This window comes from Ranitomeya variabilis, chromosome 1, assembly GCF_051348905.1.
Source record: "Ranitomeya variabilis isolate aRanVar5 chromosome 1, aRanVar5.hap1, whole genome shotgun sequence".
Taxonomy (NCBI): domain Eukaryota; kingdom Metazoa; phylum Chordata; class Amphibia; order Anura; family Dendrobatidae; genus Ranitomeya; species Ranitomeya variabilis.
This window is the reverse complement of record NC_135232.1, coordinates 1081513828-1081585916: the sequence shown is the minus strand read 5'-3', so window position 1 is coordinate 1081585916 and position 72089 is coordinate 1081513828. Positions and strand designations below refer to the sequence as shown.

Sequence of the window (72089 nt, the reverse complement as noted above, 5' to 3'; positions counted from 1 at the left end):
TCGCAAACATATCGGAACTCGGTATCGGAATTCCGATACCAGATTTAGAAGATCGCCGACCTCATGGCCGACCCCACACAGGGGTCGGGTCAGGTTTCATGAAACCCGACTTTGCCAAAAGTCGGCGACTTCTGAAAATGGCCGACCCGTTTCGCTCAACCCTATTTCTGACAACATGTCTCTGAATTTCCAAGCAATACATTTTGTATTTTCTTTCTGAAAAGGAGAAGTGGTCAAAATTTAAAAAAACAAAACAGTGCTTTCAGACCTCAAATAATGCTAAGAAAACAAGTTCATAATAATTTAGAAACAACAATACTAATATTTTAACTCAGGTTGAGTTCAGAAATCAATATTTTGTTAAATAACCATGATTTTTAATTGCAGCTTTCATGTGTCTTGGCATGCTTTCCATCAGTCTTTCACACTGATTCTGGCGCAAAAATTTAAGCAGTTCTTCTTTGTTTGATGGCTTGTGACTATCCATCATCCTCTTGATTACATTCCAGAGGTTTTCAATGGGGTTCAGGTCTGGAGATTGGGCTGCCCATGACAGGGTTTTGATGTGGTGGTCTCTTAATTTTTGCTAGAGCTGTACATTCAGTAGGCCAATATTTCAGATTTTAAAATCATTTTTCAAGCTGGTGTTCTAATTTACTGAGATAATGACTTTGGGGTTTTCATTGGCTGTAAGCCATAATCATCAACATTAACAGAAATAAACACTTGAAATAGATCACTCTGTTTGTAATGACTCTATATAATATGAGTTTCACTATTTGTGTTGAAGAACTGAAAATGAATTAACTTTTTGATGATATTCTAATTTAGTGAGAAGCACTTATATATATATATATATATATATATATATATATATACACACACACACACACACACACACACACACACACACACACACACACACACACACACAATCTTATATTACAACTCAATTTATTGCATTGTTGCACAATTGTATTTATTACTTTTTGACATTACTGGGAGGTCTGAGTAGACATTTTTCAGTGTAGTTAAAATTGAATTATTCTTTAACAATCCCGATATTGCACTAAAATGCCCTTATTTGTGATTACTGAAGCAGGAATGTAATTTCAGCCTTGCAAATTATATATAAATTAATGCCTCTGGTACCTTACAGGCGCATTTCCATCTTAGTAAATGATGGCATATCGCTAACGTACGTTATCCATTAACCCCTTCCCACCGTCATCAATTTCCATTTTGTGCTTTTGTTTTTTCCTCTCTTTCCAATAGTCTTAACTTTTTTGTCTATCAACATAGCTATATGATGGCTGTTTTTTCTTGCAGGATAAGAAGTGGTTTTAAATAATATGATTAATTTTAACATGAAATTAATCATAAAATAGAAAATTCTGCGGTGAAATCGCATAAAAAACAAACTAATTGTGAAATTGTTCTCTTGAGTTTTTTTTATTGCAGCATGATTCTTCACGTGAGTATGATTATGGAGATTGCAAATGTGTATGCCTTTTAATTTTTTTTGCGGTGAAATAAATTCAGAATTTTGGAAAAGAAAAAAAAAGCTATTTGATTTGTGTCGCCATTTTCTGACACCCATATCTTTATCTTCCCATCGATGCAGCTCTGTAAGGGATTGTATTTTGGGAGACGAGTTGATGCTTTCATTGGTAATATTTTGAGGTACATATGATGATTAAACCACTAAGAATGAAGGGGACCCGTACGCCCTCCATGTTACCCACCACTTTACCACTAAAGAAATGTCTACATGGGACAAGTGCTCAAAATGAGGAGAAAAAATAAACAGCTTAAAAACAAAAAAAAGGAAAAAAAAAACAGAGTTTTAAGGCTAAAAAAATATTTATTTTTGACAGCACATAATAGTAAGCCATTTCATATATCATAGAAAAGACAGACAGACTGGTACAAAGGTAACAAAGCAATATTTTTACCTCTAGCAGCAATTAATCAAACAGACGTGCAAGGGTGAATATCCAGGGTACATATGACACAGTCGTCATTAACCCAAATGCAGACATCCACTTCACATATAGCATAGATTGACAATGAAGTATTCCTATCCATAGTGATAGTGGCTACTGCAAGCGTTACCACACAAAACTGAAGTCCCCAACGCGCGTTTCGCATATTATTGTATAATGCCTCCTCAAGGGGGTCCGTTAATGTTAATTAAATGTCACAGAGGACAAGTGCTGTCTGTTAAGTTATATTTCCCGTTCTCTCTCCTATTTGGTAGTTTATTTTTATCACATTTGTACATGTTCAGTACATGCTCGACCCACGCAGCATTCAGACGGGACTCTGCAGAGCCCCCATTCTGAATATCATTAGGGGCTCTCAACTCAACCCCAGCAGTCAGTTATCTGCATCCTATAGACAGAGGATAACTTTCAATCTTGGAAATCGCTTTTAAAAGGTCTAAAAATGGGCATGTCTTCATCTTAAAATTTTACTCACAGGGGTTTTCTAGCAATAGAAATAAAAATAAAGAACATATCATTAGGAATATATTCCTAAATACCTTTAATAAGCAAATCACATTTGTTTTGTCTAGGGTGGGTAATCACTAGAGATGACAGAAGGCTTATTACTCTGACAAAGTTAATAGGACCAATGTCTGTGAGCACGAGCAGTAGGAAGCTCCATCACCACCCTTCAAGTGTGGGAAGATCTGCTGATGTAATACTGGAGATACCAGACTGCTGAGATAAGGAGAAGCTGCTCTCCACAATGTCGGTCTGATCCACTACTGGAGTTACCCGGAGTACTGAGGTAAAGATGAGGCTGCTCTGACTGCTATCCAGCATGTCTTTGATGTAATACTGAAGATACTAAAGGGGCTGAGGTAAGAAGAGACTGCTCACACTGCTGTCCATCTGATCTAATACTGTAGATACCAGGGAAGATGAGGTAATAAGGGGCCCCTCACACTGGCATCCACCTTGTGTCTGATTTAATACAGGAGATACCTTACTAAGGTAAGAAAAGACTACTCACACTACTGTCCTCCCTGACTATCTGATCTATTACAGTAGATGCCAGGGTGTTGAGATGAGAGGTTGTTCACACCGCAGTCCACCCTATCTAATCTAATACTGGAAGTAGCAGTGTGGTGGGGTAAGAAGAGACTGTTCACACTGCTGTTCACAGTGTGTCCGATTTAATATAGGAGACACCAGGATGTGGAGGTAAAAAGGCTGCTCACACTGCTTTCTACCCTGTCTATTTGATCCAAGACTGGAGATACCAAGGGTGCTGAAGTAAGAAGGGACTGCACATTGCAATCCACCCTATCTTTCTAATCTCATGCTGGAGATACCAAGGGGTTGAGGTAAGATGAGGCCGCTCATTCTTCCATCCAGCCTGTTTTTCAAAATGCTAAGTGACTGCTGTGACCTGAAGCAACTCGACAGTATGTGGTACAGAATATCTCCTGGTCACAGCAGCAGAGCTTCCTACTGTACATACTCACAGACATGTGTCCTACTACAAATCTGGGGAAGGTTTCTGTCAGTGTTACACAATTTTGGCCATGTAAATTCTTAAGTGAGTACTTTACTAGAAAAACAAGTATGATTTGATAATTAAGAGGTATTTAGGAGTTTCTTAATTATGCAACTTTCTTTTTTTTTCCCAATTCCCAGAGAAACTTCTTTAAAGTAAAGCTGTCACCAGTTTTGGCCTATATGAAGTAAGGCCACCACCTTTCGGGGTTGATATACAGCATTCTCTAATGCTGTATATTTGCCACCAACCCCACCCGTCCTGTAAGAGAAGAAAAATAACTTTTTATACTGACCTGTGGTGCCGTCCGGTCTGATGGGTGTCAAAGGTCTTGTTCTGGTCCCATTTTCTTATGATCGCCGTCCTCCTGCTTGCTTTCTGTGTAGGACACATCCCTGCATCATCTACACAATCTTCTCAGCATCATGCTCCTGCACAGGCATACTTCTCTGACCTGTTGAGGGCAGAGCAAAGTACTGCAGTGCGCAGGCGCTGGGAAAGGTCAAAGAGCCCCAGCGCCTGCGCACTGCAGTACCTTGTATATATCTTTCCTGCATCATCTACATTAGGCAAGGTAGAGAACAGCAATCGTAAGAAGATGGGAGGCGCCAGACCAAGAAGAACGACACCCCTCTGACCGGACCGCCCAGCAGGTGAGTATAATAAGTTATTTTTCTTCTCTTACAGATCGGGTTGGGGGCTGATATACAGCATTCTAGAATGCTGTATATAAGCCCTGAAAGGTGGTGGCCTTACTTCATATAGGCCAAAACTGGTGACAGGTTCCCTTTAAAGAAGTCCTCCTCCTCACATCAAAGTTTATATCTTAATATATTGCAGTCATCATATTATATAGCACTGTGTACAATTCCTCATTTCGCCTTTCTACCCAGTTAATTCCCCACTTTTCTATTATGTTTATGACCTCATTTGATTAATAACTGACTAGCTGAATCCTTCTAAGTGCTGTGTAGAAACAGGAGAACAATTTTCTTTGCACAAGTCATGTATCACTGCAAAAGTCTATGGCAGGGAGGAGGAGAAAGCAGCTGGGTCAGGAGATAAAGAAGGGAATGAGTTATACAGGGACAAGAGACTTCCTGTTTCTACATAGAGCAGAGAAAAGAGAAGAAGTATCTGGGAAGAAAGGCAAAATGAGCACGGTTAGCCATTATTCTTTCAGCTTTCCCAATAATGGATACAGCTAATAAAGGGCAACGCAGAATCATTATTCACCTGACAGAAGCCGACAAGTGAGAGATATGAACCAGTGACTTGTTTTTACATTGAAGCAAAGTGATTTTAAGGTAATTTCCCTGGTAAAGAAGCGAATAATCTTGTTATAAACCTACAAGTTTAAAATGTGTCATTTTACATCCAAACGATCATGAAAAGCAACTATCGCGCCCGCTTCATCACCACGACAGTCTTCAAGTACCTGTCTGAATAAACTATTTAAGTCACGGAGTCAGCCAATCTTAAGACTTTCCAAAGCGGTGCCCAATGCACTGTGCCATTTTTTCCTTAGTTCTACCATGTGTAATGATCCGTTTCATTGGATGGTATCTGGAGGGAGAAGACCCTTAAACGTGTTAACTTTAATCTGGTTAAAGAGCATTCTGAAGATCATCATGGTCCCGTCCCCATCTGTTTAGAAAGTGTTATGTTCGGCGGCGGCGGCCATTAGTCATAAAAGTTGGCCATGCAATTAATCTTTCAATTAATCTTCAATTAGCTCTATCATTCCTTTTGTGATGAAAAATAGAAAAATTGCTGATGTACGGCGGAGTGGAGGAGTATGTAGGTCTCTGGACTCCAGCTGTCCTGAAAATGATGATTATACACTACAAATGACTTTTCAATAATGCGCTTTCAGTTTGTATGAGCTAAATTGCAATGCCAGCATTAACATTTGCAACATAATCTCTTTCCCCCACCTACCGGGCTCTGGAGATTCGATGCATCTGGTTGCCCTGTTCCGTTCTCAGCAGCTACAAATTATAAAGTGCTCATTTCGACAAAAGCAAAACACAATTACACAGCAGATCATACTGCCCTTTCCTTTCTACCTCCGACTGGGGTCTTTTAATTTTAAATCCAACTTTAATGTACCTTGACAGGATGTGAAGTGTTACAGATTGTGCCGCCGCAAAACACAGACGTACCTGGATATTTTATACAACGTGGACACCAGACAGGTCATCTCCGTCACAGCTGCAATGTATCCAGAGGCCATTTCCCCCCGTTTTTTTTTTTTTTTGCTGATGTTAATTTGTCAATCACTTTGAATTCCTTTGATATTCAAGGTCCATAAGATTAGCAAATTTTCAATTAACATACAAGATACAATTATGTAAAATATTATAGTTTCTTCTACTGGCATGTATAGTGTGTGCACACAGATAGCGAGGAGAGCCCCTCTTGTCGGAGTGTGATGAGGGACCTGTCTGAATGAGGTTGGTTGGTTTTATTCCATGTAACAATCAAGACAGACCCTGTTCTTTTCCTGCGTCTTCCTTTCTCGGAACAAACCTGAAAGTGGATCGATCCCTTTCCAATACTGGAACATCAAGACTGCTAGGACAATGAAAGTATAGAAGTTGGGTGAATTCCAAATTCCAACCCATTTAACCAATTTTTATCTTTTTGAACAAACCCTTGAAATGATTCGTCCATCTTTGATCTCAATATCACAGTTTATAACTAAAGCTCCATATATCAGGTTGCGCATCGTTATATACATTGCATTACTTATCCTGGTGCACAGGAGTACTTTTTTAATCTAAGAAACAAATGTGTACTGATCCTAAAGTTACAGTCCGGCAGTAAAATTCAGAAGGGCATCCAATGGATTAATTAGACCAAGGCAGGTCAGGAACAGAGGTCACTCCAATAACTGGCAAGGAACCAGTAGGGGACTTAAATCGGGCCCTATGCGACCCTACACTGATTGTAACGTATGACTGTTAAACAATGAATTCTGTCCAAAAACCATTGGCTTGTGAAGAATATTTAGATTTGATACAATCTAGTTGAGATTTTTCTCTGGTGGCTTTCACCTTAGGTGTCCATCCATCCACAAGACCACTTTTTCATGTAATTTTGAGTAGTTTCCAAGGATGCAGAACACAAAATCGATGTGCTCGAGGGAGAAAATCGCCGTGCTGCTAAGGTTCATGAATCCCTCATTCTAGACTTGCTTCTAGACAGTTTGTTTCACCAGCAAAACCGCACGGCTGACGACAAGGCAGCAGTGGCTCTGACCCATTGCAAGTCTTGGCAAAAATAAACTTGGCACTCAAATTGATGAAAGGAGGAAATTTAATTAACCCCTTTACCCCCAAGGGTGATTTGCACGTTAATGACCGGGCCAATTTTTACAATTCTGACCACTGCCCCTTTATGAGGTTATAACTCTGGAACTCTTCAACAGATCCCGGTGATTCTGACATTGTTTTCTCGAGACATATTGTACTTCATGATAGTGATAAAATTTCTTTGATATTACCTACGTTTATTTGTGAAAAAAATGGAAATTTGGCGACAATTTTGAAAATTTCGCAATTTTCCAACTTTGAATATTTATGCAATAAAATCACAGAGATATGTCACACAAAATACTTAATAAGTAACATTTCCCACATGTCTACTTTACATCAGCACAATTTTGGAACCAACATTTTTTTTTGTTAGGGAGTTATAAGGGTTAAAAGTTGACCAGCAATTTCTCATTTTTACAACACCATTTTTTTTTTTTAGGGACCACATCTCATTTGAAGTCATTTTGAGGGGTCTATATGATAGAAAATAACCAAGTGTGACACCATTCTAAAAACTGCACCCCTCAAGGTGCTCAAAACCACATTCAAGAAGTTTATTAACCCTTCAGGTGTTTCACAGGAATTTTTGGAATGTTTAAATAAAAATGAACATTTTTTTCACAAAAAATTTACTTCAGCTCCAATTTGTTTTATTTTACCAAGGGTAACAGGAGAAAATGGACCCCAAAAGTTGTTGTACAATTTGTCCTGAGTACGCCGATACCCCATATGTGGGAGTAAACCACTGTTTGGACGCATGGCAGAGCTCGGAAGTGAAGGAGCGCCATTTGACTTTTCAATGCAAAATTGACTGGAATTGAGATGGGATGCCATGTTGCGTTTGGAGAGCCCCTGATGTGCCTAAACATTGAAACCCCCCACAAGTGACACCATTTTGGAAAGTAGACCCCCTAAGGAACTTATCTAGATGTGTGGTGAGCACTTTGACCCATTAAGTGATTCACAGAAGTTTATAATGCAGAGCCATAAAAATAAAAAATCATATTTTTTCACAAAAATGATCTTTTTGCCCCCAATTTTTTATTTTCCCAAGGGTAAGAGAAGAAATTGGACCCCAAAAGTTGTTCTACAATTTGTCCTGAGTACGCTGATACCCCATATGTGGGGATTAAACCACTGTTTGGGCGCATGGGAGATCTCAGAAGGGAAGGAGCGCCGTTTGAGGTTTCAATGCAAAATTGACAGGAATTGAGATGGGACGCCATGTCACGTTTGAAGAGCCACTGATGTGCCTAAACATTGAAACCCCCCACAAGTGACACCATTTTGGAAAGTAGACCCCCTAAGGAACTCATCTAGATGTGTTGTGAGAGCTTTGAACACCCAAGTGTTTCACTATAGTTCATAACGCAGAGCCGTGAAAATAAAAAATATTTTTTTTTCCACAAAAATTATTTTTTAGCCCCCAGTTTTGTATTATTCCAAGGGTAACAGTTGAATTAGACCCCAAAAGTTGTTGTCCAATTTGTCCTGAGTACGCTGATACCCCATATTGTAACAACTCTGCTGGCATCACGGCATGGCCTCGCGTCTCTCACACTCTTACCCACTGCTCCAGGTCATGATGTGGTTTCTGTTTCATGCCAGCTCCATGTCATGATGTGGTTTCTGTTTCATGCCAGCTCCATGTTCTGTGTCTCTGCTCTCTGCATGCTTCATGGCTGATGGCTGTGTGTATAGGGGGGCGGCGCCTGAACTCTCTGGTTCTTATAGGAATCAGGTGCATCTGTCTAATCTGTTCCTGACCAATTGCCAGGAGGCCTCCAGTATTTAGTGCAGCTCCACCCAGTGGTCTGGGCCTGTGCAATGTGTTAGCTCAGTTAGTGTTTAGCTGCTGAGTTTGCCAGGCCTTGCTCTGAGTTACTCCCTCTCTGGAGGCTTTTCTCTGTGCTATTGCCTTGGTCTTGTTGTCCGCCCTCCAGGAGGCAGAATATCCTGGTCCCTGTGTCCTTGTCTTGTTCCATTTCCTTGTCTGAACTTAGTCTTATCTTGGTCTCCTTGTCTGTGGCTTCCTTCCCTGCTGTGTCTTTCCTCGTGTTCTCAGTTTGCTTACACTCCGCACTCTTGCGGCTCTACCTGCTCTGTACCTTTGTGGCTTTACCTCCGCTCCGCACTCCTGCGGTTCTGCTCCTTTCTACTCTGCTTAGCTTCTGTAGCTGCCGTAATCCCTTGCAGCAGCTCCTCTCCACATTCCTTGCGGTTCTGCTCTGCTTAGCTTTAGTTGCTACACTTTCTCTTGCTGCTCAACCATTCCTATCCGCAGCCTTGCGGTTCTCTTCCTGTGTGAACAGGTCCCAACCTGTTCCTTCATACCTCATTCCTTTCTGCTTGTTTCCTTTCCTGCACCTCTTGTGTGAACAGGTCCCTACCTGTTCCTCCACACTACATATCCCTACCTGCTCCTTCATAAACGACATCAACCAGTCCAGTGTTCCTGCCGTGCCTTCCAATCCAGTGTTCCTGCCGTGCCTTCCAATCCAATGTTCCTGCCATGCCTTCCAGTCCTGTGTTCCTGCCGTCCTAGCCAGTCCTGTTTCCTGCCGTTCCTGCCAGCCCTGTGTTCTCTGCTGTCTCTGCCAGCCCTGTGTTCTCTGCGTGTCTCTGCCAGCCCTGTGTCTCAGCCGTGCCAGCCTACTCGTCTGAGTTTCAGCCGTGCTCTTCTGCCAGTCCTGCCTGATGCCCGCACCAATCCTGGTGTTCCTGTCTCCCAAGTGGGATCAGCAGCCACAGCCAGACACCACCCTGGAGTAGCACCTGGCAGCTGCCTGCTACAAAAGCCTGACCTCACCATCAGAGGCTCCAGTGAAAACCCAGGCAGCTGTCATAGTCACGCCCCTTCCAGGGTAGTCTGGTTTGTGGCACAGTGGGGCCACAAACCCCCCGGGCTCACGCCCACCAGTCAGTGCGTGAGCGTGACACATATGTGGGGGGAACCACCATTTGAGCGCATGGCAGAGCTCGGAAGGGAAGGAGCGTCGTTTGGAATGCAGACTTAGATGGATTGGTCTGCAGGCGTCACATTGCGTTTGCAGAGCCCCTAATGTACCTAAACAGTAGAAACCCCCCACAAGTGACCCCATATTGGAAACTAGACCCCCCAAGGAACTTATCTAGATGTGTTGTGAGAACTTTGAACCCCCAAGTATTTCACTACAGTTTATAAGGCAGAGCCGTGAAAATAAAAAATCCTTTTTTTTCCACAAAAATTATTTTTTAGCCCCCAGTTTTATATTTTTCCAAGGGTAACAGTTAATTAAATTAGACCCGAAAAGTTGTTGTCCAATGTGTCCTGAGTACGCTGATACCCCATATGTTGGTGTAAACCCCTGTTTGTGCACACGGGAGAGCTCGGAAGGGAAGGAGCACTGTTTTACTTTGTCAAGGCAGAATTGGCTGGAATTGAGATCGGACACCATGTCGCGTTTGGAGAGCCCCTGATGTGCCTGAACAGTGGAAACTCCCCAATTATAACTGAAACCCTAATCCAAACACACCCCTAACCCTAATCCCAAAGGTAACCCTAACCACACCCCTAACTCTAATCCCAACCCTAATCCCAACCGTAAATATAATCCAAACGCTAACCCTAATGGGAAAATGGAAATAAATACATTTTTTTAATTTTTCGCTAACTAAGGGGCTGATAAAGGGGGGATTTGACTTACTTTTATAGCGGGTTGTTAAGCGGATTTTTATGATTGGCAGCCATCACACACTGAAAGACGCTTTTTATTGCAAAAAATATTTTTTGTGTTACCACATTTTGAGAGCTATAATTTTTCCATATTTTGGTCCACAGAGTCATGTGAGGTCTTGTTTTTTGCGGGACGAGTTGACGTTTTTATTTGTTTTCGGGCACGTGACATTTTTTGATCGCTTTTTATTCCGATTTTTGTGAGGCAGAATGACCAAAAACCAGCTATTCTTGAATTTCTTTTGGGGGGGGCGTTTATACCGTTCCGCGTTTGGTAAAATGGATAAAGCAATTTTATTCTTCGGGTCAGTACAATTACAGCGATACATCATTTATCATGGTGCTTTTATATGATAAACTATTTTATAGAAAAATAATTATTTTTGCATTGCTTTATTCTGAGGACTATAACTTTTTTATTTTTTTTGCTTATGATGCTGTATGGCAGCTCGTTTTTTGCGGGACAAGATGACGTTTTCAGCGGTACCATGGTTATTTATATCCGTCTTTTTGATCGCGTGTTATTCCACTTTTTATTTGGCGGTATGATAATAAAGCGTTGTTTTTTGCCTTTTTTTTACGGTGTTCACTGAAGGGGTTAACTAGTGGGACAGTTTTATAGGTCAGGTCGCTACGGATGCGGCGATACTAAATGTGTACTTTTATTGTTTTGTTTTTTTATTTAGATAATGAAATGTATTTATAGGAACAATATATATATATTTTTTTTTTTTACACTATAACATTGCCCCAGGGGGGGCATGATGTTATAGTGTAAGATCGCCGATCTGACACTTTGCTGTGCACTGTGACAGATTGGCGATCTGACGTGCACAGCTCCTGGAGGCTTCCCGGCGCCTGCTCTGAGCAGGCACAGTGAAGTCACCTCCCTGCCGGACCCGGATGCCGCAGCCATCTTGGATCCGGGCCTGCTGCAGGGAGGAGGAGGTAAGAGACCCTCCGAGCAACGCGATTACATCGCGGTGCTCCGGGGGACTCAGGGAAGCACGCAGGGAGCCCCCTCCCTGCGCGATGCTTCCCTATACCGCCGGCACACTGCGATCATGTTTGATCACAGTGTGCCGGGGGTTAATGTGCCGGGGGCGGCCCGTGACCGCTCCTGGCACATAGTGCCGGATGTCAGCTGCGATAGTCAGCTGACACTTGGCCGCGCTCCCCCCGTGAACGCAGCCGATCGTGCTGAACGTACTATGCCGTCGGTGGTCATATGGGCCCACCCCACCTCGACGGGATAGTACGTCATATGTCAGAAAGGGGTTAAATTTCCTCATCTTTCATCAATTTGAGTGCCAAGTTTATTTTTGCTTAGATTACAAGTTGGATACCCTACTTGAGCACCATCCACAAGTCATTTTTGTTGAGTGCCTTGTTGTTTTCTACTTTTCGGCCATTGCAAGTCTTGGTCGTGAACATCTGTAGATGAGTAACACCTGTAAAAGAGATTTTAACTATCAAGATGTACATGCAGCCTGAGCTGTGGGCAGCATGGTATAGAGAAGGAAAAGCTGAGCAGAAAAATATATAGATTTGTTGGAAAAGATTCATTATAACATGTGTTTTATTCATGGAAATACTGGGTGTCAAGTGGGCGGTCCTACTCTGATTGACAGCTGTCTCTACATGTACAGTCTTACAGCAAAAACTATCAATCACTGAATAGGACCACCAACCGGACTCATATGCATAGGAACACCAAGGATTACAGATAATAAAATGCAACATTTACTGAAACTTCCCACAAAAATGTACATCAATCCGATCTAGGGGTGGGCAATTAATTTTCCTGAGGAGCCAAGTGAGAGACTGACTGTTGTGGAAGGTCGAACCAATAGGCTGAAATTATTTCTGCTTAATATTAATATATTTATATTAATTGTATCACTTAATATTGAGCTGAATTAAGTATGCTGACATCCCCAATATACCATAAGAGCCCCACATAGCCTACTATATACATACCAATATCACTTACACATGAAAAAGAACACATACTCACCTCACTTCTGTTCCCCCGCCTGTCTCCTCCTGTGCACCGAGTCTCAGCAGCAGCGTAATGAAATGAGGACATCACATCTGCTGTCTCACACACTGATTAGTGGAAGATGGAGCTGGCGCCCCTGTCCTCCACAAATGTAGTCACTGCGGTTGCAGATACTTGTGACAGAAGGTGATGGTGGATGAACGGGTGGGGTAGGGCATTGTGCAGCCAGTGGGTCACTATTTTAGCCCTTCGGCGGTCTCGGTCGGAGATTAGGGTTGGATGTGGGACCCTGGCTCCATTCATTGTCCATTGGAATGAAGGCAATAGATGACAGCTTCGCTTTGTTTCACGGTTAGTCCCATGGACAATGAATAGACTTGGTAGTCGAGCATGCTCACTTCTGCTCTAATCAAGATGGGCTTTGCAAAGCCCAGTTCTTGGGATCATCAGGGAGGCCCCATTGCCCGGACTCCCAGTAACTTATCCATAACCTTTTAAGAGTTTAATGCAATCTTACTTTTAACTAGATCTCTCCATTACTGAGCATATGGACATCTTATAGAACGTTTCTGCAGCATGTGAACGAGTTTCTGAAATTTCTGCAACCAATCTGCCATGTCTGAATATACCCTAATGTGCGCATATGCCTATCTTCTGCCGATTGTTCACCAGATTTAGTATTTCTGCCGCACCATACATGTGGTTCACTGGCCTCTCCCGACTGCAGCACGAAACTCATTCACCATCTGACACCAGCTAAAAAAACATAACACGTAAAACCCAATATTGTTTCGTGAGCGTTGCTGCCATAAAGCTGCACCTACTTTCTGATTTGTTTGATTTATTATTTTTTCTCTCTTTTTAAAATAGCTTTGTCTTCTTCTGCTTTTTCTTTGTTGTACCTGTGTAGAATGTTAGTACTAAAGAATTAAATTTTTTATTTTTTTTTTACATAAAATGATTTATTTATAAAATAAACCAAAACATGTAATCCCTCATTGGGCAATGAGAATACGTGGGTAAAAGGCACTTCATTATGACTTTCTATATAAAGCCGGCTCTACCAGGATTTATTTCCTACTGAAAATAAAGAATAATTTAGATAGATTAACGCACGCATGACTCATCAGGAGAAAGGGTCTAATTTTCTTCCAAATTGTACAGGTTTTGAAATAAAGCCGGAATTAGCATTCTTAACAGGCAACGACACATAATTCATGGCGAGCGCGGATGCGGCTAACTGCATTGCAGTTTCAGTCTAGATCTTCAGCTTTTATATAGTGTCAGGCCTCAGCTTCCACCCGCAGAGACCCTGTCAAATCCTTGGTTAGTTCTGTAACATCTTTCTCCGTTATAGGGGAAGCACCTGAAGCCACGTCCTCCACATTTGTCTCCCTCTTGCATTGCCGGAGGCATTTGTCCAATCTTTTGATGAACAGGTCAATATCTTGCTTTTTAATGCCGATGGCTGATGCAGCATTCAGGTAGGCGCATGGATAGTCATCGCTGTGAGACATAAAGCCCTGAAACGTATATCCACTGATGGTTTGTGAGGTTCCTAATGGCACCACCCTGGAAAAGATGGAAGGGAAGAAAAGGAAAGAAAAAAAAATGCAGAGATGGGAGTTAAAAAGGGCGGTAAACATATCTGAAACAAAAAAGGTATTTGGTATCAGTGCCCCATATGGAGCGCAGAGTCTAAAAATAAAAAAGTCAAAAGTGTGTGCACGAGACTTTTTTTTTTTAAGAGTTGGGCAAAATGATTCTCAGGACCCTGGTCAGCGGCCATGTCGGCCATTTGTGGCTGCCAGATGAGAGCCCTCTGTACCACCTCCTACCTGTCGGCAGCCCCGGCTTCATTACTGATTAGTAGGCTCTGTGCAATGTCATGCATGCATCACGCCAGACTAATGAGCCTACAAATCAGAAGACAAAGACTGACTGGCACTTCCAAGCTAATGTGAACAGGAGCATACTAGGACCATGGCCCCGGCTGAAAGAAAGAATACAGATCTTCTCCATTGACCATCGCTGAACCCTCAGAGATGTCTGGAAGAATCCAGGTTGGGGCAATCAGGTCACCTGGCCACTATACCTCACTGCTCTCGATCTGCTTCCTACGCTTGCCTTTACTTGCTCTCTGTGGGTGCCCGCCCAAAGCAGAGTGCCACTGATGGGGGTAGTCGGCCCTTGAAGCAGCTCTAAACCAGGCAAGTCAGGCGAAGTGTGAGACTCTGTAATTTGCATCATCTTTGGTATTTTGCTGGGACTGTTCTATGCGTTGATTGTTTTATGGTGCAAGAAATTATTGCCACACTGTTTTACGCTCACCTTGTGTTATTGGAGTAATATTATGCACATGGTAAAAGAAGAGCGGGCGTTCGGTGGGATTATCCCTGGTCCATGTGGTCTCGAACCAGTGGATTAGAGCTCCCACTGACCCCCGTGTCTCCACAAGCACCCTTGCCAGTTTTTCTGCACAATGGAATGTTTTAGTTGTGGAATTCGACTTAGGCCTCATTCACGTCTGTGTTTACGCACGCATGTGAAAAAAACGGTGCTGTGTCAGTGTTTTAGACCAATGTATGGTCCGTGTGTCTGTTTCTACCATCAGTGTATCATCTGTGTGTCTGTTATTACCATCAGAGCATGGGCTGTGTGTCCGTTTTCACCATCAGTGCCCTTAGTGTTTTGCATGGATGGATAAATAAATGACCAAGCTTCTCCTATCATTTGTAATGTTAAACACAGACTGCACACTGATACCATCCGTGTGCTGTACGTGGTGCTCACAGACCCATAGACTTGTATGGGACCTTGTCATCCATGTGGTCAGGGAAAAAAAAAAAAAAGGGCATCTCCATGAGTTTTGAACGGACACAGTTCCTGAAAAAACATGGACATGAGCATAGCGCCATAAATTATAATGGGTATAGGTTTTATCAGTGAAAACAAAAATGGATACCACAAGTATGGGTAAGGGTAAAACGGATGTCCCAATGAGGCCTTAGCGAGTTTTGTAACTAGAAAAGGGCTGGCAATGGAGACTCCGGGGACAGAGTTTAAATGGGGATCTAAAAGTACCCAATTCCACAATATACTTTTACTTGCATTAGAACATTACTTATTTTACAACCTCATTCAGGCCTTAAATAGCCACAGAATAATCAACCCCAAATTGTTCCTTGTTATCAGTTTACAGATTGCAATGATCCGAACCATGAGACCTGATCAGTCGGCTGGTACCGACACTCTACAGAGAGTAACATGGTCACAGAGGGACGCAGCACAGCCTTACTGATGTGCGGAGCTCCTACGAATATCAGATGCATCTGGTGGTCTGATCCTATAGGAGTGGAGGTAAAATAATAAACAGCCCTCCTGTCCTGTATCTGCTTACTGGCTCGGAGGTCGGCTGTGGCTCGGCTGCTTCCCAGCAGTACGGAGACATTACCATCTCAGCGGAATACGATCCACAAGGCTGCCGGGCGCCGGACATGTGGATACAGCAGTTATTCCAACAGATGTTAAAGAAAACTCAATAATTCGGAGTAATACAGCATTTTTGTCTTAAAGAGGACTTTGGTCTGGGGCAGGTGTACTTTGGTAAACACTTGCATTCTGCAGCAGCTTTTCCCAGAATGGTTTCTGGTGCCGTTCCCCTCTTATGCCTCCTAGAGAATACAGGAGTAATTTGACATCTGGGTGTTGCCAGTTGGGGGCGTGTCCCTGCACAAATGACACTGTCCAATAACTGCTGGCAATGCCAGACTGTAGGGACACGCCCCTCTGATAAAAAAAAAAAATGGAAACACCCAGATGCCACTTTTCATTATAAATATTCTCAGGAGGAAGAACAGAGGAACGTCAGAGAGCAGAGATCAAAGAGAATAAGCTCCAGCATTGTTATTTCATGGGAAATACAAGTAATTACTAATAAAGACATGTCAGGAACGTGGAGCATTCACCGAACCTAGTGGTATTGGTGAAGCATGGCAGACCGTAGGAAAGCATTCCCGTAGGAGACAAAAGGTACTATCTACAAGAAATCATCCTTGTGGAAGGCTTGTGAAAATATTCCAGGGAGCACCAATTTATTCCGAGTGTCAGACAGAAAAATCATCGCATCCAATTCTTATGGAGACATTGTAATTCTTACATCCCTTAATGTCAAGAATGGATGACTGGCAGTTGAAGGCCATTGTCTGCCTCCAATAGCTGCCAGTGGATCAACATTCTGACCAAAGGTATTAACCTGATAAATGCCAGTCATTCTCAGACATTGGCAATTACAGCGCACGGCCAGGGGTGGAGGCACCGATGGGCTGGTAGAAGAGCTGGGGTCCTGCTGAAGACCCAAGTGCCTGCCATGACGGTGCCCCAGTGAACGCCAATGTATCTGTGCAATATATAGAGATCCAGTGGTATTGATCACCATAATATAAGTGATTGCATGACCGCAGGTTGTAGTCCTTTTTAAGGGGAATACAAAGTAAAATAAAAAATATATACCTGTATTTGTCTCGAATCGTGCCCCTTTTTACTCCCCATTTGCAATAAGGACCTTAAATAGAGTCTGACAGCAGATACAAGCTGCCCGTACATCAGGAAGCATGTACCAGGCACCGGCTGATTTCAGACAGGGATAGTTTCACTCGAAAACGCTGCCATGTTAAAGAGAAAAACAAAGTTTAATAACAGTCATGGACTGAGACGCACAGGAGACTAGTCGGACTGGCCGGTCCCTTAGCTTCTCAGGGAACAGATGGCGTTGAGACAGTCTTGGCTAATAAAGGCGTGGAAAGTAAGAGATTTTCAGGCCTTGTGTGTAGCATTCAGGCAGCACTGATGTGGCCGCTGGACCAGGATCCCACGAATAGATCCGCTCATCTCTAATAGTGAGAGAATCCTGCTCCCCGAAACCCAACAAAAGCGTAACTACAAAATCTCTGATGGCGCCCCTATCTCATACCATTTACAGCTGTGGGTAGGAGCCTTACCTCAGCATTCAGTCAGCATTCATTTCCTAGTAAGCTTGTTTGCCCCCTAATTTAAAGCTACCACTCACCGAGCGCCAGACACTTGTCTTGTGAAGAGCATAGAGCCAAGCTGTGTGATGGCCGAGCCGCCCTCCTCGCCCAGATTCTTCAGAGACATTGCTACATGGTTATAAGGGAGAAAGAATACGTAAAACGTTACATACAAGGCCACATCTGACACATAGCAAGGCATACCACTATCTACAGGGCCGCTCCCTCCATCTATAGAGACATCCTACTGTCTACAGGGCCGCTCCCTCCATCTATAGAGACATCCTACTGTCTACAGGGCCGATCCCTCCATCTATAGAGACATCCTACTGTCTACAGGGCCGATTCCTCCATCTATAGAGACATCCTACTGTCTACAGGGCCGATCCCTCCATCTATAGCAGTGCTCCCCAACTCCGGTCCTCAAGAACAACCAACAGGTCATGTTTTCAGGATATCCTTAGTATTACACAGGTGATGTAATTCTTGCCTTTCCAGGTAATGCAATTATCACCTGGGCAATACTAAGGGAATCCTGAAAACATGTCCTGTTGGTGGCTCTTGAGGACCGGAGTTGGGGAACACTGATCTATAGAGACATCCTACTATCTACAGGGCCGATCCCTCCATCTATAGAGACATCCTACTGTCTACAGGGCCGCTCCCTCCATCTATAGAGACATCCTACTATCTACAGGGCCGATCCCTCCATCTATAGAGACATCCTACTGTCTACAGGGCCGCTCCCTCCATCTATAGAGACATCCTACAATCTACAGGGCCGATCCCTCCATCTATAGAGACATCCTACTGTCTACAGGGCCGCTCCCTCCATCTATAGAGACATCCTACAATCTACAGGGCCGCTCCCTCCATCTATAGAGACATCCTACAATCTACAGGGCCGATCCCTCCATCTATAGAGACATCCTACTGTCTACAGGGCCGATCCCTCTATCTATAGAGACATCCTACTGTCTACAGGGCCGCTCCCTCCATCTATAGAGACATCCTACAATCTACAGGGCCGATCCCTCCATCTATAGAGACATCCTACTGTCTACAGGGCCGATCCCTCCATCTATAGAGACATCCTACTGTCTACAGGGCCGCTCCCTCCATCTATAGAGACATCCTACAATCTACAGGGCCGATCCCTCCATCTATAGAGACATCCTACTGTCTACAGGGCCGCTCCCTCCATCTATAGAGACATCCTACAATCTACAGGGCCGATCCCTCCATCTATAGAGACATCCTACTGTCTACAGGGCCGCTCCCTCCATCTATAGAGACATCCTACTGTCTACAGGGCCGCTCCCTCCATCTATAGAGACATCCTACAATCTACAGGGCCGATCCCTCCATCTATAGAGACATCCTACTGTCTACAGGGCCGCTCCCTCCATCTATAGAGACATCCTACAATCTACAGGGCCGATCCCTCCATCTATAGAGACATCCTACTGTCTACAGGGCCGCTCCCTCCATCTATAGAGACATCCTACAATCTACAGGGCCGATCCCTCCATCTATAGAGACATCCTACTGTCTACAGGGCCGATCCCTCTATCTATAGAGACATCCTACTGTCTACAGGGCCGCTCCCTCCATCTATAGAGACATCCTACAATCTACAGGGCCGATCCCTCCATCTATAGAGACATCCTACTGTCTACAGGGCCGATCCCTCCATCTATAGAGACATCCTACTGTCTACAGGGCCGCTCCCTCCATCTATAGAGACATCCTACAATCTACAGGGCCGATCCCTCCATCTATAGAGACATCCTACTGTCTACAGGGCCGATCCCTCCATCTATAGAGACATCCTACTGTCTACAGGGCCGCTCCCTCCATCTATAGAGACATCCTACTATCTACAGGGCCGCTCCCTCCATCTATAGAGACATCTTACTATCTAAAGGGCCAATCCCTCCATCTAAAGTGACATCTTACTATCTACAGGGCCTCTCCCTCCATCTATAGAGACATGCTACCATCTACAGGGCCGACCCCTCCATCTATAGAGATATACTACTATCTACAGGGCCGACCCCTCCATCTATAGAAATATACTACTATCTAAAAGGACGATCCCTCCATCTATAGAGACATGCTATTTACAGGGCCGTTCCATTCATCTATAGAGACATCCTAGTGTCTACAAGGACGATCTCTCCATCTATATAGACATATTAATATGTACAAGGACAATCGCTCCATCTATAGAGACATCCTAATATCTACAGGGCTGATCCTTCCATCTATAGAGACATACAGTGTGTATGGAAAGTATTCAGACCCCTTTAAATTTCTCGCTCTGTTTCATTGCAGCCATTTGGTAAATTAAAAAAAAAGTTAATTTTTTTCTCATTAATGTACACTCTGCACCCCATTTTGACTGAAAAAAACAACCCAGAAATGTAGTAATTTTTGAAAATTTATTAAAAAAGAAAAACTGAAATATCACATGGTCATAAGTCTTCAGCCCCTTTGCTCGGTATTGAGTAGAAGCACCTTTTGAGCAAGTACAGACATGAGTCTTCTTGGGAATGATGCAACAAGTTTTTCACACCTGGATTTGGGGATCCTCGGCTATTCTTCCTTGCAGATCCTCTCCAGTTCCATCAGGTTGGATGGTGAACGTTGGTGGACAGCAATTTTCAGGTCTCTCCAGAGATGCTCAATTGGGATTAGGTCAGGGCCCTGGCTGGGCCAGTCAAGAATGGTCACATAGTTGTTCTGAAGCCACTCATTTGTTATTTTAGCTGTGTGTTTAGGGTCATTGTCTTGTTGGAAGGTGAACCTTCGGCCAAGTCTGAGGTCCAGAGCACTCTGGAAGAGGTTTTCATCCAGAATATCTCCGTACTTGGCCGCATTCATGTTTCCTTCAATGACAACCAGTCGTCCTGTCTCTGCAGCTGAAAAACACCCCCATAGAATGATGCTGCCACCACCATATTTCACTGTTGGGATTGTATTGGGCAGGTGATGAGCAGTGCCTGGTTTTCTCCACACATACCGCTTAGAATTATCACCAAAAAGGTCTATCTTCATCTCATCAGACCAGATAATCTTATTTGTCATAGTCTGGGAGTCCTTCATGTGTTTTTTAGCAAACGCTACGCAGGCTTTCATATGTCTTGTCTTGCACTGAGGAGAGGCTTCTGTCGGGCCACTCTGCCATAAAGGCCCGACTGGTGGAGGGCGGCAGTGATAGTTGTCTTTGTGGAATTTTCTCCCATCTCCTTACTGCATCTCTGGAGCTCAGCCACAGTGATCTTGGGGTTCTTCTTTACCTCTCTCACCAAGGCTCTTCTCCCACGATTGCTCAGTTTGGCTGGACGGCCAGGTCTAGGAAGACTTCTGGTGCTCCCAGACTTCTTCAATTTAAGGATTATGGAGGCCACCGTGCTCTTAGGAACCTTGAGTACTGCAGAAATTCTGTTGTAACTTAGCCAGATCTGTGCCTTGCCACAATTCTGTCTCTGAGCTCCTTGGCCAGTTCCTTTGACCTCATGATTCTCATTTGGTCTGACATGCACTGTGAGGTCTTATATAGACAGGTGTATGCCTTTCCAAATCAAGTCCTATCAGTTTAATTAAACACAGCTGGCCTCCAATGAAGAAGTAGAACCATCTCAATGAGGAACACAAGGAAATGGACAGCAAGTGACTTAAATATGAGTGTCTGGGCAAAGGGTGTGAATACTTATGACCATGTGATATTTCAGTTTTTCTTTTTTAATATGCAAAAAATTCTACATTTCTGTTTTTTTCAGTCAAGATGGGGTGCAGAGTGTACATTAATGAGAAAATAAAAGAACTTTTTTGAATTTACCAAATGGCTGCAATGAAACAGAGTGAAAAATTTAAAGGGGTCTGAGTACTTTCCGTACCCACCGTACTACTATCTACAAGGACGATCCCTCCATCTATAGAGACATATGATTATGTACAGGGACAATCCCTCCATCTATAAAGGGGTTTCATGTAAATACAATGTGACCAGAAGTTATGGGACCTTCTAGTTTACTTATCACCTGATCATTTTTCAAGATTTCTGCTTGTTGTTCATTCAAGGACAGTGTTGTTTCGGCATGGAGATTGTGGTGCCGCACTGTGATATCACAACCAATGATTTGTACTCATCGCACTTTAGGACTTGTGACCTATCAGAAGGAGCACAAAGTTTTCCAAATGTCCTTGAACTTCTGTCACTGGTCACCAGCAACTCCCTTGCTGTAGACATCAATATAAGTAGCATGTGATTTGCAGAAATCCTTTTGGTCGCATGATATGTCTGAGAATTGCCATCACACAACATATATTGACGTGCAGCCTTACAAGCTGATGACCAGAGCAGAGATGCTGCCCTTTGGTCACAGAGGATGGCTTAAAGGCCCCGTCTCACATAGCGAGATCGCTAGCGAGATCGCTGCTGAGTCACAAGTTTTGTGACGCAACAGCGACCTCCATAGCGATCTCGCTATGTGTGACACGTACCAGCGATCAGGCCCCTGCTGCGAGATCGCTGGTCGTGTCGGAATGGCCTGGACCTTTTTTTGGTCGTTGAGGCCCCGCTGACATTGCTGAATCGGTGTGTGTGACACCGATCCAGCGATGTCTTCACTGGTAACCAGGGTAAACATCGGGTTACTAAGCGCAGGGCCGCGCTTAGTAACCCGATGTTTACCCTGGTTACCAGCGTAAATGTAAAAAAAAACAAACAATACATACTCGCCTTCTGATGTCCGTCAGGTCCCTTGCCGTCTGCTTCCTGCTCTCACTGACTGCCGGCCGTACAGTGAGAAGTGAGAGCACAGCAGTGACGTCACCGCTGCGCTCTGCTCTCAGTGTACGGCGGCTCAGTCAGTCAGAGCAGGAAGCAGACGGCAAGGGACCTGGACACCGAAAGGCGAGTATGTACTGTTTGTTTTTTTTGGTAACCAGGGTAAACATCGGGTTACTAAGCGCGGCCCTGCGCTTAGTAACCCGATGTTTACCCTGGTTACCCGGGTGCTGCAGGGGGACTTCGGCATCGTTGAAGACAGTTTCAACGATGCCGAACTCGTTCCCCTGATCGTTGGTCGCTGGGGAGAGCGGTCTGTGTGACAGCTCCCCAGCGACCACACAGCGACTTACCAACGATCACGGCCAGGTCATATCGCTGGTCGTGATCGTTGGTAAATCGCTAAGTGAGACGGGGCCTTAAGGCCCCGTCTCACATAGCGAGATCGCTAGCGAGATCGCTGCTGAGTCACAAGTTTTGTGACGCAACAGCGACCTCCATAGCGATCTCGCTATGTGTGACACGTACCAGCGATCAGGCCCCTGCTGCGAGATCGCTGGTCGTGTCGGAATGGCCTGGACCTTTTTTTGGTCGTTGAGGCCCCGCTGACATTGCTGAATCGGTGTGTGTGACACCGATCCAGCGATGTCTTCACTGGTAACCAGGGTAAACATCGGGTTACTAAGCGCAGGGCCGCGCTTAGTAACCCGATGTTTACCCTGGTTACCAGCGTAAATGTAAAAAAAACCAAACAATACATACTCGCCTTCTGATGTCCGTCAGGTCCCTTGCCGTCTGCTTCCTGCTCTCACTGACTCCCGGCCGTACAGTGAGAAGTGAGAGCACAGCAGTGACGTCACCGCTGCGCTCTGCTCTCAGTGTACGGCGGCTCAGTCAGAGCAGGAAGCAGACGGCAAGGGACCTGGACACCGAAAGGCGAGTATGTAGTGTTTGTTTTTTTGGTAACCAGGGTAAACATCGGGTTACTAAGCGCGGCCCTGCGCTTAGTAACCCGATGTTTACCCTGGTTACCCGGGTGCTGCAGGGGGACTTCGGCATCGTTGAAGACAGTTTCAACGATGCCGAAGTCGTTCCCCTGATCGTTGGTCGCTGGGGAGAGCGGTCTGTGTGACAGCTCCCCAGCGACCACACAGCGACTTACCAACGATCACGGCCAGGTCATATCGCTGGTCGTGATCGTTGGTAAATCGCTGCAGTGGAGTCTCCATCCAGCACACACTGCGCACAATGGAGAATTTTCACACCTCATAATAAGTCTATGGGTTGGTCTGGGGCTGATGGGAGTTGGAGACGGTTTAGTTGGGTTTTCTAGGACAAGAAGCACAGCTGGTCAGTCCTAAAGGTCGTCACAGAGGCTCGGCTCCAGTGGTCACATGTCTGTCTAGACGGATCAGGGAGTACAAAGACTGGGAAAGCCAAATGGGATTATTGAAGGGGAGAGGATCGGTAAAGGGAGTGCCGTTAGGATCAGTTCATGAAAAACGGACTCCTATCAGAAACTTTCATGGGCAAAACACGCGCCCATTATAGTAAATGGGCCTGATGTCCTCCTCCTCAACCTACCTCCTCCTGCCTTAGAAATACTGAGGTAAAATACTGACAAAATACTGAATGTGTGAACGAGGCCTTAACATATGATTAAAAAAAACCCTGATGAAACACTGATGTTAGGAACGGACACATGGATGTGTGTGTGTGTGTGTGTGTGTGTATATAATATCACTGACAAGAGGTGACTGTAGGATTTTATTCTGGGCCTGTGCAGAAGAGAACCAGAAGCCACAGGAAGAAGTCAGTGTCCGGATGTTGCACATTTTCGTGCACCGGACATACAGGTCTGCATGGCAGAGATGTAGTATAATGTGTATCCCAACGTCTACAATTTTTGGTCGCCTTATTTTTTTTGTGTGTGTGTGAATATGTCCCAGTATGTGGTAAGGAGACAAACAGAATAAATGGAATCGGAGTGCATGAATTTCAGTCCAAAAAGAAAAATTGAGGTGCAATCAAGACATCTTAAAATAACAATGTGTGCTGTTAACGGCAGATTCCCCGGAGGCCCTGACAGCCACTTCCTTCAGCCGAATACTACATAGCATTAATAGGCTTCATGTCACACAGCACAAAGTATCAGAAGCCATTTATGTCCGGCGTGCACACAGCGGCATAAAGAAATGGATCCATCGATTGTGCTAAACCATTACGTCCGGTCTAAGTGCTTACTGCACATCCCTTTGTGCTGATAATACAGATTCACTGTAGGCAGAGTCAGTGAGTGCAGAACAAAATGATCCAGGACCACATTTCTAGCATTTTATCCAAATATAAAGACTTGTATATCAAGAATTAGATTTAAAGAGCACCAGACACTAAGACAGACGTTCCATGCAGATACTCCTAGCACTAACTGCGCCCTCTGCAGTGTAAGCGCAGCACTTCAAGGTGCCTATTCACGATGTATTGAGTCTCCCGGAGAGGGAACAGTTCTTTGCAATGTCCCTCTGCTCTGGATCACCTTATTCTATGTAAAGGACTGACCTTATTGGCACGTATAAGCTCCAAAAGGGACAACCCCCATCTATGGCAGCTATAAACTCCAAAAAGGGACAACCCTCATCAATGGCACCTATGAGCTCCAAAAGGGACAACCCCTATCAATGGCACCTATAGACTTCAAAAGAGACAACCCCCATCAACGGCACCTATAAGCTCCAGAAAGGGAATAAGTCCCATCAATGGCAAGTATGAGCTCCAAAAGGGACCACCCCTATCAATGACATCTATAAGCTCCAGAAAGGGGCAACCCCTATCAATGGGACCTGTAAGCTCTAGAAAGGGAACAAGTCCAATCAATGGCACTTATAAACTCCAAAAAGGGACAACCCCTATCAATGGCACCTATAAGTTTGAAAAAGGGACAACCCATATCAATGGCACCTATAAGCTCCAAAAAGGGACAACCCCTATCAATAGCACCTATAAGCTCCAAAAAGGGACAACCCCATCACTGGGACCTGTATGCTCCAATAAAGGACAACCCCTATCAATGGCAAACAGCGACCACATGTTACTGTAATTAGAGTGCAAGTGTCATTTGAAGTGAACTCCTGAAGATGTGTCTGCCTCTCTCCTCTTCCTCCAAAGAATCTTAGAAGCACCAACTGCCCTCTCAGCAATGGTAAGGTCTGTAATCACTGATGACGAATTTTACTCAGGAACGGAGAGTGCAACATCAGTCGAGGAGAAGAAAAGAAGCAGCTTCCTCCAATATGACATATCAAAGTTTCTTTTCTTCTCTTGTACTATCAACTTATAAAAAAAACAAAAAAAAAAAAACCCAGTAGATTAAAAACGATGCTTACTCTTTAAAGGGAATCTGTCACCAGGCTTGGCCGATACGAGTTATGGCCACCATCTTTCATGGCTGATATACAGTATTCTATAATGATGTATACCTGCCCCTAACCTGACCTGTAAGAGAAGAAAAATAACTTATTATACTGACCTGCGGGGCGGTCCGATGGGTGTTGCTGGTCTTGCTCCGGCGCGCCTCCCTTCTTCTTGCGATGCCGTCCTCCTGCTTGCTTTGTGTGGATGACGCATCTCCTCAGCACCGCGCTCCTGCACAGGCATACATATCTGTCCTGTTGAGGGCTGAGCAAAGTACTGCAGTGCACAGGCGCTGGGATAGGTCAATTAAAGTCGGCGCATGCGCACTGCAGTACTTTGCTCTGCCCTCAACAGGACAGATAAGTATGCCTGTGCAGGAGTGCTGTGCTGAAGAGACTGTGTGGATGACGAAGAGACGCATCATCCATACGAAGCAAGCAGGAGGACGGAGATCGTAAGAAGATGGGAGGCGCTGGACCAAGACCAGCAATGCCCATCGGACCGGACTGCCCCGCAGGTGAGTATAATAAAAGTTATTTTTCTTCTCTTACAGGTCGGGTTGGGGGCAGATATACAGCATTATAGAATGCCGTATATCAGCCCTGAAAGGTGATGTCCGTAACTCTTATCGGCCAAACCTGGTGACAGGTTGACTTTAAAAGGTAACCGGTCAGCAGGAATGTGCACAGTAAAGTACAGAGTCAGGTCAGTGCCGTTATTCCGATTACAATGATACCCGGGTGATGAAATCTGTCTTGTGGTGGTTGTTTAATATTTATTTGCAGTTTTGAGTTAATGATATGTATACACAGCCCTGTATGGCTTCTGACAGGTCACTGATCCCTCCGTAACCTGCCCCTTATTTTACAAAATGCACATAATATTGTGGGTTACAAAAAATAAATTTACATCCAGAAATTTACATGGCGCCGGCACTTGCGCAGTAGGAGATGGATACTACTGCGCAGACGCTATTTTGCCGGATCTAAATTTCTTTTTTGTAACCCCACAATAGTATATGCATTATGTAAAAAAGGGGGCAGGTCAGTGAGGGATCAGTGACCTGTCAGAAGCCATACAGATGAATATGGAAGCAGAGCACCACATGAAGACCCCCCACACAGGCCGCCCTGGAGCACGAGCACATCATTAACTCACAACAACCACCAGACGGATTTCATCAACCAAGGCATCATTGTAATCAGTATGATGGCGCCAACCTGACACTGTAGGTTACTCTGCACAATCCTGCTGTCAGGTTTGCTGTAAAGCTTGAATTGGCAGTTCGCTGTGAGGAACATTGTCGCCTGATAAGGCTAAACGAGGGGAATCGTAATATCTGCATTTGGCGTTTCCTTGCACCCCCATAGCCTGATGCCATCCTCTCTACCAATGCATTAGCGGATTTACATTGTGGCACAGGCTCTCTAATTATTAACACACATTTGCACAAGCATCCTCAGTGATTTGAGGAGCACATACATAATATTACATATACTGAACTGGAGAGAAAACATGGCCCGCACACCCAAAAATCACACATTCATCTAATGCCGCCAGGCAAAAATGTACAAAACTGAACACAAGGCTCTTTGTTTAACATTCTGATCAGACTGTATGAAGCCACTGCCACGTCACGGTGAACCTCTGAATGACGGCCTTTGTTGCTGTGGTTTTGGGCCTGTGGGGCAGTGTGGTCTGGAGTAATGGAGACTCAGCCTTGCAGCATTGGTGCGGTGAGGCACCACATCGCCTGCCCTACGGGTGCACTGTCGCCACAGCCGTGATTAGCGCACGGCACCGCACCTTTAAGGCTACAAAGAGTTAGAGATTCTCCGTGACTTGGCAGTGGCTTCTTACAGTCTGAGAAGTTTGCGGTTACTCTGTGTGACTACAGACTTATGAGCTCCCCCAGTACACGCACTGTGCGCCGTGGGGAGCTTCTGAGCCGGGAACTGGAGGGTATGCATGTTATACACACTCCCGGGCACAGCCCGTCCAGTGGGCGCATCCTCACGCCATACACTTGTATTACGTGAGTTCAGCCACAACTACTGGATGTCCGCGTCACTACTCGGGGCGCTGCCTCGCCCCATACAAGTGAACGGGCTGTGTATGTATAACTCATACATACCCTCCGGTCTCGGTACAATGCGTGCTCTGGGCAGATTTATAAATCTGGAGTCACATAAAGTGACTGCAGACTTATCGATTTCGACCAGATAACCCCTTGAAAATCAAGAAGCTAATGATAAGTTTTGTTCATTTTTGCTTAGCGGCTATAGATAAATGTGTGTTATTTTTTGGATGTGTGGTCCATGTCTTTTTTTCTACAATTACCGTATATGTATACATACATATTGATACATTCACAATCACAAATAGGAGGTACAAAGTCTACACACATCTGATAAAGAGTACCGGTAATTTCAAAACTTTTTCCAGTGCTCTGCAGCTCTCAGCAGAGGCCACTACACACTGAATGGAGCAGTCATCAACATTAGATGTTCGGATAATGCCCTTAACAGGTGGGTTTACTACTTAACTGCCATATATTGTAATAAAGTACAAAAGGCACCGGGCACTGACATTTCCTGGCTCTTGTAAAACAGACTGCGACTTTTTGAGTCCGGCATACTGCGAGGCGCCAGAGAAAGGAACCAAAATGTCATTTTTGCTAATGCTTACATTGCATGCTAACCCTTTAATGACAGAGCCAAATTTTTAACATCTGACCAGTGTCACGTTATGTGGTAATAACTCTGGAATGCTTCAAATTCCAGTGATTTTGAGATTGTTTTTTTTTTCGTGGCACTTTATACTTTATGATAATGGTAAATTTAGGTTGATATATTTTATAAATAAACTCAAAACCTATCAGAAATTTGACAAAAGTGTAAAAAAAATCTGCAATTTTCAAATTTTTTATGTTATCCCTTTGAACAAGAGAGTCGTATCATAGAAATATCTTAATAAATAACATTTCCCACATGTCTGCTTTACATCAGCACCATTTGTAAAATGTTATTTTATTTTGTTAGCATTTTAGGAGGTTTAAAAAAATGGAGCAACTATTTTTCATTTTTTGATGGAAATTTACAAAACGTAATTTTTTTAGGGACCTATCCATGTTTGAAGTGACTTTGGGGGTCCTACATATTGGAAACACCCCAAAAGTTATACCATTTTAAAAACAGCTCCCCCTGACATACTGAAAACTGCTGTCAGGTAGATTATTAACCCTTCGGGTAATTTTCAGGAATTAATGCAAAGTAGCATAGCAGAAATGGAAATGTGTATCCTTACCACCTAAATGTCACTAACTTCTGAATATGCCGCTATAGCCCGGAGACTCTATGGCGGTTAATTGGCTATGAATTGTGATAGCAAATATCAGGACCACACAATCATGATCTCAGGGTGCCAATGGGCATAAAGAGAAAGCTCCCATACTCTTAACTATTTATATGATATAGTCATTATTGACAGCAGCATATGAGGGGTTAAACAGGTATGGACGGTGCAAACACTGATCATGGCTGATGCAGCAAGTTGTCAGCTATAGTGTACAGCCGACAGCTGCTGGATCGTCACTTGTATGTGGATGCAATTCTCTTTTATCTCTGGTCAGTAAAAAGACGTATCGGCGGTCATTAAGGGGTTAAGGGGAAGACCCTTCAGCATCTGGCATCAAACTATTCTTGTCCTATGAAAACTTACCATATATACTCGAGTATATTCGGTATTAGAATTTTTGTAACCTCCAGGTTGTGTAATAATTATACTGGGCATGCTATGTAACTGCATACACTTACCCAGGGAAATGGGATTATGTGGAGTATCTAGCAACCTCTCGTTATGTTTTGCTGCCAATGCCTTCAGTTCCTTGGCAAGATATGTATATAATTCCTAGAAAAGGGGGAGAAAAAAAAAAGTGATTGTGGATAATGAAACATCTATGAACCAAAAAAAAAAAAAAAAAAAAAAAGAAAAAGAAGGAGGCCGCAATATAATACACACCTCGCCAACACCTACAAAATACACAGTGGGTAAAAAAATAAAAATAAACAGTATATATATATATATCTATATATCTATCTATCCAAAAGTAGGTGGACAGTATGTGTAATAGGGTTATGAAGGGGGAGATTTATCACACATGGCGTAAAGTGAAACTGACTCAGCTGCCCTTGGCAACCAATCAGATTCCACCTTTTATTTTCCAAAGAGTCTGTGAAGAATGAAAAGTGAGGTCTGATTGGTTGCTAAGGGCAACTGAGTCAGTTTCACTTTACACCATGTTTGATAAATCTCCCCCTTCATAACCCTATTACACATACTGTCCACCTACTTTTGGACCACCCTGTGTGTATATATATATATGTGTGTGTGTGTGTGTGTGTGTGTGTGTGTGTGTGTGTGTGTGTGTGTGTATATATATATATATTTTAATCTGTATTACACAAAACACAGGTAAACCAGGTAAACAGACTGCAATATGGAAAAAAATTAGAAAATGCCCACACAAAAAGTATACTCTACATACAAATATAATAAAGCTCCCACAAATACCTGGAATATTCAGTGTTAGAGACCAAGAAAGCCAGTAGTGGCATTATCAAAAAATACATCTATGAAATGCAAACATAATAAATCTGAGACAAAGTAAAACTGTAATCCAGAATGATAAATGACCAATACCAGTGGTTGGAGGTGCCCCATGAGAACAGCCACTCACCTGGGCATCCTCCGTCTCAGCGCTGGACAGCCACATAGAGAATGAATGGAGCCGTGGTCTGTTTGATCCTTTTTGTGGACTCCTTGCCATTATACATACACCCCCCTTTTTATTCCATTTGAACAATACAAAATGAAATTGTGGTGATAGTCATATGACAACATGACACAAAGCATGCCGGTCATCTCAGAGTACGTCGTCGAGTGACTAGATGAAGAGTAGCAAAATTTCTAGCCATAAATGACTTGAAACCTACATTTTTCCCCCCTGTGCAGGCTCTCGCTGCCATTTTCAGTTGTCTCTGAGCTGGAGTATAGAGACTAGCTGCTATGATGTCTGACATACAAAGTACAACATACAGACATGAGGAATTCCGGGCACACACTCAGAAACAGCTGCAAGGAGGGCACAACTGAGCAGTCCAGCTGTGCATCCAGAACCAGAAAGCAGCAGCCTCGATTGTTCCCTCTGCTCCTTAAGAGACTTCACTAGGCATCTGCAGTCAGATACCTCACTGTGCCAGCACTCCATCTGGTTTTGAGCAAATTTAATGTAAAGCAGCTTCCCCCCAAAAAAGTGAATGATAAGTTCCGGAAGCAGGGAGAGAGGAGAAGCGGCTCATAAGTGGAGGAAGGAAATTTTTTCTAATAACATATTACAAGGGTTCTTGTATCTTGTATTCTTGATTACTGCAAAACTGGTTGAAATGACAGCAACTTAAGCTCACATTTCCAAGCTACAACAATCACATATGGCTCATTATTAGCAAACTTGTGCCAACACTGGCCACTGCACATGCTGCGATTGTCCTCATATCTCAGATGAGACTCGCCAATGCAAGTTTTTGGGTGTGATAGAAAAAAAAAAACCATGCAAATGCCGTCCGATTTTATTTATTTTACACACACACCATGTCCTTGAAAACCTGACATTTCATTTGCTGCACAGTAACATCACAGTACGACCCAAGAAAATAGGATAGAATGGATATATACACATAGATATAAGGATGTCAGTGACCTGTATAACTAGTACAGTGCTCATGCAGTTTACTGTAGATGTATTTTTATTACTGATTAAATTATTTTCAGGAAAAAAAAATGGCTTGGGATATCCCAAAATTTTATTAACCAGCAGAGGGAAAGAGGAAGGCAGGAGGCAGATGTTTTTAGCCTGGGAAAGGGGTAATACCCATGGAGCTTCCCAGTCTATTAATATCAGCTCACAGCTGTAATTAACCTTTACTGGTTATTAAAATGCCCCCCCCAAAGATGACATAAGGTCCCCCTATAATTATAAGCAGCAAAGGCTAGGCAGACAGCTGCAGATTGATAATAGCGTAGGAAGGGGCCATGAATATTGGCCACGTCACAGACTAAAAATATCAGCTGTCAGCTGCCCCAGAAATAGTGCATCCATAAGTTGCGCCAAATCTGGCAATTAGCTTCGCTATTCCCACTTGTCCTGGTGCGGTTGCCAGTGGGGTGATAGTTGGAGGGGTTGATGTCACCTCTGTATTGTCAGGTGACATCAAGCCCAGGGGTTATTAAATGAGATGCATCTATACGATATCCCCATTACTAACCCCATAGTCAAATTGTGAAAAAAAATAACACCCAAAATTAAAGTCCTCAATTTTAACAAATGACAGACTCCTTTATTGACTCTAAATTAACCAAAAACACTTATACTCACCTTATGCCCAATCCACTGAAGCAAATATCCCCTGTAAAAGAAGTAAAATAATAAACAACCATATTCCTCACCTGTCCGCTGAGAAGATAATAATCCAATAGTCCCGTAACGCATCTAGCTCTGCTACATTTAGATGGCAGGCTGCATTGCTGCATGATACGACTATACAGCCTGTCATCCAGCAGAGACACTGAGCTGAGCGTGCTAGCGAAGCAGCTTGTGGGTGTAAAGGCTCATGTTAAAAATCGAATTGCAATCAGATCACCATCACATGTAAATCGGATGTCATTCGGATGCTAGGTGATAAAAATTGATTTGTACTCACAAGAAAATCTCATGACATTTGTCCCACTTTTCTAGACCAATATCGGACTTTTTTTTTTTTTTAAGGTGATGGGTATGAGCCCTTACAGTCCAAATGGGACTCCCCGGCACTCATGCATCGGCCAACTGGTGCCTGTTTGTAACTGCAAGAACTCAGCTTTATTTTATCAACTTTGTGCGCCCACTGGCCACTGCATGCTTTGTGGGCACTTGGCTGGTGCATATAAATATATATTTGTTTGGCAAGATTAGTGCGCGTCAGAGCATCATGGTACATATAGGACAGCCACCGCACTGCTAAAAACAAGACTGGGAGACCTATCCATAGTGGAAAAAAAAATAAAATCATTCATAGCTTAGTGCGAATCTCCAAGTCGGAGTTGTATATACAAGGCCCGCATGGATATAACTAAGAATAGGAAAAACAAATACTATAGTACCTATTATATAGCAAAAAAAGAAAAAAAATGGAAGATGCAGCTGCCTTAATAGAAGAGACCTATATGTTCAGTATATATTACTCAAAGATAATAGTATTGAAAGGACACTAATCACTCTGTTAAGTGAAATAGTTAATTATATATTGCACTTCTATGTGTTTATCCCAGATTTATGGATGGCTGGAGTATTACTTCTCAGGGTGCGATCATCTTGTGGTCTATAGCGACACCAAGAGGAACCTGCGATACTGCAGGCTGTGGTTAGGACACTACACGTTTCGTGGGTACACAATGTTTGCCCGTGTTTATAGTAGCTCTATACACCGCACACGTAGGCTCTTTTTCTGGGGCACAAGTGGAGGGCTGAGTATAACCCATAGGATTACCATGATGTAGGAAAAAGCCTCATGGCGAGATGTCAGTGGTCAAAAATACCCTCTTGTTCTCAACACTCAAAGCGTAGAGTCGGGCAAAAATCTGACTCTGCATTGCAAATTTAGAAAGAAGTTGCCTGGTTTCCATTTTTTTTTTTTTTTTTATATAAATTGTGATTTAATAGGTGCCCCCCGACGTCCTCCCAGACCATCACCTCTTAGACAGGAGATGTGGGAACTAGTGATGAGAGAACGTGCTCGGATAAGGTCAAGATGAAGCACTTGTGGAATGGTTCCCTGGTGGCATCTGAGATGATCCACCCCAACGCATTGTCCCTGACATAAGCAGTGGGTAACCAAGCTCATGGGCTAGTCCCATCTCATAAAGTGATGGCACACTGCGAGGAAAAGGAGCCACGTTCTGATAATTGGGGAATGGAGGGCAGCCTCTGGGACTTCCGCTGAGCAGAAGAATGAAGGGGCCACAGATTCAGCACTGAGGACTCTTCACTAGGGTGGTCAGCACACAGCTGTTTTGGGAAGAACAGTGAAAGGGCAAAATCATGAATCAGCCCATCACCCTCCTTTGCTTTCAGAATCGGTGAGGATCCCACAGGTCGGAAACGTAGCATAAAAAAAAAAAAAAAAAAAAAAAAAAAAAAAAGGATGACCTGCCAAAAATATATGCAAAAACCATTTATTCAATAAGTGATTTTTGGAAGATTGATTCCTCTTACATGGGCCCTTCCTAAAATAGTAAGTTATCCCATATCCACAGGAAAGACAATATGCTGCGGATCGCTGGGGGTCCGACCACTGGGGCTCTGCAGATCCCAATCTTGAATGAGACTGATGGAGAAAACAGACTACAGCACTCAGCTATTTCCAGCAGTCCCACAATGACTGGACGGCAATTTTACGATCCTCCAGTCCATTGGAGACAGGTTCTACAGAGCCCTATTCTCGGGAATCGCTGGAAGTGGTCGGATCCTCAGACATAAGCAACTTGGGATAACTTGCTATTTGAGGAATAACCCTTTAACCCCTTTACTCACAAGGGTGGTTTGCACGTTAATGACTGGGCCAAGTTTTACAATTCTGACCACTGTCCCTTTATGAGGTAATAACTCTGGAACGCTTCAACGGATCCCACTGATTCTGACATTGTTTTCTCGTAACATATTGTAGTTCATGATAGTGGGAAAATTTCTTTCCTAAGACTTGCGTTTGAGAAAAAAACAGAAATTTGCGAAAATTTAGCAATTTTCCAAGTTTGAATTTTCATGCCCTTAAGGCTTCTTTAACACTTGCTGTGATTTTTGCGGTCCGTTGTTGTGGGCCGTATTTTTCACGATCTGCAGCAAAAATGGTCTGCAAAAATCTTGCGGACTGTAATCCCAATGCGATGCTTCTCTATGCCACCGGAATGCTGCGATCTTGTTTGACCGCTGTGTTACAGGGGTTAACGTGGCGGGAGCGGTCCATGACAGCTCCTGGCACTTAGTGCCGGGTGTCAGCTGCGAGAACCAGCTGACAACCGTCCCCGATCGGCCGTGCACCCGGGTGGTGTGCGGCCTATCGGCTTCGACGTACTATCCCGTCCATGGTTATACAGGCCGAGGCCCACATGGAGGGGATAGTACGTCGGATGTCAGAAAGGGGTTAAAAAAAGGGAATCCGTCAGCAGGTTTTAGGCTGCGTTTTCAATAAAAGGTGTTTTATCTGCAGATTATCACTCCAGGACAATGTATTTCGTGTCTTTTGGTTCCACCCCCTTCCCCCCACCACTGATTAGCATCTTTCTGACAACATATACACAGAAATCTGTCAATCAGATGTGGGCGGCATTATACAGGGCTCAGTATTCAGAGCTCTGCAGCAGAGAAGACGGTGATTCTATAACAACTGCCGCACCCAGTAAACTAAGTGACAAACTATGGAAATCTGCGTCTCTGTTCCTATATCATGCTGCTGTCTGATTACATAGAAAAAAATAGAATTAGACTTACCGTTAATTCGGTTTCTAATAACCTACCATGGCAGCACACAGGAGGATGTCATCTCATCCAAATAGGGACAGGAGAAACGAAAGAGGTCAAATAGCTCTTCCCACCTCCATTCCCCAGTGTTGTTATAAGGACCACAATAGAATGAATGCTTAACAATATTTATTACTACTAGATTCAATAACAGTACGGGGAGAGGGAGTTACACGTGCTGTCGTGGTAGGTTATTAGAAACCGAATTACCGGTAAGTCTAATTCTATTTTCCAATAACCCCCCCACGACAGCACACAGGAGGAATAGCAAAAACTAATGCTCTAGGAGGGACAACCGCCTGGACAATCTTTCTCCCAAATGATAGATCTTTGACGGATGTTAAATCAAGTCTGTAATGTCTGACAAAGGTGTGGACAGATGACCAGGTAGCGGCTCTGCTCGATGGAGGTGCTGGCTTTTTTCGCCCATGAAACCGCTACTGCTCTGGTGGAGTGAGCTGCGAACCTCTCTGGAGGTGCGAGATTCTGGATCTGATAGGCTTCTATAATTGCTCTCTTTTTCCAATTTGCTACCGTAGCCTTGGATATCTTCTTTCCCCTATTCTGGTTATAGGGTTGAACAAATAGATTCTTATCCTTTCTATACTCCTTGGTTATGGAGAGATAATGTAAGACCATTCTCCTTACACCAAGAGAGTGGAATTCTTCCTTCTTGTTTTTTTGGGTTCTGGAAAAAAAAATATAGTTCTTACCGATAACGGTATTTCTCTGAGCCCACGACGGCACCACGGAGAGAGGGGATCCGCCCACCAAAGACAGGAAACCTACAGATAAAAAGGCGGTACCTCTCTCCTGCATCAGTTTGTTTACTAGAGAACGATGGGAGACTATGAACAGAGATTTGTTTTAAACATTACTTAACGACTTAACTTGAGATACCGCGTGACTATTTACACTGTCAGCATAAGGCACTATAATAACGTGCACACCCAAGAAGTGAAGGGAGGGAATGTACGGGTGCCATCGTGGGCTCAGAGAAATACCGTTATCGGTAAGAACTATATTTTTCTCTGCCGCCCACGATGGCACCACGGAGAGAATTGCAGAGATTTGTACATTAGGGAGGGACCACCGCTTCCAGAACCCTTTTACCGAAGGTAAGGTCTGAAGAGGAGATAAGGTCCAATCTATAGTGCGTATAGAAGGTAGACGGTGAAGACCAGGTAGCAGCTTTACATATCTGCTCAATTGTAGCTCCGGCCTTCTCCGCCCAAGAGGTTGCCACCGCTCTCGTTGAGTGCGCCTTGATATTTCCCGGGACGGGTACGCCACTCGATGAGTATGACAGGCTGATGGCTTCTGTAATCCATCTCGCCAGGGTGCTCTTAGATGTTTTCTTCCCCTTCCGGGGACCCTGGAAACATACAAAGAGAGAGGAATCCTCCCTACTCTCCCTAGTGGCTTATATATATATAACTCTGACATGGTGAGACCGGAGGGGCCCCAGGAACTCTAATAGTGCAAATTTTACCGCCAGAAGTTCCTTCATATTGGAGGACACTTTTCTCAAATATGGAGGCCAAGCCCCCTGGGCTAGCAGGTCGTTCAGGTGTGCCCCCCACCCGCTGGGACTCGCATCTGTTGTTACTATCTGAAATACTGGAGTTACCCACGGGACTCCTTGAGCAAGATTGTCTTGCGAGGTCCACCAATCTAGTGACTGAATCGTGTTTGGAGATAAATTTAGCCGACCTTCTAAATTTCCTTTTAGAGAGACTTCTTCTGACAAGATCTGCCATTGAAGCTCCCTTGAGTGTAATTGAGCCCATTGGACTGCCGGGAAGCAGGCCGTCATGGATCCCAGGAGGGATATTGCTTGGCGCAGGGTTATGGCGGGGTTGTCTCGCCTTCTGGATACCAGACTTATGATGTTTTGAATTTTTTCCTCTGGAAGACGGCATACTTGATGTATAGAGTCCAGAGTGAGACCCAGGTACTCCTGAATCTGGCATGGTAACAACGTTGATTTTTTTAAGTTCACTAACCAGCCCAGTTTTTCCAGTGAATGTCTGATTGTTTTCAGCTGTTCCTCGCAATGTTGTGGAGAGGAACCTATTATCAAAAAATCGTCGAGGTACGGCACTATCAAGGTATCTTGCTCCCTCAGGTGAGCCATTACCTCTGCAACTAATTTCGTGAAGACCCGTGGGGCTATAGCCAGCCCGAAGGGTAGGGCCAAGAATTGAAAATGGTATATCACCCCCCTTATGTGGACTGCTATTCTGAGGAATTTCTGATGATCTTAGTGGACAGGGACGTGATAGTAGGCATCCCTTAGATCCAAGACTACCATAAAACACAGTGGAAACAACATTTTTATCGAGGTTTTTATTGTTTCCATTTTGAATGGCTGGATTTCTAGAAATTTGTTTAGGCCCTTCAGATTTATAATAGTCCTGAAGGAACCGTCCGGCTTCTTCCTCAGGAACAGAGGGGAGTAATACCCTTGACCTCTTTCTTGTGGGGGAACTTCCATGAGAACCCCTTTGTTTACCAGTCCCATGACCTCTTTTTCTAGTGCTAGTTGCTCTTCCTCCGAAGATTTTAGCGACTTTGTCATGAACGAGGGATGAGGGGGCTTTTGGAATTTTAATTTCAGTCCGGATCTTATTATGTTCAAAACCCAAGGACTGCTGGTAATTTTCTCCCAGGCTGAAAGGAAGAGGGCCAATCTCCCTCCCCACCTGGGGCAAGCATTCATTGTGCGGGTTTTTTGTTGTCGTTAGGGTTTTTGTTGAATATGAAACCCTTATTTTTGTTTCGCTTGTCCTCCCACCTATCCTGGTTTTTTCCCGGCTTCCTTCGGAAGAACCTCTTGCTCCGAAAGGGCCTTCTATATGAAGGGAAACCCAGGGAGGGAAATTACTTCTTTTTATCCCCCGCTTTCTCCAGTATATCATCTAGAGTGGGCCCGAAAAGGAACTCTCCTTCACAGGGGATGGTACACAATTTAGACTTCGTCTGGAGGTCTCCCGGCCAGCATTTCAGCCAGAGGGCCCGCCTTGCGGCATTAGAAAACACTGCTGACCTGGCAGATAGTTTAATTGAATCCGCAGAGGCGTCAGCCAAGAAGGCGGCAGCTCCACGCATAACAGATAACATTTTTAAGATTGAATCTCGGGATGATCTGTCTTTGAGCTGGCTTTCTAATTGGTCTAACCATACCATCAGGGAGCGAGATGTACATGCGGCAGCGACTGCCGCTTTGAGGCCTCCACCAGCCGCTTCCCATGAACCTCTGAGGAAGCCATCTGCCTTCTTGTCCATTGGGTCTTTCAAGACCCCCATGTCCTCAAACGGAAGGGCATATTTTTTGGATGCCTTAGCAATTGCCACATCCAGTTTGGGCGCCTTATCCCAGAAGGAACAGGATTGATCATCAAACGGATACTTCCTTTTCGGAGTGAGTAGTGACTTCCTTATAGGCTTTTTCCATTCTTTCTTAATCAAAGCCTGGATTTTTTAATTAAGGGGAAAGGCCCTTCTCTTTTTTTGGTCAAGCCCCCCGAACATTATATCTTGAACGGATCTTTTTGGGTGAGGGTCTGCCAGCCCCATAGTGTTCCTAACGGCCTTAACCAGGCTGTCAGTTTCTTCTATGGGAAAGCAACTACTGCCCCCCGAGGAAGAAGATGATGATGACGAGGATGATGAGGAGGAAGAATTGGATGTGTCTGAATCCATATCTTCCCCTGAATCACCAGATTCAGGAGACGGAGATCTATGCTTAGTCTTCCTTCGCTTTTTTCCTCCTTTGAGGGATTTAAAGGTCTCTTCTACCTGGACTTTAATCAGATTTTTGAGGTCTGCTGTGAACCCGGGGAGGCCTTCTGACACTGTCTGCTGAATACAGATACTGCACAGTCTTTTTTCCCATGAAGATGGAAGATCTTCTTTACATAAGGCACATATGTTATGTTTGGTTTTACTTGTGCTTTTCTTCCCCATAGTAAAAAGACACAAAGATAGGCCCTCATTATCGCTAACTTTCACGAAGATCACTTACCACCTTATGGACCCATAAATACCGGTTGGGAACGATCCATGTTTGTTGTCGATTTATCCCTTGAGCCGGACGTCGCACTGGACCCTTTGCTACGCAGTGATCCAGAACACCCTTTCCCGGTAGAGTCCTGGTGGCCTTTCTGGGTTTGTCGCTTCTGCTGCTGCTGTGGCGGCGGCTGTGGAGATGCCCTGGGTAGGGGGGATACTTGCTCCACATCGCTCAATGGTGAGCACTGGCCGGTCTCCATTTGGAAGCGTTCTTTCCCCCCAGGTGCTCGCTAAAATAGCGGTGCAAGGCGCCATTTTTTTTTTTTCCTTTGCACATGCGCAGTCAAACTCCGCGCCCGAAATCCCGCGCCTGCGCAGTTCGCATCGTGCGTGAAATGCCGCACCTGCGCAGTCTTCCAGAGGCTGTGCGCACAGCGCGGGGATCGCAGTGCTCGTGCGCGCGCCCTGAAATCTCGGTGTATCCCGCGCGTGCGCAGACGGGGGCAATATGGCGCCGCATGCTGACTCCTCGGAACTCCCGGGAGCTGCAGCCTGCAGACTGACGCCAGGGAGCAAGACATCGGCTCCTATCCATAGAGGGACCCCCCTGGACATGGCTGCTGCTGGTGAGTCTTACCTAGAGAGGCGGCCGTTGGTCCTGCCACCTATCCCCGCACACCCTAAAAGGCCCACTAGCCCCTAGCGGTGGCGCTTCGGGTCACCACATCTAGCCGAGGCAGGGGGGCCCCTGCTGCCTGGATCGGCTGATTGGCCCCGGAATTCCCACGAAGAATCTTTTTTCCTCTGACGGAGGTGAATCTGTAGGTCTCCCATCAAGGACAGGAAACCAACTGATGCAGGAGAGAGGTACTGCCTTTTTATCTGTAGGTTTCCTGTCCTTGGTGGACGGATCCCCTCTCTCCGTGGTGCTGTCGTGGGCGTCAGAGAAATAAGGTATTATTATATCCTGATTTTTGTGGAAATCTGAAACCACCTTTGGTAGAAAAGAGGGATCCAGACGGAACACCAGCCGGTCTTGTCTGTTCCCTTTATGTGAAGGGCTGACACAGAAAGAAGATATTTTTCGGCCCTAGAGAATATTCTTACTGAGATGGCTTTCAGCTGTTGGAGCTTCAAACTTCCTTGGTATCGGAGGGGTGACATTGTGGTCACATTGTCAGAGTACACTCTCACATGGGTACCCTGGATTACCGAAATGGCTGCCCTGAGGTCTCTTCCACCGCCTTCAAATCTCTGAAGTTCGAGGACTGCCTGCTGAATTCAACTGACCAGAGACCCTGGAAGGATGTCTGGGAGACTATTACCCCTCCTCCCCTCTTGCTGGCATCCACCTATATGGTTACTAGTGGGGTCTGGAACCAAGGCACTCCGTCGTTCAGTTTTTTTTGGGATTGTCCCACCAAGATAATGAAGCTCGTATCTGGGCTGGTATTGACACCTTTTTGTCCAGTGACCTGGTGGAACTGTCCCATTCTGCTAGTATATAACTCTGCAGGTCTCTGGTGTGCGCCTGGGCCCAGGGTACCGACTGGATACAAGATGTCATGGAGCTGAGGACTGACATGGCAAATCTCATGCACACCACCCTTCTGCTTCGCAGGATGATTTTCCTTGCCTTCAGCTGAATCTGTTTTTCCCTGGGCAAGAAGGATGTTTGTGCCTGAGAATCCAGAAGAACTCCATAGAAGGTCTTCCTTGTGGAAGGAACGAGATCTGATTTTTGTTGATTTACCACCACCCCAGTGACATCAGTATCTGGGAAGTTGTCTGTATGTGTTCCTGCAACACCCGTACGGATGGCAATACCAGCAGAAAGTATCGAGATATGGGATGATACAAATTTGCTGACCCCTGATAAGGGCCATGGCTTTAGACAATCTTTGTGAAAATTTGGGGCATTGACGATAGTCCGAATGGGAGTACGTTGAACTGGTAAAGAACTTCCCACTCCCTGTGGGCCACGGCAAACCTCAGGAATTTCCGATGGTTGGGATAAATCGGGACAAGATAATATGCATCCTGGAGATTGCTTGTTGCCATGGTGAAGCCCTTCTTTATCAGGGGAACTGCTGATTTTACTGACTCCTTCTTGAATCTTCTGACACAGATGCACTGGTTTAGAAGCTTCAGATTCATTATAATCCTGTGGGATCCGTTTTTGTTTGTTTTATTACATCAAGAAGAGTCTGGAGTAGTGACCCCTGTTCTTCTCCCTCTCCGGTACTAGAGAAATTGCCCCTGAGGCTAGCAGTTTCCTGAGGCCTAATTACAGGGCGGACTGGAATGACTGTATATAGAGCTGCATAACTCTTATTCTCTGCGGAGGGTAGGAGGTAAATTCTATTCTTTCCCCCTCGTGGATGGATCCTAGGACCCTTGAGTTGGTGGATATGTCCCGCCATCTTGGGAGGAAATGAGAAATACGACCTCCCACCTTTCTGAGCGTCATGGTTTACTTCAACTGGGAGAGAAAAAGATTTCTGCCCCGGCCTCCTTTGGGGTAGCTCCATCTTCCTGTCTTCCCTTTGCCTCTGTATTGGGAAGATTGCTCCTGTGGGGGCTGAAAGGACCTCTTTTTGGCACTCATTTTAGCACTCTTTGGCTCTGGTAGCGACTTCTTTTTGTCCGAGAACTTCTCCAATAACTCATCTAATGCAGGCCCGAACATATATTTCCCTTGATTTTGGACGCTAGGTCCCCGCTCCATGATCTCAGCCACAGGACTCGTCTCACTGAGTTAGATAGGGATGCAGATCTAGCCGCTGCTCTGAAGGATTCCGCCAAAGCGTCTGCCAGGAAGGCTGTAGCATTTTGGAGAAGGTGAAGTGAGGCGCGGATCTCCTCTCTGGGGGTCCCTGCTGCCAGGTGTTCTTCCAGCTGACCCAACCAGGGAGACATTGATCTACCGACCGACGTGGAGACCGCTTTTGTGTTTAGCAAGGCCACTGATGTTTCCCCGGATTTTCTGAGACCTTCCATTTTGCACTCCAGAGGATATTTTAACTGAAAGGAATCCTCAAATGGCAAAGCAGTATTTTTGGCTACAAGGGCAACTTGAAGGTCTATCTTGGGTACCTCAGACCAGCATCCTGCAGTCTCGTCATCAACTGGAAAGCTTTCTTTTAACTCTGAAGGAGTACTCAGTCTCTTCTCTGGAGTCTCCCACTCTTCCAGCACCAGCTCCCTGATGTTTTTGTGTATTAGGAAGAATAACTTCTTTTTGGATCGGAGGCCTCCGAACATCTCTTCTTGCACCGTACGCGCTGGTCTTTCTTCCTCCACCTCCATGGTTCTCACCGCTGTGATTAGCTCATCCATGTTCACTGCAGAAAAGTAATACCTCTTCTCCTGTGAATCAGGTCGGAACTCCGTTCACCTTCTTCCTGGAACTCTTCCTGCATAGTCTCCTGGGAGTCCGAATCCTCTTCCTGCTGCATGTTCCTCTTTGCTGATGGAGGAGTACTAGGGGCTGGTATGAGCTGGGAGAAGGATGCCAGGGAAGCTTTTATCTCCTGACGTACAATGCATTTGATGTCCTCTCTTAAGGAGAGCTGTTCCACCTTCAGAACTTTCTCTATACACTCCTGACATAGCGGTTTGCCATGTGAGGAGGAGAGTCTTTTGGCACATAACGCACATTTTCGGCTAGTGACTTTGGATTTGCTCCTGGGTGCAGGATCCTGGTCCACCAAAAAGAGAGGAGAAGGTAGAAATGATTCTCAGTATCCTGGAGGAGACCCAATGTCTGAATTCTCACAGAGATCGGAATAGCACTGGGCTCCACAGATGCAGAGCGGAAAGGATCAGACTCCAAGACAGTTTGTCCTATCTCACTTGACCTTCTGTCCGGGGTTCCTTTAACCCCTTCAAAACCCAGCCTATTTTGACCTTAATGACCTTGCCGTTTTTTGCAATTCTGACCAGTGTCCCTTTATGAGGTAATAACTCAGGAACGCTTCAACGGATCCTTGCGGTTCTGAGATTGTTTTTTTCGTGACATATTGGGCTTCATGTTAGTGGTAAATTTAGGTCGATAATTTTTGCGTTTATTTGTGAAAAAAATTGAAATTTGGCTAAAATTTAGAAAATTTCGCAATTTTCAAATTTTGAATTTTTATTCTGGTAAACAAGAGAGTTGTGACACAAAATAGTTAATAAATAACATTACCCACATGTCTACTTTACATCAGCACAATTTCGGAAACATTTTTTTTTGCTAGGAAGTTATAAGGGTTAAAATTTGACCAGCGATTTCTCATTTTTACAACGAAATTTACAAAACCATATTTTTTAGGGACCATCTCACATTTGAAGTCAGTTTGAGGGGTCTATATGGCTGAAAATACCCCAAAGTGACACCATTCTAAAAACTGCACCCATCAAGGTGCTCAAAACCACATTCAAGAAGTTTATTAACCCTTCAGGTGCTTCACAGCAGCAGAAGCAACATGGAAGGAAAAAAATTAACATTAACTTTTTAGTCACAAAAATGATCTTTTAGCAACAATTTTTTTATTTTCCCAAGGGTAAAAAGAGAAACTGGACCCCAAAAAATCATTGTACAATTTGTCCTGAGTACGCCGATACCGATATGTGGGGGGGAACCACTGTTTGGGCGCACAACAGGGTTCGGAAGGGAAGGAGCGCCATTTGACTATTTCAATGAAAAATTGGTTCCAATCTTCAGCGGACACCATGTCGCGTTTGGAGAGACCCTGTGTGTCTAAACATTGGAGCTCCCACACAAGTGACCCCATTTTGGAAACTAGACCCCCCAAGGAACTTATCTAGATGCATAGTGAGCACTTTGAACCCCCAGGTGCTTCACAAATTGATCCGTAAAAATGAAAATACTTTTTTTTTTTTTTCACAAAAAAATTATTTTAGCTTAAATTTTCTCATTTTCACATGGGCAACAGGATAAAATGGATCCTAAAATGTGTTGGGCAATTTCTCCTGAGTACACTAATACCTCATATGTGGTCACAAACCACTGTTTGCGCACACGGCAAGGTTCGGAAGGGAAAGAGCGCCATTTGACTTTTGAATGAAAAATTGGCTCCAATCGTTAGCGGACACCATGTCGCGTTTGGAGAGCCCCTGTGTGCCTAAACATTAGAGCTCCCCCACATGTGACCCCATTTTGGAAACTAGACCCCCCAAGGAACTTATCTAGATGCATAGTGAGCACTTTGAAGCCCCAGGTGCTTCACAAATTGATCCGTAAAAATGAAAAAGTACTTTTTTTTTTTTTCACAAAAAATTTCTTTTAGCCTCAATTTGTTCATTTCCACATAGGCAACAGGATAAAATGGGTCCTAAAATTTATTGGGCAATTTCTCCTGAGTACACTGATACCTCACAAGTGGGGGTAAACCACTGTTTGGACACGGCAGGGCTCGGAAGGGAAGGAGCGCCATTTGACTTTTTGAATGAAAAATTAGCTCCAATCATTAGCGGACACCATGTCGCGTTTGGAGAGCCCCTGTGTGCCTAAACATTGGAGCTCCCCCACATGTGACCCCATTTTGGAAACTAGACCTCCCATGGAACTAATCTAGATGTGCGGTGACCACTTTAAACCACCAAGTGCTTCACAGAAGTTTATAACGCAGAGCCGTGAAAATAAAAAATCATTTTTATTTCCTCAAATTATTTTTTAGCCCGCAATTTTTTATTTTCACAAGAGTAACAGGAGAAATTGGACCCGAAAAGTTGTTGTCCAGTTTGTCCTGAGTACGCTGATACCCCATATGTGGGGGGGAACCACTGTTTGGGCACACGTCGGGGCTCGGAAGGGAAGTAGTGACGTTTTGGAATGCAGACTTTGATGGAGTGGTCTGCGGGCGTCACGTTGCGTTTGCAGAGCCCCTGATGTGCCTAAACAGTAGAAACCCCCACAAGTGACCCCATTTTGAAAACTAGACCCCCCCAAGGAACTTATCTAGATGTGTGGTGAGCACTTTGAACCCCCAAGTGCTTCACAGAAGTTTACAACGCAGAGCCGTGAAAATAAAAAATCATTTTTCTTTCTTTCTTTAAAATTGATGTTTTAGCAAGCAATTTTTTATTTTCACAAGGGTAACAGGAGAAATTGGACCCCAATAGTTGTTGCCCAGTTTGTCCTGAGTACACTGATCCCCTATATGTGGGGGTAAACCACTGTTTGGGCACACGTCGGGACTTGGAAGGGAAGTAGTAACGTTTTGAAATGCAGACTTTGATGTAGTGGTCTACGGGCGTCACGTTGCGTTTGCAGAGCCCCTGATGTGCCTAAACAGTAGAAACCCCCCCCACAAGTGACCCCATTTTGGAAACTAGACCCCCCAAGGAACTTATCTAGATGTGTGGTGAGCACTTTGAACCCCCAAGTGCTTCATAGAAGTTTACAACGCAGAGCCGTGAAAATAAAGTTTTTCATTCCTCAAAAATTATGTTTTAGCAAGCAATTTTTTATTTTTGCAAGGGTAACAGGAGAAATTGGACCCCAATAGTTGTTGTCCAGTTTGTCCTGAGTACGCTGGTACCCCATATGTGGGGGTAAACCACTATTTGGGCACACGTCGGGGCTCGGAAGGGAGGGAGCACCATTTGACTTTTTGAACGTAAGATTGGCTGGAATCAATGGTGGCGCCATGTTGCGTTTGGAGACCCCTGATGTGCCTAAACAGTGGAAACCCCTCAATTCTAACTCCCAACACTAACCCCAACACACCCCAAACCCTAATCCCAACTCTGGATATAACCCTGATCACACCCCTAACCCCAACACACCCCTAACCCTAATCCCAACCCTAACCCCAACACACCCCTAACTCTAACCACAAGCCTAATCTTAACCCTATTTCCAACACTAGCCCTAATTACAACCCTAACCCTAAGGCTATGTGCCCACATTGTGAATTCGTGTGAGATTTTTCTGCACCATTTTTGAAAAATCCACAGGTAAAAGGCACTGCGTTTTACCTGCGGATTTACCGCGGATTTCCAGTGTTTTTTGTGCGGATTTCACCTGCGGATTCCTATTTAGGAACAGGTGTAAGACGGAATCCGCACAAAGAATTGACATGCTGCGGAAAATACAACACAGCGTTTCCACATGGTATTTTCCGCACCATGGGCACAGCGGATTTGGTTTTCCATAGGTTTACATAGTACTGTAAATGTGATGGAAAACTGCTACGAATCCGCAGCGGATTGGCCGCTGCGGATTCGTAGCAGTTTTCCATCACGTTTACAGTGATGGATCCGCAGCCAAATCCACACCATGTGCACATAGCCTAATTCTAACCCTAACTCTAGTTCTAACCCTAATTCTAACCCTAGCCCTAGTGGGGGGGAAGAAAAAAAAAATATTTTCTTTATTTTATTATTGTCCCTACCTATGGGGGTGATAAATGGGGGGGGGTTTAATTTACAATTTTTTTTATTTTGATCACTGTGATAGGTTTCACAGTGATCAAAATGTACCTGGAACGAATCTGCCAGCCGGCAGATTCGGCGGGCGCACTGCATATGCGTCCGCCATTTTGGAAGATGGCGGCATCCATGAAGACGGACGGACACCGGGAGGCTCGTTAAGTATGAGGGGGGGGGCGGACCACAGTACGGGGCAGAAAGGACTGGGGAGGAGATCGGTGGTGGTGGGGGGGGGGCAGATCAGGGTTTCCAGCCATGGCCGATGATATTGCAGCATCGGCCATGGCTGGATTGTAATATTTCACCACTTTTCATAGGTGAAATATTACAAATCGCTCTGATTGGCTGTTTCACTTTCAACAGCCATTTAGAGCGATCGTAGCCACGAGGGGGTGAAGCCACCCCCCCCCCCGGGCTGAAGTACCACTCCCCCTGTCCCTGCAGATCGGGTGAAAATGGAGTTAACCCTTTCACCCGATCTGCAGGGTCGCAATCCCTCCATGACCCACATAGGCGTCACAGGTCGGATTGGCACCGACTTTCATGACGCCTATGTGGCATCACAGGTCGGGAAGGGGTTAATAGGGCGATCGGACGAGCGCCTCCCTCCAACCGGAGGGGCTTCTCCCCGGCTCTTCCCGAAAGGTGGAATCCTCCGGTGGAGTCAACCTAGGTTCTTCATTCAAATTTCCACCCTGGAACGCAAAATCGGAAGTGATGATCACCTATGCTGGCTGGCGTCTGATGTCACTTCCGGCCGCTGGGACCGCATAGCTTGTAGCGAGGAAAGCCGGAAGAACACCTCTCTCATATCACAGCCACCAGGAGCAGGGGGAGGAGATGGGCCTGGAGAGCTCAGAGAGGCCTCCCCTCTGAGAACTCCCCCAGACCTTACCCGAAGGCGCGGACTGGGGAGGGGGGTAGGGAACACGTCCAGAGGAGACCGGAGCAGCATTACAGAGAGGGAAAGTAAGCCGACCGAACTCCTGCTGCCAGGCTGGGATACATTTTACAGTGTCCGCCGCCAGCACAGAGCACCAAGGATTTCCTCTTCATCCCTATAGGAACAGGAAAAACACTGGGGTATGGAGGTAGGAGGAGCCATTTGACCTCTTTCGTGTTCCCAGTCCCTATTAGGATGAAATGACATCCTCCTGTGTGCTGTCCTGGGGGGTTATTAGAGAAAAAACCTGCTGACGGATTCCCTTTAAACTTGCACAGGATTCATTGTAACATTCCATTTAAAAAGTGAAACCCCTTTAAGGACATTCTCCTTGTGTTGTGTCATTGCCATATACACTGCTCCGGTGTTTGCAGGCGTTATTACGGAGTGGTTTAATAAGCGTGCGGTGATTGGCACATGGAAGGGCGGCCTGCTGGCCATCAGTGATGTAAATCTCAGGAGGAGAAATGAATAATCTGCTCGGTTTAATCAGATAGTGCGCGGATAACGCTGTGATTGTGCTTCTCCTTCAGCTGACCGCAGACTCGCGCTGCCCTTGCTCTTACCTAACAATAAAATGCATTAAGTATCGGTGGTTTTATCACAGGAAGGGAATACCGCGCAAGTCATCTCCATCAATCACACAGACTTTTTATAAATTCTAGCTTAAATATAAGTTTCTCCCTCCCTGACCCCCGCCACACACCCAGGGGGGCACCATATATGCCGTTCAGTCACATACAATCAGATGGGGATGTTATTTAATGCAGATTAATAGAGCATTCTGGCTTAGAGGAATCTCTTTCAGGGGTCAAATCAATAACTTGGAAGGGGAACTTAATAGCCCCCCAAGCAAACGGAGTGCAAGGTTTCAGAAAATGAGATGGCGACGGCATTGATTTCTATGTACTATATTTAACCTAATTTCAGCTTTTCTGATGAACAAATGGAAAATTCTTGAGAGCTGAAGCGCACGCGAAGAATGCAGAGCGAGCGCCGGACATGTTTTTTTTTCTCATCCCTGTAATTCTGGTGGAGGAGAGTCTGGAAAATAAATCAATGTCACGCGGTAGAAGCCACCATGGTGGTAAATTAGATTGGAGAACTATAAAAACAAATTATCCTTTGTGTTTTATAGCGATTGATTCTCAATACTGTATCATATAGGTTTCAAGGATAAGCAAGCGGTAAAGTCACTCCTATGTCAGGCACCTTGGCGGAGGCACTACCAGTTCAGACATTTACGTCGGGGCCCTGAGGTTAAAAAAAAGCAAACACTAAACAAACAAACAAAAAAAAAAAAAAAAAAAAACACACACACAACCCAAAAAGTAGCCACACATCTTCCTCGGATATTTTCAGAACTACAATAGAAGCGAACGGGAAGAGCCACACATCTGTGTCTATGTCTCCATCCAAAGTGGAGAGACGAGGCGCCATTTGGGCAGGGTACCACTTCAACAGGTATGTCTTTAAGAGGTTCCCCGTCAAGGACAGGAAACCAACTGATGCTTGGGAGAGGTGCCAACTTTCTATGTCTTTTAGGTTTCCTGTCCTTGAAGGGTGGATCCCCTCTCTCGTGGTGCTGTCATGGGGGATCGAATAAAGAAGAAATTCTTTTGCCCACCCATCTGTCTTTTAGTGAAAAAGTAGGAACCATGTCTAAAAGGGGTATTCCTTGATACATCGTACAAGACTCAAATAGAAATCTGCAGAATCAGGATCGAGGCTCATGTCCAACCTCGGGAGGATGAGTTAGGGTGTTGCATTCAGACGGTGGATTCCTTAACCGGTAGCTTGTGTGAAGCACTTTCTATTCACTGCGATGGGATGTAAAGGGGTACTCCAGTGAGAACGTATTCATCGGTGGGTGTCCGAGTGTTGGAAATCCAGAACCGGAAACTTTTTCTCCCCAGTTAAAATTGAGCGGCAGGTCAGACGTTCATTAGGTAATTGCTCAACATATTAAAGGGGTTCTCCGAGAAATGTGGCATAATCCACATTTACATATTAAACATTTTTGTAAATCCCTTTATTCAGCATGCAGGCATGCTTTATGTAGTAAAACCTACAAGAGAAAAAATGAGCAAAAATCCTGCTGTGGCTAAGTACATAAAAAGCAAAAAGTGCATTTAAACAACACAGTTTTTAGTTATACTGTTTTTGATCAAAAATAGCATAAAAGCCATCCCACCGTTGACAAGGTGACCCTGATCGGGAAGGCCCTACACAGTCTAATATTAAACCTTACCATGACCTCAGTGTGTGAATAAGGGCTGCATGTGTACCAACTCAAGTCAAGCTCAATTTTTATGCTTTATGCTTTATGTAGTGCACGCTGTCAGGACGATAAGCATGGCAGCTGCCAGGACACGCAGTAGGACGGGCTGTGTGACGCACGAGAACACTCAGGCTGACATGACGTCCGTTCTCAGTCAGCTAAAGAAGAGCTTCATCTTCTCCTTCCCCCTCAGTGTCCTGTCAGGTCGTCTGAACAGAGTAATGTGCGTCCACGGTGCCGACCGGACGCTGCTGTGACGTAACCTCAGTGTGGAGCTTCATGCGGCCCGTCCTACTGCGTGTCCTCGGAAATCTAGGACGGACTGTGTGACACACGAGAACAGTCAGGCTGACATGACGTCCGTTCTCAGTCAGCTAAAGAAGCGCTTCATCTTCTCCTTCCCCCTCAGTGTCCTGTCAGGTCGTCTGAACAGAGTAATGTGCGTCTACGGTGCCGACCGGACGCTGCTGTGACGTAACCTCTGAGTCGAGCTTCTTGCGGCCCGTCCTACTGCGTGTCCTCTGAAATCTGGGACGGACTGTGTGACACACGAGAACAGTCAGGCTAACATGATGTCCCTTCTCAGTCAGCTAAAGAAGCGCTTCATCTTCTCCTTCCCCCTCAGTGTCCTGTCAGGTCATCTGAACAGAGCAATGTGCGTCCACGGTGCCGACTGGACCCTGCTGTGACGTAACCTCTGAGTCGAGCTTCTTGCGGCCCGTCCTACTGCGTGTCCTCTGAAATCTAGGACGGGCTGGGATTGATGGTGGCTGCCATCTTGGAATCCTGATAGAGTGCACTAGATAAAGCATAACTATTTGCTATATAAAAGGCATTTAGAAAAATGTGTCATCTAAACGTGTATTTAATTTTATTCATTTTAGTACTTTTTAAAAGGGGTTCTCTGAGAAATGAAGTCTGCAATGACCAAAAAAGCATTTGAAATTGGCTAAACAGAGCTGTAGTGGACTTCGCCCCGTAACAGCTCTGTACGCATTACTGGTCCAGCGCCTGAGAACGTCACGCACATGCACATGAGGGAGCTGTGGTGCACCCTCGGTGTGACCAAGAGTTTGGTGCATGGTTACACCTCCTCGTCTGCATAGTGGGGGGATCCACCACTTCTGATCGACAGTGCTCGCTGCATTTCTGCACCAAGTAGGTAAATTGGGTTACTTGTGTTTTTGAGTGCATCTTTGTAGCAGTATTAACGCTGTGGTTTTGTCTCTTTTTTGGTAATGTTATGCTTTGTTTTTGATATTCCCTGATATGTGGCTTTGACAAAACTTTTTCATACAGTTATATGCGGATTTTGTGCATTTCTGATGCAGAAAAACACTCAAAAAGAATATGTTTTTTACCTGCATACAGTCCACACCTATTTATTATAGCACCATCATATTCCGCAGCTCTTTACAGACATAATCACTGTCCCCATTGGGGCTCACAATCTAGATTCCCTATCAGTATGTCTTTGGAGAACCTGAAGGAAACCCACACAAACACGGGGAGAACATACAAACTCCTTGCAAATGTTGTCCTTGGTGGCAGATACAAACCCAATACCCCAGAGCTGCATGACTGCAGTGCTAACCACTGTGCCACAGTGCTAACCACTGAGCCACTGTGCTAACCACTGAGCCACTGTGCTCAGATGCAAACATGCACCGCAGATTAGTTTACAAACAAAAAAGCATGCAGGGAGTTAAAGTTCCTTGATAGTATCAGATCAGTATTTTGCTACAGATTGAAGAAAAAAAAAATTTAAAAACCTGTATTAAAACCATCATACCTTCCTTTCTGTCAGTAGACGCTTATATCCGCTTGCACCGAGCGACAGCAGCGTTATCAGGACATCCAGCGATGGGGAGGCCGACGCTCTCCCCGGATACATTTTACTAATTTCTTCCAGGAAAGATTCGTTAAAGCCTGCTACAATAGCGCCACCTACAGGAACCATGAAGTTCTTGTCCAAGCTCTGCACGAAAGCATCAATCCTGCCCCTACGGGCTCCCTGGAGGGGAAGTAAAACAATCACTTTGTTGTGGCAGTTGCTATTGTCACCTTATTCATTTCCTAGAATAGTCCATTATTGTCTCGCTGCCATGTTTTAAGGACACAGAATAAAGGACTTTTTAAAGGGACGGTGAACACCACCTTTTCTTTTTTTACCCAGACATTCATTTTTTAAATATATGGAAGGCTTTTTTCCCCCAATCACTAAATCATGAGTTTACAGCTAGAGGGAGTACTGGCAGGTAATCTGGGGAATGTGTGCCCACCCCGCGTCATACATTGCATAGACCACAGGCTTGGACAGCTGCCACCCCCCCCCCCAATTATCTAATAACACAAGGTAATTGTACGGCCCAACAGAGGGGCACTCATGTACCCGGAAAATTTAGGCCACTGGGTCATAATCTTTTAAAGGGAATCTGTCAGCAGGTTTTTGCTATGTAATCTGAAGACAGCAGGAGATCGAGGCTGAGACACAGAGCTCAGAAGATGTCACTTGCCCAAGTGCTGAAGGATTTATCAGTAAGAAGTTACCATAACATTCTAGTCTACAATCTCTGATGTGGCGGCACCCAGTAATCTAAGTGACACAATCACTTTGTCTACATTATTCCGCTCAGACCCAGTAGAAAAAAACCTGCAGACAGATTCCCTTTAAGCTTGTGGGAAAAAAAAACCCTTAGGGGACCCCCTACCAAATACTGTATATTCTTTATTTTACAAAATGAACAAAAAGTACATATTCTCCATGAATATAATAATACACTGTGCTGCCAGAATCTGAATAATGGCGCAGTTAGATGGCCGTATAAACAGAGATCGGAGCACAATGCACGGACACTCGTCTGACTGCACCCTAAGGCCTCCTTCCCACGGCCGTGTTTCCAGAAAGTGTGGTATCCGTCTTTCTTCACAGATTACCATTGTGATCTGTGGGGCAGAAGGGCATGATGGCTTACTGCAGCGCTGACACTTTATGAAATTAGAATGGTGTTGCAAAGGCAATAGAATACATCAGCGGTGCTTCCTCCCTTGTGTTGTGCAAACCAGCACCATAGAGAGGCAGCACCCCAGGAAAGGAAGGGAGAAGGAGGAGAAGGATCAGTGGCGCCCTATGGTGCTGGGGCACTCCAGTTGGGAAACATTGTATTGGGTTCATCACCTATATGTGTAATGAATGAATTCTAAGTATGGCTGCGCTCACACATTATGGAAGACTGGTATAAATAAAGATTCTCATAGCGGCTGATATCTGCAAACCCACTTAAAGCAGAAAGAAAAAGAAAAATGGAAAAAAAATTGTGTTACCTGGTTGATGACAGACTAGGAATAGGAATCTAAAGGTTTGAAATCATTGAGTAGCTTTGGTTAGTTTAAAAAATAAAAAAAAATGGTAGTACATTTCTGGGGTGGATGTGGCGCCCATGACAGTACCTGTTGGATGAGGTGCATACATTTCGATGACTGGACACCATAGGCATTATTAACTATGTGAGGAATATCATACTTGGCACACATCTCAGCCAGTTCCTCCAGTCTAGACAAGAACAAACACGGAGAATGTAAAAGGCTCCTCTGGATTTAGTTGTAGTAATGGAAACAACTAAGAGAAAAAACAAAAAACAGTTTTGAAATCTTTTTACCTGTCGGGCACACGAGGGGCAAAGCACGATGTGGTGGAGTGAACACACAGGATATTCTCGGCCCCCAGCTCACAGATCCGGGATTGCACCGCATTCAGGTCCGTGCGAAGCTCATCTCCTTCCAGGACATTCTCGATCACCACCGGCTCAAATCCTTCATTACAAACAGTGGGAGAGTACAGAGGGTTAACGAGCTGCGTACCAACGGCCAGAGAGGTCCTAAATAACAGAAGGGAAATATCTCTCCAAATCTTACTGAGTAACAGAGAATCCAACCCCGGGCCCCGATGTTACCAGGATCAGGCATGTTTCATTTCAACATCCCTGATTTTTTTCCCCCATAGAAGCAAAGCACTAACAAGGGGTAAAACAGACGATTTTTCCCCCTTCAGCCGCGTAGCTGAACGGAGCATGGATTTTTCACCCCTTATAAACAAGTGATGTCCATGTACCCTACACAGCGAGCGCCGGCTGCGTTATACAGCGGTCACCTGCCTGTAACGGCACGGTCAGAGCTGGCTATATATATAAAACCCCTGGCAAAAATTATGGAATCACCGGCCTTGGAGGATGTTCATTCAGTTGTTTAATTTTGTAAAAAAACAGCAGATCACAGACATGGCACAAAACTAAAGTCATTTCAAATGGCAACTTTCTGGCTTTAAGAAACACTAAAAGAAATCAAGAACAAAAAATGTGGTAGTCAGTAATTGTTACTTTTTTATCCAAGCATAGGGGAAAAAATTATGGAATCATGAAAAACAAACACACACTCCAAAACATCACTAGTATTTTGTTGCACCACCTCTGGCTTTTATAACAACTTGCAGTCTCTGAGGCATGGACTTAATGAGTGTCACACAGGACTCTTCATCAATCTGGCTCCAACTTTCTCTGATTGCTGTGGCCAGATCAGCTTTGCAGGTTGGAGCCTTGTCATGGACCATTTTCTTCAACTTCCACCAAAGATTTTCAATTGGATTGAGATCCAGACTATTTGCAGGCCATGACATTGACCTTATGTGTCTATTTTCAAGGAATGTTTTCACAATTTTTGCTCTGTGGCAGGATGCATTATCATCTTGAAAAATGATTTCATCATCCCCAAACATCCTTTCAATTGATGGGATAAGAAAAGTCCAAAATATCAACATAAACTTTTGCATTTATTGAAGATGTAATGACAGCCATCTCCCCAGTACCTGACATGCAGCCCCATATCATCAATAACTGTGGAAATTTGCGTGTTCTCTTCAGGCAGTCATCTTTATAAATCTCATTGGAACGATACCAAACAAAAGTTCCAGCATAATCACCTTGCCCAATGCAGATTCGCGATTCATCACTGACTATGACTTTCATCCAGTCATCCACAGTCCACGATTGCTTTTCCTTGGCCCATTGTAATCTTGTTTTTTTCTGTTTAGGTGTTAATGATGGCTTTCGTTTAGCTTTTCTGTATGTAAATCCCATTTCCTTTAGGCGGTTTCTTACAGTTCGGTCACAGACATTGACTCTAGTTTCCACCCGTTCGTTCCTCATTTGTTTTGTTGTGCATTTCCTGTTTTGGAGACATATTGCTTTAAGTTTCTGGTCTTGACGCTTTGATGTCTTCCTTGGTCTACCAGTATGTTTGCCTTTAACAACCTTCCCATGTTTGTATTTGGTCCAGATTTTAGACACAGCTGACTGTGAACCACCAACATCTTTTGCAACATTGCGTGATGATTTACCCTCTTTTAAGGGTTTGATAATCCTCTCCTTTGTTTCAAGTGACATCTCTCTGTGGAAAAGTGCGATACATGAAATGTGAATAGCATAATGGCTTGTGAAATCTATGAAAAAACACATGAGATACTTAGCACAAGATTTGGCCAAAAATTGTGAGCCAATCCACCAAACGTCAAGGTAATCTCAGATCGGATGGGTAACTAACCTGTCTGCCTAGTGTGAACACTTACCTATGGCTTAGGCTACGTTCACATTAGCGTTAAGCTAATGTGCGTCGGGTTTGCGTCGGCGACGCAGCGGCGACGCATGCGTCATGCGCCCCCTATACTTAACATGGGGGACGCATGCGTTTTTTTTTGTTGCGTTGTGCCACACATGCGTCTTTTTTGCCGCAAGCGTCGGACCAAGAAAACGCAACAAGTTGCATTTTTCTTGCGTCCGATTTTCGGCAAAAACCGACGCATGCGTCGCAAAACGCAGCGTTTTTGCGTGCGTTTTGCCGCGTTTTTGCGTGCGTTGTGCGTTGCGTCGCCGACGCAGCGGCGCACAACGCTAGTGTGAACGTAGCCTAATAACATGGTAAAGCTTGCATTTATAGGAAGGTCGGAACCAACTGTGTTTGGATGTAATTAAAATCACAGCATGGTGAAGGGCGGGGCGTTCAGACAGGTTAGTTACCCATCCGATCTGAGATTACCTTGACGTTTGGTGGATGGGCTCACAATTTTTGGCCAAATCTTGTGCTAAGTATCTCATGTGTTTTTTCATAGATTTCACAAGCCATTATGCTATTCACATTTCATGTATCGCACATTTCCTTGCTTTAGCACAGTAAAATTGAGTGCAGCCATTGATCTATTTGCTATACAAGTCTTTTTTGGTTATGCACCTGTTCAGACTATATTGCTGTTCAGTCAGTTTTCCTATATTTGACATCTCTCTGTTGGAGCCATGATTCATGTCAGTCCACTTGGTGCAACAGTGTGATCACTCCTTTTTAGATGCAGACTAACGAGCAGATCTAATTTGATGCAGGTGTTATTTTTGGGTATGAAAATTTACAGGGTGATTCCATAATTTTTTTCCTCAGAATTTAGTGACTCCATAATTTTCCCCCTCTGCTTGATTAAAAAAAGTAACCATTACTGACTACCACATTTTTGTTCTTGATTTCTTTTAGTGTTTCTTAAAGCCAGAAAGTTGCCATTTGAAATGACTTTAGTTTTGTGCCATGTCTGATCTGCTTTTTTTCTACAAAATTAAACAACTGAATGACCATCCTCCAAGGCCGGTGATTCCATAATTTTTGCCAGGGGTTGTATATATACACACACATATACAATTTATTTATTTATTTTTTTTAATTATTTTAAATAGAAAAAATACACTTTTACTAAGCACACACATTTTCAGTCCAGTATAAGGTAAATTAAATGATGGCATAAGAAGCTTTAGATCATCCTCAATAAACAAGACCTAATATGGGAATTTCAATAGGAAAAAAGTTTTACCTTTTGAAAGAGTATGAAAACAAAAAAACAGAAAAACTAAAAAATAGCCACGGACAAAGGGGTTAAAATTGTCTGTTGATCCAATGCTGACAACAGTTTGCCCACAATTGTCTCAGCAGATGCAAACTGTTGTCAGTATTGGGTCAATTCTCAGAGGCACAATCATCGGGTAGACCAGGGGGGGTCCGACCAACACCATGAATACAGGCGCTGATTCCTGTCCCTACAACTCCAATAGACTACAATGGAGAGTCATAAAGAGGGCGACAGCGGAGGACAGGGGGTTCACGGTCGCCCCACAACTGCTGCCCCCCTCTGATCTATCACATATTAGGTGGGTGCGCTGGTTATAACAACTTTCCCCCATTGTGATCACCGTATAAAACAATTAAATGTGTGCTGCCCACAAAGAAAACAACATCCCGAGCGTTACCGGCAGTGATCATGGACTTGAAGCACGACTTCTGGTCTATCCGCGGCCAAATTATGTACTTTGCCTTCGGCCTCTTATGTCGGAGCGTTAGGAAGCAAAGCGTTAAACTCATTCCCGTTGCCATGGGAACCACAAAGCAGCTCGTTGCCGCACGCACACCTGTAATGAGAAGCACAGTGGCTCATTTGTCATCGCATTGTTGGGTGGGAGGTGGAATTGATGAGTGCACTTGCCTGCGCCTCGGAGAACGTCCAGCACCAACGCGTTCGTCAATTTATTCAGGAGACTGGAGCCGGCAGCTTTGGGCTGAACGGCAGATATGTCCCCCGACCTTCCGATGCCATGGATCAGTCTGTGGAAAAAAACAACTGATAAAACCAGAGTGGCAAAATATATCGCACCAATCACATATGGCCACAACTGAGGGACACAGGGGAACTCTACGGATCCTTACTAGGACCCCCGAGAAACCATTTGTCCTAGGCTCCGATCATTATGATGGACCCTGACTGGTTTTCATCTCTGAGACCAATGGTCACGTTCCCGGTAGGAGCCGTAATGATAGAAACGTTGGAATTAGTCGGCACTTGGACACCTGTGTAGACGGTCAGAGCCGGCGTCAGTCACCCCAGAGCCCACACTGCACAATGAACATATTGGGGGACTGACGGGCAAAATCAGACCCTCCTCTTGGAATTGGCAGAATGGATAAGAGGCGCCTGAGGCGCCCGGCAGCTGCCATTCTCCTGATTTGTGTCAGCGTGGGGTGGTGAATGGGAACGATCACAGTCCCAAGGAACTGTTACTATTAGTGATGAGCGAATATACTCGTTGCTCGGGTTTTCCTGAGCACGCTCGGTTGACCTCCGAGTATTTTTTTAGTGCTCGGAGATTTAGTTTTCAGCGCGGCAGCTGAATGATTTACATCTGTTAGCCAGCTTGATTACATGTGGGGATTCCCTAGCAACCAGGCAACCCCCACATGTACTCAGCCTGGCTAGTAGCTGTAAATCATTCAGCTACGGCAAGAAAAACTAAATCTCCGAGCACTAAAAAATACTCGGAGGACACCCGAGCGTGCTTGGGAAATCTCGAGTAACGAGTATATTCGCTCATCACTAGTTACTATTTAATATGGACTGATTCCATTTTTGGATTTTACTATAAGGAGCTGAAAACTTTCCTCCTTCATCAGCTCTACAGTAATGGCCGAGAATCTTCACATCATCTTATCACAAAAGAGAAATACCGATAATGGCGGCGAGAAACCAAGCCACACGCCACTCTTCCCTCACGCTCTCCCACTCCACAATTCCCAAGGAAATTATTACTGTCCATCACAGCCAACTCATGGAGAAAGAGCTCGATGGTGCTCTCGTCCCAAGCGTCCGGGGGGCATTTACCCTAAAAGACAGGCAAAAAAAGATGAAACAGTTTTATTAGAGACTAGATGGTGGCCCGATTCTAATGCATCGGGTATTCTAGAATATGTATGTAGTTTATTTATGAATTTTTCAGAATAATGCAATTTATACACAGGATTCGGCCGGCCACGACCAATTAGCGAAGCGTGGTTCAAATTCCGCGCCAATTCACGGCCGGACCACGCCTGTCGCTGATTGTTCGCTGCCGGGCGTGACCAATCAGTGAAGCCAGGGCCGGCTCCAGGTTTTTCAGGGCCCCAGGCGAAAGAGTCTCAGTGGGCCCTCCTCTTTAACACATACCACGATTCATGATGCACAGATACAGCAGAGAAATATAGCACAGCCCACGTAGTAGCACAGCCCACGTAGTATATTGCACAGCCCCCGTACTATATTGCACAGCCACATAATATATAGCACAGAGACGTAGTATCTAACACAGCCCACGCAGTATCTAACACAGCCCACGCAGTATCTAACACAGCCCACGCAGTATCTAACACAGCCCACGCAGTATCTAACACAGCCCACGCAGTATCTAACACAGCCCACGCAGTATCTAACACAGCCCACGCAGTATCTAACACAGCCCACGCAGTATCTAACACAGCCCACGCAGTATCTAACACAGCCCACGCAGTATCTAACACAGCCCACGCAGTATCTAACACAGCCCACGCAGTATCTAACACAGCCCACGCAGTATCTAACACAGCCCACGCAGTATCTAACACAGCCCACGTAGCATCTAACACAGCCCACGTAGCATATAGCAATGTGGGCACCATATCCCTGTTAAAAAAAAAGAATTAAAATAAAAAAATAGTTATATACTCACCTTCGGTCGCCCCCGGAACCAGCCCAGGCGTATACTGATGCTCCTCACGAAGCTCCGGTCCCAAGAATGCATTGCGGTCTCGCGAGATAATGAAGTAGCGGTATCGCGAGACCACTACGTCATCATCTCGCGAGACCACAATGCATGGACCGGGGTGTCGCGAGGAGCAGCAGGAAAGGCGACGGACGGAAGGTGAGAATACAATGATTTTTTATTTTATCAAAAGTTGGTCACACAGTGTTAATAGCAGAGTTAACGGACTGCGTTACACCGTGGCATAACGCTGTGTAACGCAGCCATTAACCCTGTGTGAGCGCTGACCGGAGGGGGCACTGACAGAGAGTAGGAAGGTGCGAATTCGCAGCCGGACTGTGCCCATCGCCACCAATCAGCGACGCGGGACTTCCGTGACAGACAGACAAACAGATGGAAGTACCCCTTAAGCGAATATATATATATATATATATATATATATATATATATATACACACACACAAGGCCAGAAATAGGAGACCCGGTTATGGGTGGGCTCCACACAGGAAATGCAGCTCATAGGATCCCCATACACAAGAGACAGCTGAACCTGCTACAATGCACAGGACGGCTGGTAACTTGGTGGTCCAACCACTGGGACATCAACAATCCCAAGAACATAGGAGAGGTGGTCCCAGGAGTTGAGCCCCCGCTAAACTATAGATGAGGGTCCGGTGATTCGCCCCAGTCATGGGCTAAGGCTACGTTCACATTAGCGTTGTGCGCTGCAGCGTCGCCGCATGCGTCATGCGCCCCTATATTTAACATGGGGACGCATGGACATGCATTGTGCTGCATTTTGTGACACATGCGTCTTTTTGGGCGCACGCGTCAGGGCGCAGAGGACGCAGCAAGTTGCATTTTTTTTGCGTCCAAAATCATGCAAAAAAAGGACGCATGCGTCACAAAACAATGCGTTTTGCATGCGTTGTGGACGCAACACACAACAACGCAAATGTGAACGTAGCCTTAGTGGTTTCAGCACCATGAGGCGACCATGTGGGGCTTCACAAAATAAACTGTGCCGAGCTCCATCCCGTGCCATGTGTACAGAAGTAACAGCTCAGCACACAGCGCCCCCGGAGAAGCCTCCACAGCACAGCACGCGTACAGCTCAGCACACAGCGCCCCCGGAGGAGCCTCCACAGCACAGCACACGTACAGCTCAGCACACAGCGCCCCCGGAGGAGCCTCCACAGCACAGCACACGTACAGCTCAGCACACAGCGCCCCCGGAGGAGCCTCCACAGCACAGCACACGTACAGCTCAGCACACAGCGCCCCCGGAGGAGCCTCCACAGCACAGCACACGTACAGCTCAGCACACAGCGCCCCCGGAGAAGCCTCCACAGCACAGAGGACGTACAGCTCCGCACACAGCGCCCCCGGAGGAGCCTCCACAGCACAGAGGATGTACAGCTCAGCACACAGCGCCCCCGGAGGAGCCTCCACAGCACAGCACACGTACAGCTCAGCACACAGCGCCCCCGGAGGAGCCTCCACAGCACAGCACAGCACAGCACACGTACAGCTCAGCACACAGCGCCCCCGGAGGAGCCTCCACAGCACAGAGGACGTACAGCACCGCACACAGCGCCCCCGGAGGAGCCTCCACAGCACAGAGGACGTACAGCACCGCACACAGCGCCCCCGGAGGAGCCTCCACAGCACAGCACACGTACAGCTCAGCACACAGCGCCCCCGGAGGAGCCTCCACAGCACAGCACAGCACAGCACACGTACAGCTCAGCACACAGCGCCCCCGGAGGAGCCTCCACAGCACAGAGGACGTACAGCACCGCACACAGCGCCCCCGGGAGGAGCCTCCACAGCACAGAGGATATACAGCTCCACACACAGCGCCCCCAGAGGAGCCTCCACAGCACAAAGGACGTACAGCTCCACACACAGCGCCCCTGGAGGAGCCTGCACAGCACAGCACACGTACAGCTCCGCACACAGCGCCTCCCGGAGGAGCCTCCACAGCACAGCAGAGGACGTACAGCTCCGCACACAGCGCCCCTGGAGGAGCCTCCACAGCACATGTACAGCTCCACACACAGCGCCCCCGGAGGAGCCTCCACAGCACAGCACACGTACAGCTCAGCACACAGCGCCCCCGGAGGAGCCTCCACAGCACAGAGGACGTACAGCTCAGCACACAGCGCCCCCGGAGGAGCCTCCACAGCACAGAGGACGTACAGCTCCGCACACAGCGCCCCCGGAGGAGCCTCCACAGCACAGAGGACGTACAGCTCCGCACACAGCGCCCCCGGAGGAGCCTCCACAGCACAGAGGACGTACAGCTCCGCACACAGCGCCCCCGGAGGAGCCTCCACAGCACAGAGGACGTACAGCTCCGCACACAGCGCCCCCGGAGGAGCCTCCACAGCACAGAGGACGTACAGCTCAGCACACAGCACCCCCGGAGGAGCCTCCACAGCACAGAGGACGTACAGCTCCGCACACAGCGCCCCCGGAGGAGCCTCCACAGCACAGAGGACGTACAGCACCGCACACAGCGCCCCCGGGAGGAGCCTCCACAGCACAGAGGATATACAGCTCCACACACAGCGCCCCCAGAGGAGCCTCCACAGCACAAAGGACGTACAGCTCCACACACAGCGCCCCTGGAGGAGCCTGCACAGCACACGTACAGCTCAGCACACAGCGCCCCCCAGAGGAGCCTTCACAGCACAGAGGACGTACAGCTCCGCACACAGCGCCTCCCGGAGGAGCCTCCACAGCACAGCAGAGGACGTACAGCTCCGCACACAGCGCCCCTGGAGGAGCCTCCACAGCACATGTACAGCTCCACACACAGCGCCCCCGGAGGAGCCTCCACAGCACAGCACACGTACAGCTCAGCACACAGCGCCCCCGGAGGAGCCTCCACAGCACAGCACACGTACAGCTCCGCACACAGCGCCCCCGGAGGAGCCTCCACAGCACAGAGGACGTACAGCTCAGCACACAGCGCCCCTGGAGGAGCCTCCACAGCACAGAGGACGTACAGCTCCGCACACAGCGCCCCCGGAGGAGCCGCCACAGCACAGAGGATATACAGCTCCACACACAGCGCCCCCGGAGGAGCCTCCACAGCACAGCACAGAGGACGTACAGCTCCACACACAGCGCCCCCGGAGGAGCCTCCACAGCACAGCACACGTACAGCTCCGCACACAGCGCCCCCGGAGGAGCCTCCACAGCACAGAGGACGTACAGCACCGCACACAGCGCCCCCGGAGGAGCCTCCACAGCACAGAGGACGTACAGCTCCGCACACAGCGCCCCCGGAGGAGCCGCCACAGCACAGAGGATATACAGCTCCACACACAGCGCCCCCGGAGGAGCCTCCACAGCACAGCACAGAGGACGTACAGCTCCACACACAGCGCCCCCGGAGGAGCCTCCACAGCACACGTACAGCTCCGCACACAGCGCCCCCGGAGGAGCCTCCACAGCACAGCACACGTACAGCTCAGCACACAGCGCCCCCGGAGGAGCCTCCACAGCACAGAGGATATACAGCTCCACACACAGCGCCCCCGGAGGAGCCTCCACAGCACAGCACAGAGGACGTACAGCTCCACACACAGCGCCCCCGGAGGAGCCTCCACAGCACAGCACACGTACAGCTCAGCACACAGCGCCCCCGGAGGAGCCTCCACAGCACAGAGGATATACAGCTCCACACACAGCGCCCCCGGAGGAGCCTCCACAGCACAGCACAGAGGACGTACAGCTCCACACACAGCGCCCCCGGAGGAGCCTCCACAGCACACGTACAGCTCCGCACACAGCGCCCCCGGAGGAGCCTCCACAGCACAGCACACGTACAGCTCCGCACACAGCGCCCCCAGAGGAGCCTCCACAGCACAGAGGACGTACAGCTCTGTATACAGCGCCCCCGGAGGAGCCTCCACACAGCACAGCATTGATGCTGCATTATGAACAATAGCCATTGATTTACAGGCACTAAACCAGTTTTCCATTCCGACCCTCTGGCTCTCGCTGCACACAGGACACATTTTTGTACGGAGATTTTACATCTGTATCGTGCAGCACAATCACTATGGCGTGTTTTTTAATCAAAACTACAAATCCCAGGATGCTTTGCGGCCAGCTGTCACATGACTTGGCCGGTCCAGGGCCGCAGACCGCTTCTTACCTTCTCCAGCAGCACGCGTATCAGCTGCTCATGGCTGCGCCGCGCTTCCCGGCCCTGCCGGATATACGCCGGGGACACGATGCGCTCTCCTGCGCTAAAACTGTCTCCGTTCATAGCCGGTAACCGGAGTCCGCGTAAACAGATGGCAACTCAGCCCCCTTGACACGCAACGTGACTCTGCCAAGATTACGTCCCACCCATCACGGGTAAATCTGACCAATGAAAAACGAACCTGAGAGGGCAAATGTCTCCTCAGCCAATCAGGTTGCGCCATAGCAAAAAAGAAAAATCAAAACCAATGGTCAAAAGTCGTTTTTTAGATTACTCAGCATTTTATTTAGCCCACGCCCACAGTGGGAGGGAGTATTACGTCATACAGTCGCTGTCATCAGCCTATGTGGGAGCCAGGAGCTCAGCGTGGCCGGTTAGCTCAGTTGGTTAGAGCGTGGTGCTAATAACGCCAAGGTCGCGGGTTCGATCCCCGTACGGGCCAATGGCTTTTTTATGTTAAATTTAACTATTAAATAATATACTGTCCGTTTATTATAACTTAACTAGATTGTGTCCCGATTCTAACGCATCGGGTATTCTAGAATATTCATGTCCCCGTAGTATATGGACAATGATGATTCCAGAATTCGCGGCAGACTGTGCCCGTCTCTGATTGGTCGAGGCAACCTTTATGACATCATCGTCGCCATGCTGTGCCCGTCGCTGATTGGTCGAGGCCTGGCGGCCTCGACCAATCAGAGACGCGGGATTTCCAGGACAGACAGACAGACAGACAGACAGACAGAAAAACCCTTAGACAATTATATATATAGATTAATACGGGATGTGGTATTTCAGAGAACGTCGCCCTGATGTGCATGCTGCTTATGTGCTATTACCATGGGGGGCACAGGCCAGGGGGCTTCTCTGGGAATAAAACTGGTCACTTCCCATAATAACAAATAAGAAAGTGATCAGTGGCAGAAAGAGGAGGTAAGAAAGGTCTCATTAACCCCGTAATGGCACCATTTTATTTTTGCACTTTAGTTTTTTCCCATGGACACAGCCTGGTTTCTGCAGGACTTGGAGTTATGGAAACACCATTCCTTGTACTTAAAAATCTAAAAAAAAAAAAAACATTTGAAATAATGGTGAGAAATAAGCACAATTTTGCCATTGTTTTTTTATTTAGCTTTTTTACGTCATTCAGTAATCTGGTGACGAGCACGGCGATGCCAAAACATGTCTATTTTTAATATAGTTTTTTTATTTACCAGTTTAACCTCTTAATGACCAGGTGACTATTATTATTATTATTTTACGCTTTTGTTTTTTTCTTTTTTTTCCATGAGCCATAATTTTTGTTTTTATTTTTCTGTTATTACAGACATATTTGGTGTTTTTTTGTTTTTTCAGGATAAGTTGTCATGTTGAATGACGCCAATCATTGTACCATATAATGTATTAAAAATGGGAAACACATTCAAAGTGGGAAGAAATGGAGGAGAAAAAATGCAAATGCAACATCATTTTTTTTAGGGTTTTTGTTTTAACAACGTTCATTGTTTGTCAAAAGTGACCCAGAAACACGACTCTCCAGCTCAGGGGGATTACAATGATAACAAATGTGCAGGACTGTAATGAGTTACCTATCAGCAGGATGAAAGTGGCCACAGATTATTTTTTTCTCAGTGCCCCCCTGTTTTTTTTTTTTCGTTTTTTTTTCTTTTAAAATAAGCACTTTATAGTAACCCACCGGGAAACCTATGGGAGCGGGTAAGTGTAAGCGCTGGTGAGTGTGAGCGCGGGTGAGTGTGAAAGCTGGTGTGAGCGCGGGTGAGTGTGAAAGCTGGTGAGTGTGAGCGCGGGTGAGTGCGAGCGCTGATGAGTGTGAGCGCCTGAGTGTGAAAGCTGGTGAGTGTGAGCGCGGGTGAGTGTGAAAGCTGGTGAGTGTGAGCGCGGGTGAGTGTGAAAGCTGGTGAGTGTGAGCGCGGGTGAGTCTGAAAGCTGGTGTGAGCACGGGTGAGTGTGAAAGCTGGTGCGTGAAAGCTGGTGAGTGTGAGCGCGGGTGAGTGAAAGCTGGTCAGTGTGAGCGTGGGTGAGTGTGAAAGCTGGTGTGAGCGCGGTTGAGTGTGAAAGCTGGTGTGTGTGAGAGCTAGTGTGTGTGAGGGCGGGTGTGTGTGAAAGCTGGTGTGTGTAAGCACTAGTGAGTGTGAAAGCTGGTGTGTGAGCGCTGGCGAATGTAAAACCTGGTGAGTGTGAGCGCTGGTGAGTGTGAGCGCTGGTGTGTGTGAGCGCGGGTGAGTTTGAAAGCTGGTGTGAGCGCTGGTGAGTGTGAAAGCTCGTGTGTGTGAGCACTGGTGAGTGCGAAATCTGGTGTGTGTGTGTGTGAGCGCTGGTGAGTGTGAGCGCTGGTGAGTGTGAAAGCTGGTGTGTGAGCGCTGGCGAGTGTAAAACCCGGTGAGTGTGAGCGCTGGTGAGTGTGAGCGCTGGTGTGTGTGAGCTCGGGTGAGTTTGAAAGCTGGTGTGAGCGCTGGTGAGTGTGAGCGCTGGTGTGTGTGAGCGCGGGTGAGTTTGAAAGCTGGTGTGAGCGCTGGTGAGTGTGAAAGCTCGTGTGTGTGTGCGCTGGTGAGTGCGAAATCTGGTGTGTGTGTGTGTGTGAGCGCTGGTGAGTGTGAGCGCTGGTGAGTGTGAAAGCTGGTGTGTGAGCGCTGGCGAGTGTAAAACCTGGTGAGTGTAAGCGCTGGTGAGTGTGAGCGCTGGTGTGTGTGAGCGCGGGTGAGTTTGAAAGCTGGTGTGAGCGCTGGTGAGTGTGAAAGCTCGTGTGTGAGCGCTGGTGAGTGCAAAATCTGGTGTGTGTGTGTGTGTGTGAGCGCGGGTGAGTGTGAAAGCTGGTGTGTGAGCGCTGGTGAGTGTGAAACCTGGTAAGTGTGAGCGCTGGTGAGTATGAAAGCTGGTGTGTGTGAGCGTGGGTGTGTGTGAAAGGTGGTGTGTGAGTGCGGGTGAGTGTAAAAGCTGGTGTGTGCAAGTGCTAGTGAGTGTGAAATCTGGTGTGTGTGAGCGCGGGTGAGTATGAAAGCTGGTGAGTGTGAGCGTGGGTGAGTGTGAAAGCTGGTGTGTGTGAGCGTTACTGAGTGTGAGCGCTAGTGTGTGTGAGTGCTGGTGAGTGTGAGCGCTGGTGAATGTGAGCGTGGGTGAGTGTGAGCGCGGGTGAGTGTGAAAGCTGGTGAGTGTGAAAGCTGGTGTGTGTGAGGGCGGGTGTGTGTGAAAGCTAGTGTGTGAGTGCGGGTGAGTGTGAAAGCTGGTGTGTGTGAGCGCTGGTGTGAAATCTGGTGTGTGTGAGCGCTGGTGTGAGCGTGGGCGAGTGTGAAAGCTGGCGTGGGCGAGTGTGAAAGCTGGTGTGTGAGCGTTGCTGAGTGTGAGCGCTAGTGTGTGTGAGTGCTGATGAGTGTGAGCGCGGGTGAGTGTGAAAGCTGGTGAGTGTGAGCGCGGGTGGGTGTGAGCGCTGGTGTGTGTGAAAGCGGGTGTGAGCGCTGGTGTATGTGAGCGTTGGTGAGTGAGTGCTGGTGTGAGCGCTGGTGAGTGTGAGCGCGGGTGAGTGTGAAAGCTGGTGAGTGTGAGTGCAGGTGAGTGTGAAAGCTGGTGAGTGTGAGCGCTGGTGTATGCGAGCGTTGGTGAGTGAGTGCTGGTGTGAGCGCGGGTGAGTGTGAAAGCTGGTGTGAGCGCGGGTGTGTGTGAAAGCTGGTGAGTGTGAGCGCGGGTGTGTGTGAAAGCTGGTGTCTGTAAGCACTGGTGAGTGTGAAATCTGGTGTGAGCGCTGGTGTGAGCGTGGGTGAGTGTGAGCGCTGGTGAGTGTGAAAGCTGGTGAGTGTGAGCGCTGGTGTGTGAGCGCGGGTGAGTTTGAAAGCTGGTGTGAGCGCTGGTGAGTGTGAAAGCTCGTGTGTGTGAGCGCTGGTGAGTGCAAAATCTGGTGTGTGTGTGTGAGCGCTGGTGAGTGTGAGCGCTGGTGAGTATGAAAGCTGGTGTGTGTGAGCGTGGGTGTGTGTGAAAGGTGGTGTGTGAGTGCGGGTGAGTGTAAAAGCTGGTGTGTGCAAATGCTAGTGAGTGTGAAATCTGGTGTGTGTGAGCGCGGGTGAGTGAGCGCTGGTGAGTGTGAGCGCGGGTGAGTGTGAAAGCTGGTGAGTGTGAGCGCAGGTGAGTGTGAAAGCTGGTGAGTGTGAGCGCTGGTGTATGTGAGCGTTGGTGAGTGCTGGTGTGAGCGTTGCTGAGTGTGAGCGCGGGTGAGTGTGAAAGCTGGTGAGTGTGAAAGCTGGTGTCTGTAAGCACTGGTGAGTGTGAAATCTGGTGTGTGTGAGCGCTGGTGTGAGCGTGGGTGAGTGTGAGCGCTGGTGAGTGTGAAAGCTGGTGTGTGAGCGCTGGCGAGTGTAAAACCTGGTGAGTGTGAGCGCTGGTGAGTGTGAGCGCTGGTGTGTGTGAGCGCGGGTGAGTTTGAAAGCTGGTGTGAGCGCTGGTGAGTGTGAAAGCTCGTGTGTGTGAGCGCTGGTGAGTGCAAAATCTGGTGTGTGTGTGAGCGCTGGTGAGTGTGAGCGCTGGTGAGTGTGAAAGCTGGTGTGTGAGCGCTGGTGAGTGTGAAACCTGGTGAGTGTGAGCGCTGGTGAGTATGAAAGCTGGTGTGTGTGAGCGTGGGTGTGTGTGAAAGGTGGTGTGTGAGTGCGGGTGAGTGTAAAAGCTGGTGTGTGCAAATGCTAGTGAGTGTGAAATCTGGTGTGTGTGAGCGCGGGTGAGTGTGAGCGTTGCTGAGTGTGAGCGCTAGTGTGTGTGAGTGCTGGTGAGTGTGAGCGCTGGTGAGTGTGAGCGCGGGTGAGTGTGAGCGCTGGTGAGTGTGAAAGCTGGTGAGTGTGAGCGCGGGTGAGTGTGAAAGCTGGTGTGTGTGAGCGTTGCTGAGTGTGAGCGCTAGTGTGTGTGAGTGCTGGTGAGTGTGAGCGCTGGTGAGTGTGAGCGCGGGTGAGTGTGAGCGTGGGTGAGTGTGAAAGCTGGTGGGTGTGAGCGCTGGTGAGTGTGAGGGCGGGTGTGTGTGAAAGCTAGTGTGTGAGTGCGGGTGAGTGTGAAAGCTGGTGTGTGTGAGCGCTGGTGTATGTGAGCGTTGGTGAGTGCTGGTGTGAGCGTTGCTGAGTGTGAGCGCGGGTGAGTGTGAAAGCTGGTGAGTGTGAGCGCGGGTGTGTGTGAAAGCTGGTGAGTGTGAGCACGGGTGAGTGTGAAATCAGGTGTGTGTGAGCGCTGGTGTGAGCGTATGCGAGTGTGAAAGCTGGCGTGGGTGAGTGTGAAAGCTGGTGTGTGAGCGTTGCTGAGTGTGAGCGCTGGTGTGAGCGCTAGTGTGTGTGAGTGCTGATGAGTGTGAGCGTGGGTGAGTGTGAAACCTGGTGAGTGTGAGCGCGGGTGGGTGTGAGCGCTGGTGTGTGTGAAAGCGGGTGTGAGCGCTGGTGTATGTGAGCATTGGTGAGTGAGTGCTGGTGTGAGCGCTGGTGAGTGTGAGCGCGGGTGAGTGTGAAAGCTGGTGAGTGTGAGCGCAGGTGAGTGTGAAAGCTGGTGAGTGTGAGCGCTGGTGTATGTGAGCGTTGGTGAGTGCTGGTGTGAGCGTTGCTGAGTGTGAGCGCGGGTGAGTGTGAAAGCTGGTGAGTGTGAGCGCGGGTGTGTGTGAAAGCTGGTGAGTGTGAGCACGGGTGTGTGAGAAAGCTGGTGTCTGTAAGCACTGGTGAGTGTGAAATCTGGTGTGTGTGAGCGCTGGTGTGAGCGTGGGTGAGTGTGAAAGCTGGTGTGTGCGAGCGCTGGTGTGAAATCTGGTGTGTGTGAGCGCTGGTGTGAGCATGGGTGAGTGTGAAAGCTGGCGTGGGCGAGTGTGAAAGCTGGTGTGTGAGCGTTGCTGAGTGTGAGCGCTGGTGTGAGCGCTAGTGTGTGTGAGTGCTGATGAGTGTGAGCGCGGGTGAGTGTGAAAGCTGGTGAGTGTGAGCGCGGGTGGGTGTGAGCGCTGGTGTGTGTGAAAGCGGGTGTGAGCGCTGGTGTATGTGAGCGTTGGTGAGTGAGTGCTGGTGTGAGCGCTGGTGAGTGTGAGCGCAGGTGAGTGTGAAAGCTGGTGAGTGTGAGCACTGGTGAGTGTGAGCGCTGGTGTATGTGAGCGTTGGTGAGTGAGTGCTGGTGTGAGCGCTGGTGAGTGTGAGCGCGGGTGAGTGTGAAAGCTGGTGAGTGTGAGCGCAGGTGAGTGTGAAAGCTGGTGAGTGTGAGCGCTGGTGTACGTGAGCGTTGGTGAGTGCTGGTGTGAGCGTTGCTGAGTGTGAGCGCGGGTGAGTGTGAAAGCTGGTGAGTGTGAGCGCGGGTGTGTGTGAAAGCTGGTGAGTGTGAGCGCGGGTGTGTGTGAAAGCTGGTGTCTGTAAGCACTGGTGAGTGTGAAATCTGGTGTGTGTGAGCGCTGGTGTGAGCGTGGGTGAGTGTGAAAGCTGGTGTGTGTGAGCGCTGGTGTGAAATCTGGTGTGTGTGAGCGCTGCTGTGAGCGTGGGCGAGTGTGAAAGCTGGCGTGGGCGAGTGTGAAAGCTGGCGTGGGTGAGTGTGAAAGCTGGTGTGTGAGCGTTGCTGAGTGTGAGCGCTGGTGTGAGCGCTAGTGTGTGTGAGTGCTGATGAGTGTGAGCGTGGGTGAGTGTGAGCGCTGGTGTGTGAGTGCTGGTGTGAGCGCTGGTGAGTGTGAGCGCGGGTGAGTGTGAAAGCTGGTGAGTGTGAGCGCGGGTGGGTGTGAGCGCTGGTGTGTGTGAAAGCGGGTGTGAGCGCTGGTGTATGTGAGCGTTGGTGAGTGAGTGCTGGTGTGAGCGCTGGTGAGTGTGAGCGCGGGTGAGTGTGAGCGCAGGTGAGTGTGAGCGCTGGTGTATGTGAGCGTTGGTGAGTGAGTGCTGGTGTGAGCGCTGGTGAGTGTGAGCGCGGGTGAGTGTGAAAGCTGGTGAGTGTGAGCGCGGGTGTGTGTGAAAGCTGGTGAGTGTGAGCGCGGGTGTGTGTGAAAGCTGGTGAGTGTGAGCGCGGGTGTGTGTGAAAGCTGGTGTCTGTAAGCACTGGTGAGTGTGAAATTTGGTGTGTGTGAGCGCTGGTGAGTGTGAGCGCGGGTGTGTGTGAAAGGTGGTGTGTGAGTGCGGGTGAGTGTAAAAGCTGGTGTGTGCAAATGCTAGTGAGTGTGAAATCTGGTGTGTGTGAGCGCGGGTGAGTGTGAAAGCTGGTGTGTGTGAGCGTTGCCGAGTGTGAGCGCTAGTGTGTGTGAGTGCTGGTGAGTGTGAGCGCTGGTGAGTGTGAGCGCGGGTGAGTGTGAGCGTGGGTGAGTGTGAGCGCTGGTGAGTGTGAAAGCTGGTGAGTGTGAGCGCGGGTGAGTGTGAAAGCTGGTGGGTGTGAGAGCTGGTGAGTGTGAGGGCGGGTGTGTGTGAAAGCTAGTGTGTGAGTGCGGGTGAGTGTGAAAGCTGGTGTGTGTGAGCGCTGGTGTGAAATCTGGTGTGTGTGAGCGCTGGTGTGAGCGTGGGCGAGTGTGAAAGCTGGCGTGGGCAAGTGTGAAAGCTGGCGTGGGTGAGTGTGAAAGCTGGTGTGTGAGTGTTGCTGAGTGTGAGCGCTGGTGTGAGCGCTAGTGTGTGTGAGTGCTGATGAGTGTGAGCGTGGGTGAGTGTGAAAGCTGGTGAGTGTGAGCGCGGGTGGGTGTGAGCGCTGGTGTGTGTGAAAGCGGGTGTGAGAGCTGGTGTATGTGAGCGTTGGTGAGTGAGTGCTGGTGTGAGCGCTGTTGAGTGTGAGCGCGGGTGAGTGTGAAAGCTGGTGAGTGTGAGCGCTGGTGTATGTGAGCGTTGGTGAGTGCTGCTGTGAGCGTTGCTGAGTGTGAGCGCGGGTGACTGTGAAAGCTGGTGTGTGTGAAAGCTGGTGAGTGTGAGCGCGGGTGTGTGTGAAAGCTAGTGTCTGTAAGCACTGGTGAGTGTGAAATCTGGTGTGTGTGAGCGTGGGTGAGTGTGAAAGCTGGTGTGTGTGAGCGCTGGTGTGAAATCTGGTGTGTGTGAGCGCTGGTGTGAGCGTGGGCGAGTGTGAAAGCTGACGTGGGCGAGTGTGAAAGCTGGCGTGGGTGAGTGTGAAAGCTGGTGTGTGAGCGTTGCTGAGTGTGAGCGCTGGTGTGAGCGCTAGTGTGTGTGAGTGCTGATGAGTG

The 72089-nt window shown here is 46.7% G+C and overlaps 1 protein-coding gene and 1 non-coding gene across 2 annotated transcripts; one reads left to right on the top strand and one right to left on the bottom strand.

Moving 5' to 3' along the window:
* Positions 1–13428: 13428 nt before the first annotated feature.
* Positions 13429–64091, bottom strand: SEPSECS (Sep (O-phosphoserine) tRNA:Sec (selenocysteine) tRNA synthase). Its single transcript, XM_077279948.1, has 10 exons — positions 63890–64091; positions 58673–58827; positions 57657–57775; positions 57424–57582; positions 53749–53902; positions 53540–53642; positions 51882–52103; positions 29617–29710; positions 17634–17724; positions 13429–14137 (listed from the first exon to the last, which is right to left on the bottom strand). Exons 1-10 carry the CDS (start codon positions 64001–64003, stop codon positions 13849–13851), a joined length of 1500 nt encoding a protein of 499 aa, XP_077136063.1. The 5' UTR covers positions 64004–64091; the 3' UTR covers positions 13429–13848.
* Positions 64092–64308: 217 nt separating this feature from the next.
* TRNAI-AAU (transfer RNA isoleucine (anticodon AAU)) lies at positions 64309–64382 on the top strand. The gene has a single exon. It is a non-coding gene; the product is annotated as a tRNA-Ile (tRNA).
* Positions 64383–72089: the final 7707 nt, after the last annotated feature.

Excerpts from the sequence above, each read along its gene's own strand:
- SEPSECS (XM_077279948.1), bottom strand. The coding sequence starts at position 64,003 with ATGAACGGAGACAGTTTTAGCGCAGGAGAGCGCATCGTGTCCCCGGCG. Across the intron at positions 53,903-57,423 it reads CAAGTCCATGATCACTGCCG|GATTTGAGCCGGTGGTGATC; the intron begins GTAACGCTCGGG and ends TTTGTAATGAAG. Across the intron at positions 14,138-17,633 it reads AGACAAGTGTCTGGCGCTCG|GGTGGTGCCATTAGGAACCT; the intron begins GTGAGTGGTAGC and ends CATCTTTTCCAG.